Source organism: Lathyrus oleraceus, chromosome 3 (assembly GCF_024323335.1).
Source record: "Lathyrus oleraceus cultivar Zhongwan6 chromosome 3, CAAS_Psat_ZW6_1.0, whole genome shotgun sequence".
NCBI classification, from domain to species: domain Eukaryota; kingdom Viridiplantae; phylum Streptophyta; class Magnoliopsida; order Fabales; family Fabaceae; genus Lathyrus; species Lathyrus oleraceus.
Window position 1 is genome coordinate 391,943,712 of NC_066581.1, and position 72,089 is coordinate 392,015,800.

Here is a 72,089-nt window from a genome sequence, read left to right on the forward strand (position 1 = left end):
CAAGCAAGAAAACATTCCAAGGTGGTGACTTTATGGCCATGTAACTTGATGCTCAAGTCACCAATTGGAGAAATAATGCAAATAGTAGAAAGATCTCATGGAGTATGTCATCTTTCATGTTGATCACAAGTTGAAATGATGAATGGAATAATGTGAAAAATGGCCCTCAAGTTCAGGTTTCACCATGCAAAACTGATTGGGCCAGTTTGGCCTAAAATCTGCCTAGAAAATCAAGTCATGATGCCCACTTTAGGTGAATGCATCTCTCAAACCATAGATCCAAATGAGATGATTCCAAAAGGAGGTGAAAGAGGACATGGCAAGGTATAATTGTTGTGAAGAAAACATGTTCAAATGATGCCTTGAAGTGCAAGAAAACTGGCCAAGAAGTCTTGACAAACTTCGAAGATTTTTGGACTTAGAAATTTTCCTAAGTGTCCTAAAAAATGTCTCACTTTGACTAAACATAACTTTCTCAATTTTAATCCAAATGGAGCAAACTTTATATCTATAGAAACCTTGGAACAAGAGGAACAACTTTTGTGTTGGAGAAATTTTCAAATGGAGCTTTTATCTTGATGGAAAATTGGCTTAAAGTGAGTGCAACAATCATGAAAACTTGCCCTAAATGGAAAGTCAACCATTTCCAAATTAAGTAACTTTTCCAATTCCTGATTAAATGATGAATCCATGATCCAACCTTGATCAAATTTCACATGTAGGCTCCCCTAGGCATGGAGTTTGAGATTCCACTCTCAAAATGTCAGGAGTTGACTTTTCTGGCCCCACCGTTGACTTTTCCCAAACTGTCTGATTTTTTGTATGTAGACCCTTGTGGACATATGGAGGGTCATGGAAAAGAGTTTCACCCAAAGAATCAGAAATAAACTGATTTTATACCAAACCCTAGTTTTAGGGCAAAATTGATGAGGAACTGATTGCACTGATTGCCAATGGATCTTTCTGGGATAATTGTGAATCTTCCTAGGCCAAGATGCCTCTCTAATCATGACATGGATAAGCCCCTCTACTTCCAACTAAACATTTCCTGTTGCAGGTAGCCACAAAACCCTAATTTCCTGATTAAATCCAGATGAATACTCTGATAGCTCTGAATCCTTCACTGATGAACTAAGGACCACAATAAGATACTTGGAGCCCCATAAGACCCTTGAGACTTATATATTTAGAGAGTGAAGTCCAATTCTCAATCTTGCTTTGTGTGGGCTCCTTCTGTTAAGGAGTGATCAATCAAAACCTGATTTCCATGTCACTAATGCAATATGCAACGAGTATGACCTAATATGATGCCAATGAAGTGAAAAGCATAATCCCATGCTTCCAGGAAAAAATGAAGGGTAAATTTTGGGGTATTACAGCTGCCCCTATTCAATCAGCTTGAAACCCGAAAGGAAGATAGCAACGACTTTCGCACTTTCGAGGTATCAAGGGATTGAATACAATAAAAGCCCGAAAATTTACACTGAAGTAGGAAAGTGAAAAATAAAGTAAATAATGCCTGTCAGGATCGGCAAAGAAGTGGTCTTAAAAAAAGAATCCGTCTGATAGGGTGAGAGTCGGTCTGAACACCAAAAAAGAGTATTAGCCTGAATACCAAAATAAATGGTAACACAGAAATAACCATGGCCTGAGTCCGCTCATCAATCTGAATACTAGAAATGACTTCGATCTGAGCATCGGAAGATATGAGATTATCAAACATCGGTCTGAACACCGAAAACTGGCCTGAATGCCACTTCGGTTTGGATACCGGAAAACTGGCCTGAATGCCACAAGTTGCATCAAACTGAACGTCGGAAAACTGGTCTGAATTCCACTTCGGTATGAATATCGGAAATTGGCTTGAATGCCACTTTGGTATGGATACCGGAAAATTGGCCTGAATGCCACAAGTTGCATCGACTTGAACGTCGGAAACTTCTTTGATATGAACATCGGAAAACTGGCCTAAATGCCACTTCGGTCTGAATACCGGAAATTGGCCTGAATGCCACAAGTTGCATCGACCTAAACATCGGAAACTTCTTCGATATGAACATCGGAAAACTGGCCTGAATGCCACTTCGGTTTGAATACCGGAAATTGGCCTGAATGCCACAAGTTGCATCGACGTGAACGTCGGAAACTTCTTCGATCTGAACATCGGAAAACTGGCCTGAATGCCACTTCGGTCTGAATACCGGAAAACTGGCCTGAATGCCACAAGTTGCGTCGACCTGAACGTCGGAAACTTCTTCGATCTGAACATCGGAACACTGTCCTGAATGCCACTCCGATCTGAATAACGTAAATTTTCATGCTTGTCGATATCGGCAGAAATAGGAAAAATGATAACTGAGGCGGCGCGTGGGCCAACGACCCCTACTGGGAATATAAAGGGATAAGTCATGAACAACCTTCAGTCTGAGTACTGGAAACAAACTTCTGGCTTATCACTTGGGATACCGAGAATGTCTTATGCTTTACATGCGTATGTTTGAATTTTTCAGTGGCGTAATGCTCCATGAAAATGGAAATGCTACGCGATTTGGGAGGATGCAATGCGATATGATTCTACATGCAGGGATGCGAAATGCTTGATTAGAGAGAACGCCAAGCCGAGGCAGGGAATTCTGCTGGGGAAATGATCACAATCTTCTGGACCTTGGCAATGTTGTTGGAGATACACAGCACAATGAACTTTATGGGGAAATGACCAGCTACACGGTGTTCTGGGAATAACAAAATACCCGAGACTCTGACTGGGGAGAGAAAGGCACTGAAAACTTGTTACTGAGGAAAACAACAGTGGTTTTGGCAACCATAATCTGCGAGAGAGACGACTCAACAGGGGAAGCAAACACCGATACGGTACCGAGATTCTGCTTCAAGAAAAGAGACCATAGATCTAACGTCGAGATCATCGATCTGGCATCGAACTCTGAGGAGTAGCCTCTTTTGCTGGGAAGATACAGTCTAGCACTATCAACTCCGCTGGGGATATACAGTCTGACACTGTCGACTCTACTGGTGAATGTATAGTCTGAAACAAATGCTTAGGGAAGTACAGTAGTGAGAACCTGCTGGGGATTGAAGGATCCAACGCTTGAACCAACTTTGCAGGGATAAGATACCAAATACCAACTGTTGAAGAAAAACATCAGCGATCATCTGCTGGGAACCTTAAGGAAATGCCCCGAGTGTACCTGTTCTGAATTGACGATCCAAACCACTTAAAATTTACAGCAATTTTAAATGTTTATTAAGCATGTACATGTAAAGCTCTTATGTTTCATGATGCAATGTTTATCAAAAATTCGGACGTCATTTTTGCAAACAAAACAGTAAAATGAAAATGAACACAGAGATATACTGAATAATATGATTTTATTGACTGAATGGCCTCTGAATAGGCATTTACATCAGGAAGCAATCCCTGGAAAGAGGTAATTGCACAAAATATAAAAACAGAAATTAATATAATGGCAATGTGAAATGGATTTCTATCGGGTTCCAATTCTGCTATGACTCACTCGTCTTCAAGATCCTCCAAATGATCAACTTTCTGAAAAAAAAAGGTGACTGGACTGTTTCCTATCCTTCGAAAGTTTCCAGTTATCGACATGAGATGAGATTCAGAACTACTCAGAACGCAGTCGTTCGCTTAATCCCTAACTTTTGCCTGGATCGCCCTTCCGGGCTTTCAATCCACCGGGATACCCATTTTTGCCTAAGTTGCCTTTTCAGGTTTTCAACTTACCGGGTGTACAATCTTTTCATTTTTAATCCCTAACTTTTGCCCGAACCTTTTTCATTTTCTTGGTTCGCTGGGATACCCATTTTTGCCTGGACTATTCTTTTTATTGTCCAGCGGGTCTATTTTATGCGAAGTATTTTTTAACTGCGTCTGAGTTCACAGGGGAAGTGAATATTTCACCATCTATAGTTGCAAGCATTAAGGCTCCACCATCAAAAATCTTGGTGACAATATATGGTCCATCATATTTAGGAGTCCACTTGCCCCTGTGATCCGTTTGAGGAGGAAGGATCCTTTTCAACACCAAATCTCTGACCTGGAAGCATCGAGGATGCACTTTCTGATCAAAGGCTCTCTTCATCCGACTTTGATACAACTGCCCATGACAAATGGCTGCCATTCGCTTCTCTTCGATAAGACTCAACTCATTGAACCTTGTCTGAATCCATTCAGCTTCATCTAACAAGACATCCAGTAGGACTCTTAGAGAAGGAATCTCCACTTCAACGGGTAGAACTGCTTCCATACCATACACAAGGGAGTAAGGGGTTGCCCCGGTCGATGTATGTACCGAAGTACGGTACCCATGCAAGGAGAAGGGTAACATCTCATGCCAATCTCTGTATGTAATGACCATCTTCTGCACAATCTTCTTTATGTTCTTATTTGCTACCTCAACAGCACCGTTCATCTTAGGACGATAAGGGGAAGAATTGTGATGCTGAATGTTGAAGTTCTTGCACAACTCCTTCATCATTTTGTTATTGAGATTAGAGCCATTATCAGTAATGATTCTTTCGGGAATCCCATAACGACAAATGATTTCCTTCTTAATGAATCAGGAAACCACATGTCTGGTGACCTTCGCAAATGATGCTGCTTCGACCCACTTGGTGAAATAGTCGATGGCAACAAGGATGAAGCGATGCCCATTGGAGGCAGCCGGCTCAATCTTTCCAATCATATCAATGCCCCACATAGCAAACGGCCACGGCGAAGACATCACATTCAGAGGATTTGGTGGCACATGCACCTTATCAGCATAAATCTGGCATTTATGACACTTCCGAGCATATTTGAAACAATCAGATTCCATGGTCATCTAGTAATAACCTGCTCTCAACAATTTCTTAGCCATTGCATGTCCACCAGCATGAGTACCGAAGGAGCCTTCATGAACTTCTTGCATTAACATGTCCGCTTCGTGTCTATCCACGCATCTGAGCAAGACCATGTCGAAGTTCCTCTTATACAACACATCGTCTTTGTTCAAGAAGAAACTGCCTTCCAATCTTCTCAAAGTCTTTCTATCATTGTTGGATGCCCCTGCAGGGTACTCTTGATTCTTCAGAAAGCACTTGATGTCGTGGTACCATGGCTTATCATCAACTACCAGTTCAGCAGCAAACACATACGCGGCCCTATCAAGACGCATAACATCGATCCTGGGAACATGGTTCCACCGAATCACCTTGATCATGGAGGATAAAGTAGCAAGAGCATCTGCCATCTGGTTCTCATCACGAGGTATATGGTACAACTTTACTGTTATGAAGAAAGTCAACAGTCTTCTCGTGTAATCTCTGTAGGGGACCAAATTAGGCTGGAGAGTATTCCAATCACCATTCACTTGATTGATCACTAGAGCTGAATCTCCGAAGATGTCTAGAGTCTTGATTATCAAATCAATTGCTTGCTCAATACCCAAGATATATGCTTCATACTCATCTTCATTATTGGTTCACTCAAAAGTCAAACGAGCGGTGAAAGGCATGTGGGCACCTTTCGGAGTAGTAATGACAACACCAATTCCACTTCCTTTGGCATTGACGGCCCCATCAAACATTAAAGTCCACTTTTCACCTGGATCAGGTCCCTCCTCAACAACTGGCTCTTCACAGTCTTTCATCTTGAGGAACATGATGTCTTCATCCGGAAAATCAAACTTCATTGGCTCATAATCATCAATCGGCTGTTGAGCAAGATAGTCTGACAGAATACTCCCTTTGATGGATTTCTGGGACGTATACTGGATGTCGTACTCTGTCAGTACCATTTACCAATGTGAAACCCTTCCGGTGAGAGCTGGCTTCTCAAATATATACTTGATTGGATCCATTTTGGAGATCAGTAAGGTTGTGTGAGTCAGCATGTATGTCTCAATCGCTTAGCAGCCCATGCAAGTGCACAACATGTCTTTTCAAGCATTGAGTATCTCGACTCGCAATCTGTGAATTTTTTACTCAGGTAGTAGATGGCATGCTCTTTCCTACCTGTCTCGTCGTGTTGACCGAGAACACAACCCATGGAATTATCAAGTACTGCCAAATACATAATCAGCGGTCTCCCTGGGACTGGAGGCATAAGGATTGGAGGATTCTGCAAATATTCTTTTATTTTTTTGAAAGCCCTTTGGCAATCATCATTCCACCTGATAGCCTGATCTTTTCTTAACAATTTGAATATTGGCTCACACGTGGCTGTTAGGTGAGAGATGAACCTTGTAATGTAATTCAACCTCCCTAAGAAACCACATACTTGTTTTTCTGTTCTTGGCTCAGGCATTTCTTGTATTGCTTTCACTTTGGCAGGATCCACCTCAATCCCTTTTTCACTAACAATAAAACCCAGCAGTTTTCCAGATCTCACCCTGAAAGTGCATTTGTTCGGATTAAGCCTCAGCTTGAATTTCCTCAAACGCTCAAACAGTTTCTACAAATTCACCAAATGTTCTTTTTCTGTCTGAGATTTGGCAATCATATCATCGACATAAACCTCGATTTCATGATGAATCATATCATGGAAAAGAGTTACCATAGCTCGTTGATATGTTGCCCCAACATTTTTCAGGCCAAACAACATCACCTTGTAGCAGAAGGTGCCCCATGGGGTTATGAAAGTTGTCTTCTCCATGTCTTCTGGTGCCATCTTAATTTGATTATAGCCAGAAAAACCATCCATGAAGGAGAATACCGAGAACTGAGCCGTGTTATCCACCAAAACATCGATGTGAGGTAATGGGAAATCATCTTTGGGACTAGCTCTATTCAGATCCCGGTAGTCAACACACATCCGTACTTTTCCATCCTTCTTAGGTACTGGAACGATATTTGCAACCCATGGCGGATAATTTGTAACAGCTAGAAACCCTGCATCCAACTACTTTTGCACTTCTTCCTTTATCTTGACAGCCATCTCTGGTCTTGTTCTTCTGAGCTTCTGCTTGACCGGAGGACAATCCTCTTTGAGAGGCAAACGGTGTACCACAATGTCTGTATCAAGCCCTGGCATGTCCTGATAAGACCAAGCGAAGATGTCAACATACTCTTGCAGCAATTCAATCAGCCCCTTCTTCACATTATCTTCCAAAGCAACCCATATCTTGATTTCTCTCTTGGCGTCCTTGGTGCCGAGATTAATCACTTCAATAGACTCTTGATGTGGTTGAATGACCCTTTCCTCCTGTTTTAATAACCTGGCAAGTTCTTCAGGGAGTTCACAGTCTTCATCACCCTCTTCTTCAGCTTGAAAGATTGGATTTTCAAAGTCGAAGCAAACCATAGCAGAACTGTTATCAATAGGATCCGGTGACGTGCATCTGCATGAGTGGTGGTATGTGCTTATAAGTGTGAACAAGGAATGAAAACTAAACAAAACATTGCCAAATGTATTTTTTTTTATTTTTGAAAACTGCAAAAATAGAAAGATAGTGAACAAAATATTTGAATGCAAAAAGACGTCCTTTATTTATGATAAAAAATGCAGGTATTCACATAGATGAGCCCTACAATGAGTCATTACGCCCTGGGCGGAACGTAAGACTTGGATATGCACAAATAAACAAAGAAAACTACTCTTCGAGAAGAGTGACTTGGATAATCTCTTCAGAAGATCAATTGCGGAGAACTTCACCCGGGGCCCTTGGACGCACCCAGTTATCAATGTCGCAATCACTATCCTCATCTTCTTTGTTGATTACAGAGACCTGGCCGTACTGAATGATGCCAGCACTGGAGAAAGTAATCGGCCCCTGACGAGTCTGAGGCGTTGAAATTGTAGTAGTCAATGCTGGCTGATACCCAATCCCAAACTTGTCTTCCTTTACAGGTAAATCCAACAGACATCCCCAACCGGGAGCAACACCTGAATTTACCAAGGCCTGTGCCTACTTGTAAGACGAAATAGAGATACATGCTTCAACCTCTTCCACTGGAGCTGCATCCTTGACTAGAACTGCCTCAAAGGCCTGACACAGGGTCTAATGAACCTCACCTTCTACCTCTACATACTTTAATGTAGACAGGTGACTGACCAGAATATCCTCCTCACCACAGACAGTGATAATTCTTCCGTTGACCGGGAACTTGATCTTCTGATGCAAGGTCGAGGAGACTGCCCCGGCATTGTGGATCCAAGGACGACCCAGCAGGCAGCTATACGATGGACTGATATCCATCACATAGAAGACGGTGTTAAAAGTTTGTGATCCAATATGAATTGGCAATTCTACCTCTCCGAACACCGACCTCTTAGAACCATTGAAGGCTCTCACCACAAGATCGGAAGGCTTCAAGATCAAACCTTCTATGTCTAACTTTGACAGGGCTCTCTTGGGTAGCACATTGAGAGAGGAACATGTATCCACCAGAACATGGGATAGCACAGTGCCTTTGCACTCCATCGAAATATACAAAGCCTTGTTATGATCGCGTCCAGCTGGCGTCAAGTCGGAATCAGTAAAACCCAACCCGTTGCTTGTATGAACATTTGTAACGATCCCTTCTAGTTGGTTCACTGAGATCTCCTGAGGCACATATGCAGCATTAAGGACCTTCAGGAGTGCCTCCCTGTGTGCCTCCAAACACAGCAGGAGTAAGAGAATGGATATCTTGGATGGTGTCTGAATCAACTGATCGACTACCTTATAGTCGCTTTTCTTTATAATTCTCAAAAGCTCATCCACATCTTTCGCAAAAGCAGGCTCAGAGCCAGCCTGTGGTGCAGAGGTACCCTCATTCACAACTTGCTTGCCTTTGGCCTTCGTCGCGGCGTCAACACTATCAAGTTGGGTAACCGGTGGTGAGAACAGTCTACCACTTCTGGTGAATCGCCCGATTCCACCGACATTGTCCACTGCGGGATCTTTTACCTGAACTCCGGGTTCATACTTCTGATCTTGCACCTCTTCTATTTTCAGTGGCTGCTCCACTCTATCATCGTGCATGTACACACTCCCCCTGTAATGCCAAGGAATGGCCCTTTTGCTGGTGAAAGGTAAAGGACCAGGGGTCGTGATGGTCATAGTGGATTAATGCGGTCGCACTGGTGGTACCGGTTGCACTACTGGCACACTGATCTGAGCGGTCGGGTAGAAAATTATGATAGTGGCAGCGTCACAGTCATACTAAGAAATCTTATTTATTGAAGTACAAACATCCGAAACATCGGAATCAAGTTTAACAAGTACATCAGAATCAAGCACAATGTTTGGAATATCAGCAACAACATCAAAAAAATTAATTACATCATTAGGAATTACAAAATCAGCAGGAACAACATTTGTAAATTCTTTCACATCAACAACATCTTCAGGAAAGAGAGGATCAACATCCGTATTCTCAACAACCCCTTCAACAGACTTCTGGGCAGATAGGTCTTCAGCTTGAAGGACACCATTGTCAAGCAAGGCCTGGATACCCTACTACAGCTTCACACAACCCCCACTCTGTGCAACACAACCCAAGCAACCGCTCCCACAACCGGGGAAAACATCTGCCTTTAGCAAGTATTCTTTGATTTCTAACAACGGAGTCTTCAGTTTCAACACATCCTTGACGGATCTGACTTCTCCTTCCACCATGTTAACATTTGCTCTACCATGCTGCGGTATGGGATTGTTGACAACATTAGGAGTCGGCGCAAAGTTAATAGCCTTTGAGTCAATAAGGTCCTGAACTACGTGCTTAAAAGCTTTGCAGTTCTCAATAGTGTGGCCAGGTGCCCCATAGTGGAACTCACACCTAGCATTGGCGTCATAACCCACTGGAAGCCTGCCGATAGGAGGAGCCAAAGTGCGTAACTGCACAAGTTGCAATTGCTGAAGGTTGGAAAGCAATTGGGCGTACGACATCGGAAGAGTGTCGAAACGCCTATCCATCATCCTCTGTCTTTGTTGATAAGCAGGTTTGTTACTCTGTTGTTGTTGGTATTGATTTTGTTGACGTTGAGGTTGTTGTTGTTGAACTGGTGCTGCAGCCAGAATGGTCACAGTTGCAACATACGGTTGCAGATGGTAATTCTGAAAATTGTTCCTCCGGTTACCTCTGCTCTAATAAGAAGACACAATATTTGCATCCCCTTCTCTCCTCTTCTGTCCTCCTAAGAACGGCTTCTTTGACCCCGAAGATGATCCAATCCCGTTTTGGATCTTACACGTCTTCAAGTAGTTCTCCACCCTCTCACCGGTAGAGACCACATCAGCAAAATTGGAGGAGTTGCAACCCACCAGACGCTCCAAATAAGACCCGGGCAGCGTGTTCATAAACATGTTGGCCATCTCTTTTTCCAACATCGGAGGCTGAACACGGGAAGCCATCTCTCTCCAGCATTGAGCATACTCTTTGAAGCACTCGTTTCTCTTGAGAGACAGATTCTGAAGTTGAGTCTTGTCAGGTGCCATGTCTGTGTTGTACTGATATTGCTTCACAAAGGCCTCAACCAAGTCTCTCCAGCAGCGAATATGGGCTCTGTCCAGCCTCATATACCACTCCAAGGATGCCCTAGCTAGGTTGTCCTGGAAGAAGTACATGAGCAACTTCTCATCATCAGAATACGCAACCATCTTGCGGAAGTAGGCTTGCACGTGAGTCTTCGGGCAAGAGTTGCCATTGTACTTATCGAAAACTGGGACTCTGAATTTTGGTGGAACTCTCACACCCGGGACCAGCCCTAAGTCAGCAACATCCACACCAAGAGCATTTTGCCCTTCCACAACTTTCAACCTCTCTTCCAGTCTCCGAAACATAGGGTCCATAGCATGGCCCATGCCAAAGTCCTCCTGAAGCAGGGGGAACTGATCCTCCTGATCATCATGAATGGTTTATTGATCAAGGTTGACATGTGGTGTCGGGATAGGCCTCGGTCCATTGGGTCCATTAGCCTCTCCAGCTGGAGGATCATCCACAACCTCTGGTTGAGTAGTAGGGGGATCCCTCTGTACCAACAATCTAAGCTCCTGCTGTCCCTGAGCCACTCCTTGGACCACTTCCATGAACTGATTCATGTGAATCCTCATCTCAGCGAGCTCTGCTTGTAGACCTTCCATCGCTCTTTGTTGATTTCTTCGGGTACCGTATCGGTGAATGCCTGAGTCAGCTATCCTGCTAGTGGAATACCAAACAAACTGAGAACACTGTGGCGGTACCTGTTATGCAAGACATGCAAATGCATATGCAAATGCAATGACATGTTTATCAATTCCAAAAAGGTATTCTACCCCTTGATTCCGGTCTCACATTAGAAAATTTGTAAGCGACATGTCTTTTTCAAAAGACCCCGGCTAGAATCAAGAAGAAGATATAAACCCATGGGAATAGATAAACATGTGTTAAATGATATGAATGCGAAATAATGTGATGCAATGCAGTGACATGGGAATCAGGAATGCTGCATCTGCTTGAACAACTATCAAGTTGCACTGTCTGAAGAGAAAACCACTGAGGAACATATAAGAGATCACAATTCTGCTCCAACAAGAATACCAGAAGACCGGGTTGGTTGAAGGTCAAGGTTTCCTGAATTTAGCCTGCCCCTCACTGGTAGGTTCTAAGAACAGAAGTTTGTCAGCTTTACCCCTTCAGTCGAGAATAATACGTTTACCACTGAAGGTTTAGCATTATTACGAGACAAAAGACCTCCACTGACTCCCCTCAACAGGACATCCTAAAAGCAAGTTCCCAGTCTCGGGGTCCTCGGATTGAGTAGCGAGAATGCGCCCACCAGAGCTAACAAAACCGCGTCTCGGAGGAGAGGCCTCAACTGAGTCCTCGGGAAATGGTCACCAGAGTCGACGATTTCTAGAGGAACATCATGTCGTTACGGAACACCCGTAGGACAGAATATATCCAAAAGAAACCTTGTCTGGGTGTGGGTCTTCATGAACGACTTAACGTAGCAACATGCTACGCAAGCCTCATGACTATCCACTCTAAAACATGTGTGTACACTCAAGTCTGGGTAGTGGGCTTATCTCTCATAGAACATCCCACCCCAACAAACAACCAACCCCACAGAGCCAACAGATACAACAACCATATATACACAATGCAATAAGATAAAGCAGATAAATGCTGAAAGTAAATAACTGTACAAAAGAATAAACACCCAACAAACAAGAAACTCACAAAAGCTAGGAGGGACTCGCACATGGAAACCAGGTTCCCCAGCAGAGTCGCCAGCTGTCGCAACTGGTGCAAAAAAATAACCGGCGAGGAAAAGAAAACAGAAGAGTCGCCACCGTTCGTTATTTATCTCAAAGGAGGGAAAGGAAACGATCAAAGAAAACCTGAAGAGAAGGAAAAGACAAGGTCTCGCAACCAAATCTAGTGTTCGGGAGTCGATTATGCGAAGGGAAGGTATTAGCACCCCTACGCATCCGTAGTACTCTACGGGATCCACTCTTGTTGTTCTAGTCTAAAGGGTGTAGGTATATCTAATGTACTATCTGCTAAAAGAGGGTTAAAAGAATATGAAAATGACTCGCAAGGATGTCGCATCCACTGCCTACGTATCTCATATGAGTATGAGAATCAGAGTCTTCGTAGCTCGGCTACCTATGGGTTAAAGAGAAGTGTGCTCGCTAAGACATCGCGTCTTATGCCTACGTATCTCATCTGGAATGAGAATCAGAGCAAAACATAGTTCGGCTAACTACGGGAACAAAGGGTCTCGATTGCAACTAGGGCAAGAGAAAAGGAATGTCTCGATTGCAACGAGGGCGAGAGAAAAGAATCGCAACAAGGGTGAAAGCAAACAAGGATTAGTTGTTAGTCATCAGTCAAACTCGATAAGACATCGCGTCTCGTGCCTACGTATCTCATCTGAACATGAGAATCAGAGTTGTCGTAGTTCGGCTAACTAGGGGTTAAAGATTGCCATCTGAACATGGACTTACAAAAGAGGACACCAGCTGTGTCAAAGGAAAGTGGGCAATGTATTCAACGTCCTAGCAGTAAGTGTCGCAGCTCGCTGAATCGAGTCTTAGGCAGTTACCTCTTTGCAATAGAACGGACTGACATGCCACAAGATCGAAGACGCACGGAAGGTCTAAAAAGTGGGGAAGCTCTGTCCTAGAGTTGTCATGCAATATGGACCTATGTGTTAGGATTTACAGAAGGGAATATCTACCTAATGTTAGCATGCAAAGAATAAGGGAATTCTACCTATGTTATCATACAAAGGGTTCTACATAATGGGTGCTACCTAAACGGAGCAAGAGTCGACGGATGGAGCAAGGAGAGGAGTCACGGATAAGGGTAGATGGCGATGCATGAGGCAATCGACTTACAGGTAGATGGCGATGCATGAAGCAATCGACTTACAGAAGAAATGGCGATGCATGAAGCAATCGATTTACAAAAGGATGGATGGATACGTGTTGGTTCTGTTAGGTTTTGAAAATGATTACTCGACGTTGGATCGAGCTTTTGATCTTGTTTTGAAATGATTATCGAGTGTTCGTTTTAATTCTTGTATTAACAGATGAATAAAGAACGAAAGAATAAATATTATACACTTCATGAGAGAGGGGTACATTTGTTATGAATGGGGATTGTTCATGGCAATCAAACAATAAGAATATATGCCTCATACATCATACAAGCAGGAAACATTTATTAATCAAATCAGATAAGTAAACAAGTGTATATAATCAAATCAAAGAATCAAAGAATGAAATAATGGAGCATTAAACAATGCATGGGAGTATGAACATGTGAAACAATCAAGCAATAGAAAGCATGGATGAAAGGAACATGTATAACTAATAACAGATGAATCAGACAGATGAAAAGATGTACAAGAGGGTCCACTGAATAATTAAATCAGGAAATGGGGTAAGGACCAAATAAAATCAAGATACAAGGCCTCTAATACATGGCATATGAGATGAACAAGGGAGGATCAAAAGATCTCTTCAATTGCCATAAGCAATCCCTAAGTCAAACATCGATCATAAAGAAGTCAACTGAAAATTCAAGTCAACTTAAAAAATAGCAAATAAATAGCAAATTAATCAAGAAAATTATGCAAAATTAAACTAAATAAGGTGGGGTTAGGACATCATCATCCCCCCAAAATATTTCAAAAATAATGAAAATTAGTATGAGAATTAATTGAAATAAAATAGAGGTCAAACCAAAAGTCAACCAATAAGACTAGGTTAAAAATAAATCCAAAATAAATTGAAAATTGGAAATAAAATTCCAAGAAAAGGTCAGGTTGACCATGGGATAGTGGTCAACCTTCATCCCAAAAATCAAAAGCTAAAAATAATTTTAAGACATAAAAATAAAATCAAGAAAAAAATGTGTGTTAAAATAAACCACTTGAAATAAATAATTAAAATAAAATATTAATATTAAATAAATACGAAAATAGAAATAAAATAAAATTAAGTAAGACATTAAGAAATGTGCAAAAATATTTTTCGGGATTTTTATGAATAAAGAAAATATTTTAAAATAATTAAAAGCAAAACAAAAATTAAATAAGAATTGAAAAAGAAAATGAAAATAAATGGATTGGTGTTGATGGACCCTGAAAGGGAGGTGTTGAAAGCAACTTGCGTAGGCCCAAGGTCCAAAACACTAATAAGTCAGGCGTGACAAGGTGAAATAACATTTTATTAAAATAAATCATGTAAACCTCATGTCAATTGGTCACACTGAACTTAAGTCACTACAGGACAAAACAACACGAATGGCCAGGATTAAAACAAAAGCAAGTGATCCAAGGGTTATTAGGGTGCCACATCATCGTCTTCTTCATGAAGACAAACCCTAGCCATGCATCCACGAAAATGTGAAAAACAACAGTGAATTTCTTCAATCTTCCACTCAATAATGCAACCACCATAGGGAACCAAATGACACGAAATAAAAACCAAAGTTCAAGTACAAAATGTGTAGATCATCATGGTATCCTTGTTTGAGTAAAATGATGACTTAATCATGGAGAAAAGTTGACCACAAGATGTCAACATGGACACGGGAAAAGGCATAAAACAACAGCATAAATAAATATCAATAACAAGAACACAAGCAATATGATTGGCATTATAAACAAACATGAAACAAACATGAGCATATGATTAGCAATGGCAAAATAGTAATGAGAATTTGATGAGCATGGTAATGATGATGGTGATGAACATAAGTATATTAATACATGGCCATGGAAGAGGAGTGATAGAGTTACCTAGTGGATGCTTGGTCTACTGCCCCTTGATTATGGAGAGATATGGAAGAATATGATGCCTCCTTTGTGTTTCAAGAACCCTAACTCAAGAGCTTGTTGAGAGAGAGTGGAAGCTGACTTGTGACTTTTCCCTTGCTTGCTTGCACGAAATTCCAATGCTCCTTCTTAGGTTTAGGCTTTCCATCTTTTAAATATGTAGGTCACCATGTTTAATGGGCTTTGAGATGATTGTTATCCATGAGAAAAAAATGTGAGGTGAGGTGTAGAAAGAGGGCATGAGGTTTGTGTTTTGGGCCAAATTTTAGTGAATGGATATCTAATGCATGGCAAAATATGGAAACAAACATGACTTGGTTCGTGCAGCATGCAGCATGGTTGGTTTGGCAAGCAAGAAAACATTCCAAGGTGGTGACTTTATGGCCATGTAACTTAATGCTCAAGTCACCAATTGGAGAAATAATGTAAACAGTAGAAAGATCTCATGGAGTATGTCATCTTTAATGTTGATCACAAGTTGAAATGATGAATGGAAGAATGTGAAAAATGGCCCTCAAGTTCAGGTTTCACCATGCAAAACTGATTGGGCCAATTTGGCCTAAAATCTGCCTAGAAAATCAAGTCATGATGCCCACTTTAGGTGAATGCATCTCTCAAACCATAGATCCAAATGAGATGATTCCAAAAGTAGGTGAAAGAGGACATGGAAAGGTATAATTATTGTGAAGAAAACATTTTCAAATGATGCCTTGAAGTGCAAGAAAACTGGCCAAGAAGTCTTGACAAACTTTGAAGATTTTTGGACTTAGAAATTTTCCTAAGTGTCCTAAAAAAATGTCTCACTTTGACTAAACATAACTTTCTCAATTTTAATCCAAATGGAGCAAACTTTATATCTATAGAAACCTTGGAACAAGAGGAACAACTTTTGTGTTGGAGAAATTTTCAAATGGAGCTTTTATCTTGATGGAAAATTGGCTTAAAGTGAGTGCAACAATCATGAAAACTTGCCCTAAATGGAAAGTCAACCATTTCCAAATTAAGTAACTTTTCCAATTCCTGATTAAATGATGAATCCATGATCCAACCTTGATCAAATTTCACTTGTAGGCTCCCCTAGGCATGGATTTTGAGATTCCACTCTCAAAATGTCAGGAGTTGACTTTTCTGGCCCCACAGTTGACTTTTCCCAAACTGTCTGATTCCCGATTCCAGTGATAAATTGAAGCACCTCTGGCTCAAATAAAGAGCTGATTTTTTGTATGTAGACCCTTGTGGACATATGGAGGGCCATGGAAAAGAGTTTCACCCAAAGAATCAGAAATAAACTGATTTTATACAAACCCTAGTTTTAGGGCAAAATTGATGAGGAACTGATTGCACTGATTGCCAATGGATCTTTCTGGAATGATTGTGAATCTTCCTAGGCCAAGATGCCTCTCTAATCATGACATGGATGAGCCCCTCTACTTCCAACCAAACATTTCCTGTTGCAGGTAGCCACGAAACCCTAATTTCCTGATTAAATCCAGATGAGTACTCTGATAGCTCTGAATCCTTCACTGATGAACTGAGGACCACAATAAGATACTTGGAGCCCCCTGAGACCCTTGAGACTTATATATTTAGAGAGTGAAGTCCAATTCTCAATCTTGCTTTGTGTGGGCTCCTTCTGTTAAGGAGTGATCAATCAAAACCTGATTTCCATGTCACTAATGCAGTATGCAATGAGTATGACCTAATATGATGCCAATGAAGTGTAAAGCATAATCCCATGCTTCCAGGAAAAAATAAAGGGTAAATTTTGGGGTATTACAAGATATCCTGAAAGCATGCCATGACTCTGACTATGGTGGACACTTTAGTGGTGATAGAACCGCAGCCAAAGTCCTCCAGTCAGGCTTATACTGGCCTACACTTTTCAAAGATGCTCAGCAAGTAATCAAGGAGTGCGATAAGTGTCAAAGGATGGGAAACATCTCAAACAGAAATCAGATGCCGCAAAACCCCATGTTGGAAGTTGAACTCTTCGATGTTTGGGGTATCGACTTTTTGGGACCATTTTCACCTTCATTTGAAAGGAATTACATTTTGGTGGCGGTTGATTATGTATCCAAGTGGGTAGAAGCAGTCGCTCTACCAACGAATGATGCAAAAGTGGTAGTCAAGTTTCTGAAAGAAAATATATTTGTCAGGTTTGGAGTGCCAAGATCTCTAATAAGTGATGAAGGAACTCACTTCTTAAATCAACTAATGGAGAAGTTACTCTTGAAGTATAATGTAAAACAACGGATAGCCACTCCGTACCACCCGCAAACAAGTGGTCAAGTTGAAGTGTCGAATAGGCAGCTGAAACAAATCCTGGAGAAGACGGTTAACGCTTCTCGCAAAGATTGGGCCAGTAAGCTTGATGATGCGCTTTGGGCATACCGAACTGCTTTCAAAACACCGATTGGTATGTCCCCTTATCAATTGGTATATGGTAAGGCATGACACTTACCCTTAGAACTTGAACACAAAGATTTGTGGGCTTCAAAATTCCTTAACTTGGATCTTGCGAAAGCGGGAGAATCCTGAATCCTTCAACTCCATGAGTTAGAAGAATTTAAGAACCGGGCATATGAAAATGCCAAAATCTACAAAGATCAAACAAAGAAATGGCATGACAGAAGGATCCAAAGGAAGGAATTTTGGGAAGGACAAATGGTACTATTGTTTAATTCGAGGATGAAGTTGTTCTCGGGAAAACTGAGATCGAAATGGCCGGGTCCGTTTATGGTACACAAGGTATATCCCCATGGAGCAATCGAAATAAAAAATCCATCTAATGGGGACATTTTTAAAGTGAATGGCCAAATATTGAAGCCTAACAATATGGAGCAAGAAGTTGGACAAATTGATGTTGTTCGTCTTGCCTGATAAGATGAACAACCGTCGAGCCATGCGACGTTAAATGAAGCGCTACGTGGGAGGCAACCCATGCTTTTGTGTCTAACTATTTTCTTTGTTTGATGGTGTGTTATTTACTTGTAGATTTGAACAATGTTTGCTAGAGGAGCTAAAAAATTCCCGCGCAAAAAGTCTCTAGAAAAATCGGAAGCAAAAGCCTGGCATAACTTGAGAAAGCAATGAAAGAAAATGAGAAATCAGGGGCCTGACACGGGTGCCCGTGTCAGCTGACACGACCCGTGTTAGGAAGTGATCAGGAAGGGAGTTTTCTAGGGGCCTGACACGAGTGCCCGTGTCAGGTGACACGACCCGTGTCAGCCCCTGCGTGAACACGTTGTAACATGGAAGGACACGGCCCGTGTCAAGGAGGTCATTTGCGCTGACACGGTCGCCCGTGTCAGCTGACACGACCGTGTCAGCAAGCGCAGTGGGAAATTTTTCAATTTTTTTTACTTTTGGCAATTGGGCCCACCACCGAATTTCCCCCACTAAATCCATTTTATCACCCATTCACTCCTCATTAACCTCTTCTCTTACCTTCATCTCTCTTTCTCTCAAAAATACCTAAAAACCTCCATTTTTTCTCACTTCAAGCTCCATACTTTCACCTCATAACTCCATCAAATCTCCATCCGTCTTCACAAAAGTTCTTCCATTTTCCATCATCTACCTTCCTACGGTAATCTTTTTGCCTAATCTCTCTTTTCAATTTCAAGTTTTTTTTTTGTTGTGTGCAGGTAAGAACATGTCTCGCCGAGTAGGCAGAAGCAAAAATGTGGCGGAATCATCCCGGCCACGTCAAAGGGTGAGAAGAACCCCGAATGAGCACGACATTATGTTTGAAAACTTGGAGCACCAAAAGAGGTATGCGGTTCATCTTAAAATAAAATTAACCCCCACCAAGTACATGTGTAATGGCACTTTGTAGGAATTGGGATTGCAAGCCGAGGTTCACCGAAAGTTCCACACCTTAGGTATATTGGAATTCATGCAGTTAGAAGTGTCAACTTTTGTGCGCATTACTCTCGAATTCTTGAGTACCATTGAATTTAAGCTGAAAAATAGGTGGAATGGAACGGAGAAAGAGTACTACGATACTTTGCATTTTCGTTTATTTAATACTGATATGGAATTGTCTGTGGATGAGTTAGGGAGTATCCTAAAACTCCCAATTGTAGGCCCTGGAATGGTGCCCGATACTTTTGTCCCGACGGAATTCTGGATCGCTATAACAGGTAACACTAAATATGTTTCCAAATGGACAAAAGCATCGGATATCCATAACCCTTGTTTCAGGTACGCGCAGAAGGCTTTGGCGTACACCATGCTTGGTCACGGAGATAGCACCGGTGTCGCCACCCAAAGGGAGTTGTTCTATCTGTACAGTATGGTAACACAAACTCCTATCAACGTAGCAGCATTTGCAGTTGACTACCTAGGTAGAGTTGGTCGTGCTACTTCAGGCGACATTTTGGTTGGTGGAATAATCACACAGATTGTCGACCATTTTGGTTTTGGTGCTGCGCTTGCTGACTCTCCACAGGTGCCGGGTAAAAATAAACTGGACATGGCCGCGTTGATTCAACAAGGCATGGTTGAGGTAAAACAAGATTACTATTCTCTTATTTGTCAAAAAGTCCATGTTCTTGCTTTACCCGCTTATGATTTCATCAGTGTTACTAACAAGGCCAACTGGCTCTATGAGTGTCCCGACCTGGATGAGGGGGACGAAGATTTTCTTGATTCTTTGCCTGCAAATGAACATATGGAAGGTGTGCCGAGCACTGAGGAGCCGTTTTACCAGCAACCGCAAGAACCAACTCAAGCTTCAGGGTCCTACTCCATGCCACAAGACCAATGGGGTTGGATTCAAGATGAGATCGGTCACCTTCTCACAGAGCAATCTAGGCAAGGTGAGGAGCTCACCAGGTTCGGAGTCGAACAACGCCGCCAAGGGACAGTTTTGGATGAGATGAATGCGATGATGCAACGCATGATGTTGCATTATTCGTACCCGCCCCACCTCCTCAGTAAACATTGTAAGTACCCCTCTTATCTTGCCAATAAACATTGCGGACAATGTTTGGTTCAAGTGTGGGGGGGTTTTATTGTTTTGTATTTTATTTTTAGTTGTGTTTGTTTGCTTTGTTACTTTGTTTTGTCTTTGTGTGTCTGTTTTATTTCCTTAAGTTACAGATAAAAGTGGATTCTACTGGAGAAATGATGGACTAGTGACTAGTGAGGGAAAGATGCAACCTCGGGTTTGCTCCCGAGGCAACTTGGAAGTTGATACAGCTGAGAAAGAAAATGTTGGACGCAACTTGGCAACTTTAGACCGAAAGAGGGGAAGGTAAACCCAAGCTGAAAAAGAAGCTGTTTGTCATAAAGAGTGGTTTGGAGCCTGCAAGCTTATCCAACATGGTGAGATTTCAACATAACCAAACACAAAAGAGCGTATTCAGGTATGACTTTATCTCTTTAATTTTGCGTATGTTCTACTGATACAGCACAATATAAAGATGCACACTGAGGCACGTTTTTTGTTTTCACCCTTTTAGCCTTTCTAGCCATCCATAATGTTGTATTTATCCTTTGTTAACCCTGTTGAGCATGTACCCCCTTGTTTGTGTAAACCATCATGTTAACCATAAGCCAAACACTTCCTACCTTCGCTCGGCATGACTGTTGTATTGTAAATTTCGTGCAAAAAGATAAGTTTGGGATGGTGATCTTTAGAAAAAAAATTGAAAAAGGGCAAGTGCAACAAAAAAAAAAGTGTGTAGAAACATCCGCTTCTACCGGAAAAAAAAGAAAAGAAATGAAAAATAGAAATGAAGTATAAGCACTTGCCTAAGTCAAAGACTCATGCATTGATGTGATACTCAAAAGAAAAATTGAGTGACAAAGAGTCAAGTTGGATAACACCCCATAAAATAATTTGTGCACAAGGAAAAGCAACAACATGAATGCCGAGTTCTAAACCTTTGTCATCCATTTTCTTGTCTACCCCCACCGTACCTAAGCCCCGTTACAACCCGGAAGACCTATAAAAGTGTGTGAATTTGGTTTGTGTAGTTAACGTAGAATCTATTCAAAAATTAAGAGTTGATATTGCATACCTTGATATCATGAGTGCTAAACACTTTAACCCCGAGAGATTTGGTGAGTGGTGTGAAGAAGTTTGTAGGTGAAGGAACACTCTGATATGATAATGCAGTGGATAGTTCGAATGGGTGAACCAGAAGCTTAATCGGGAAGGAGGAAGATAAGTTGCGAATAACATCAGTTGTATTGTGGTAAGAAGAGAATCCATGGTTGACCTCTGTGTTGTCTATTACATCACTTGAGGAGAAGAGAGCTTTCAAGGTGTTTAGAGAAGAAGAGATCTTCAAGATCGGAAGACATTGAAGATCAACCTTCATCAATAACTACTTGTAATGTCTCTATTTTGTAATTTACTGTCTTTGAATATTATGAGAAGCTAAATCCCCCAATGCTAGGGGGTGTCCCTGAATTGCTACTGTATGAACACTTTTCTATGTTTTTATGATCATCGACGCTTTCTTTATTCAAATTATTATACAACGCTCTTAATGCTTTATTTTATCGGACAAATAGAATTTTGATCTCTGGTTAAGGTTTAGGTCGGACAAACCACCTTATCGCTTGTTGTATAATAATACTTCAGTTTAATCACTTAGGAATAAGGATCAAACCGTAGTAGAATTCTTGATCAATTGCATATTTCGTAACGTCAATTTGAATAACTAAGGAATTAGGATTGAAATTGATTGTTAATGGTTTTCGGCTAAGGAATTAGAGAAAACAATTCTTGAGAATCGGTTTTGAATAATTACAACTAGATGTTATATAGTATGGAAGTAGTGTAGTACAAAGCAATTCACACATCTTGCCTTAGCATGCTTTCTCATATCGTTTAACAGTTTTTATACGCTTTATATAATTTATTCTCGTTCTTATTAGTTTGAAAACAATCATCAAACCCCCTATGATCTTTTGTTCAATAGAATTATTGTAAAGATTTGTACTTATTACGCAGTCCTCAAGATCGATACTCGGGATAACTCCCATTTTATTACTACATTGGTGCAAATAGTACGCTTGCTATTTTACCGATCAAGCTCTTTGCAATGAGGGTCTTAAACCCTAGATATGAGCTTGATAGATCAAAGGTGAGCATGTGCACTACCTACAAAAGAGTTAAACTATACAATGACATAGTTTTTGGTATTTTGGTTAGTAAAGAATAAAGAAAATGAAATATGATACGATAAAATATGAGAAAATATGAGAAAATGAGAAAATAAAATATGATACAATGACATGTAATAAATTTTTCAGAATTTAAAAATGCAGAAAAGTATTTTTAAACCAATTAAAACAAATGAGAAAAGATAAAATTCATGAAAAATAGAAAATCAGTGAAATAAAATGTGAAAAAATAAAAATCAGACGAAGAAAAATAAAAGAGAATTTTAGAAATTATTTTGGGATTTTTTGGATAAAAATGAAATTACTATGAACTTTTAAAGAAAAAGCAATTAAATATAATAAAATAAAAAGAATAAAAATCATAAAAAAACAAAGAACGTTAGATCACGCCTCATTAATTGACGTGGCAGATCCAACACTCTAAATGTTAGGATGCATGATGGAACACGCTGCAAGCCAAACACAGATCCACTTTAAACCCAACCAATCAAAACATTTCATTTCGCCAACGTGTCTATCAAAATCAAACAACCTAAGAAAGCTTTGGTCGTCCTCTCCAGTGAGCTCTCACCGGAGTTTCATCGTTTGGTAAATTCAAGACACGGGACCACCACCATTGTGATCTTCATCTCATCTCGAATTCAACCTTATGCTCCAAATTCATTTATGTGAACTGAGCAAAGGAAATTTCAGAGAAGTTTCAGAAACAAGAAAGTCACGAAAAATAAAATTAAATGATGAACACGATCAATCAGCATCATATAAGTTAGGGGAGAGCACAGAGAGTGAAGGACTACATTGTGGTAACTTGTTTGAGTTCAAATGATGCTCAGAACTACCTTGTCCAAATGGTGATCATAAGTTGATGAAACTCAATCTGGTTAGAGCACTTCAAGAGGTCTCGGAGCTTGGGAATTGTTGCAAAAGTTTCAGAGGATGCCGAAGATGCTAATGGGATCAAGAAATTGGATTGAAACAAGCTGAAACTCAAAACACGATAGTTGAATTTTCTGGAAAAATTTCAAGTTGCAGCAGGGATTTCTTGGATCTCCAAAGCTTGCAAATGAATACATAAACTCCCTCTATTTATAGGGAATGTGATTGGATCTAAATACATGTGAAATGATGCAGAATTCGTGCAAAACAAATTTGATCTGAATGTGTGAAAAGTGTGACTTGAAACTCATCAAAACTCAACCAAATGATGTGTTTTAAGGGTCAATTAACTTCTAGAGACTTGTTTAAACATGTTTAGGTACAAAAAAAATTCTAATTTGGCTTGTAATTGAGATTAGTGAAGTTCAAAACTCGGGCAATGACAGTTTCTTCAGTTACAAGTCACTATGTTCAACCCAATGGGGACCCTGCTCATGAGGCTTTTTTATCCCGTTCTTTTTGCAATGTGTTAACATCATGGCCAAGATTACAATGTGCCAAGAAAGTTTGAAATTGGATGCTTGATCACAAAGTTATGTCATGTTGAAGTTGACATGAAAAACTGGTTATATGACTTAGAAAAATTCAAGTGTCAATGGTTGAAAATGACCTCTAATGTTTCAATGAATTTGATGGTATTCCAAACATATTTTGACCTTGATCCTTGAAGAAAACTTGTAGAGGGTATCACAATTTACATTGTGCAAAAAGAATCAGCGTCATATGTTAAAAATTGAAGAAGTTATGATCCTTGAAAGTTGGGAAAAAGTCACTTGAAAATAGGTCAAATTTCACTAAGCATAATTGGCTCTTATCATTTAAATAGAAGTTATATATGATGTTAAGAAGAGCCATTTGCAAAAAGAAGCATTCAAAAATTTTGAGAATTGAAGGAGTTGTGACCTTTGGAACTTTGACTTTAAATAGTTGACTTTTAGGTTAAACCACTTGGAACAAGCTTGTGTACTTGGACTTTTCTTGCATTTCAAAGCACATGAGTGATCATATGAACTATAAATAAGGTTTCTTTAATTACCTCTTGGTTAAATTTCTCAAATCTTGAAGTTGCTTGTTGGAGAAGGCATGGAAATAAGCACATGAACCTTTGACTTTCCTTGAGAAGTAAGCCACAAAACATTGAGATGTCTTTGGTTAAAATTCCTTTACCTTGCATAATAAACTTAAGGAAACAATAAATATTTTGAGATTTTGATTAATGGTTAGATAAGCAATGAACATATAAGCACAAAGGTAAAACAAATCAACAAAGAGGTGCTTGGTGATCCCTGCAAGAAGCAAGCCCAAAGATGGATAAAGGGAAACCAAGATGTGATCTTGTTTATGTGCAATAATGTAAATGAGATGTGGGATATTATATTTAAAAATTAGGGTATGATAACATCCACCTACTCATCTTAAGGATTATATATGCAACACTTCAAGAAATTAGTCCATTCCTTCATCTCCAAGTTTACATTATTCTATATCTTCTTTCCACTCTTATAAGTTTTTATCTCCTAGTCACAAATACTTTAGTTTCTCTACCACTCTTGATCATGAGCCAAAAACTTATAAAGAAGCATGCACATATGAGAATTGGATCTAAGCTATGAAATCTGAATTAGAGGTCTTAGCTCTCAATGGAACTTGGAAGTTGATTGATCTTCCATCCAATGTCAAGCCTATTGGCAGCAAGTGGATTTACAAGATCAAACACAAGGTTGATGGCACTATTAAAAGTATAAGGCAAGGCTAGTTGCAAAACGATACAATTAAGTAGAAGGTCTGTATTTTTTTGATACATTTTCCCTATAGCATAATTGTCCACAGTTAGAGTTCTTCTTGTTGTAACAACCATCAAGAATTGGAATTTACATCAGCTTTATGTGAACAATGCATTCTTGCATGGTGACTTAGAGGAGGATGTTTACATGAGTGTTCCTTAAGGAATTACATGCAACAAGCCTAACCAAGTTTGCAAACTTGTCAAAAGCCTCTATGGACTGAAACAGACCAGTAGAAATGGTATGAAATGGTATGAAAAGCTCACATCACTCAGTCCAACTCAGATTATTCCATGGTCACCTTGGCAAGGAATGGTCACATTACAATTCTCCTTGTTTATGTTGATGATGTAATCATGGCAGGTACATCATTATCTGTGTTTGATCACATTAAGCAAATTCTGCATAATTCCTTCAAAATCAAGGACCTAGGAAACTTGAAATACCTCCTTGGCCTTGAGGTGGAACATTCAAAAAAGGGCATTGTCATTTCAAAAAGAAAGTACTTCCTAGACCTGTTGAATGATACAGGATTGCTGGCTTTAAAATTAGTTGATACAACTTTCAATCCCTAAATAAATCTGCATCAAGATGATAGCAAACCCTTTGAAGATGTCACTGCTTACAGAAGATTGATTGGCAAATTATTGTACTTAAATAATATTAGGCCTGACATTACTCTTGCCACACAACAACTGAGCCAATTCCTGCATTGTCCAAGCCAAGTCCAATATCATGCAACATGCAGAGTGATCATGTACTTGAAAGGATATCTTGGTAAAGGTCTCATATTTCCTAGAGCTTCATCATTACAGATATTAGGATACACTAATGCAGATTGGGCAAGATATATTGATTCTAGAAGATCTATATTAGGCTATTGAGAGGAAGAGAATCAAGTATCATGATCTCATTATCATTGCTTAGCTTTTACATTACATGAGATACATCTTCAGTAAAATAGACCAAGCATATCTACCTATAATATCGTTCAGTAAAATAGACAATCGTAGATCTATTGGTGCAGTAAAAAATGTATGGATGAAAAGGCTAAAACCGATAATTATGCGGACGCGCGCGAATGCGATTTTTTTTAATGACCGCACCAAATTAACCTACACGTTATGTAGTTTAATAAACAGACAGTCGCATGCCTAGACCCGAAAACACTATTCTCTAATTCTATGCGTGATTCAGAAATTCATTCAACCAGTTTGTCTCAAAAACTGAAATTTTATTCTAGACAAAACAAAATAAAGCTAGTTTTATATAAAAAAAAAAAGATAAATGCCTAGAAAAAATTAGGGTACGACAACGGGGTGGAAGGCATATGTGCTGTTTTTTTCCCTAATTGTTGGAATGAGGGTTATTTTCTACTCAGGAATTACTTTCTCATGTATGATAAAAATGATCTCTCTAAAGGCCCAGTTGGTGAAGTTTATCAACAATCTGTGATATATAGGGGGGCTACTCAGATGACTGAGGCTGATAAAATAACTTTTAAAGCGTCTTATTAACGTTGAATTTTTTATGACATCCTGCTCTCGGGAAGAGAGAAAAATCATTTTAGGTAAGGCTTTAAACTTTTAGGTCTTTCGATTTTTTTTATCAGAATATCCCTGGTATATTTGTTTACTCATAACTTTATGTAGAATGTATAAACAATGAAGACCAGTTCCAACTTCTAAGACAGGTAGTGCGACCGATTAGGAATAATGTTGTTGCGGAGGACTTGTCAGCTTTATCAAATAATCCAGATCAGAATGCTATCCCTTTATTGATGGGATCTGGTTCTCGTTTTGTTGGGGGTAGCCAACCTCCTCCTTTGGATTGTGCTTACTTGTCTAGCCTTTATGGGGCCATTCTAGAAGAAGAAATAGGCAATCTAGCTAGGGATACTCGGAGCGTCTTGACTGCTCTGACCATTGGTGCATCCAATTAAAGTGAAGTTTTTTAGCCTGACTAACATCGTACTGAAAAATTAACGAATGGAGGAAGCGTTCACGATCTGAAGCTTTTGCGGGATAGGAACTTGCATGAAGCAAAGAAAGCTTATATCTCTATTTTTAGGGTGAAAGATATTTTCCTCCCCTTGAAGTTTACCTATTCTCTTTCCGTCTATGTGGCTTATCTGGTGAGGACTGTGGCGATAAAGGATCAAGATTTGTGTACCGCTCGAAGTAGTTTGGGGTCTGCTCACAAAGAATTAGAGTTATCGCAGTCTCAGAATGCTTCGTTAACCCAACAGCTGGATGACTATACGATATCCACCCTTGAGGCGACATCACAATCATTCGAAAATGCTTTGGATCAAGTGGAACACTTTCACCACCCTTAGACGGTTTCTAGGGAGCAAATACAACTGAATCAATCAGTCATAGATAGGAAGATTGTTTCTCTACGGAAGTATGTCTGTTGGGGCCTTCAGTCAAATTTTTTATGGTATTGTTTGATAGTACATTGTAATGAAAAAGTATGCAAAAAATACTTCTTTATTGACTGAAATGCTTTTGTTACATGTTTAAAATGTATTTTTCTGTTCTTGAGTAAATGAATCTGGATCTTTGTGAACTTATAAGGTATTCCCTCGATGTTATTTGGACTTCACCTTTTTAGGAGTTTGGCATGATCCTGATCTTTGCAAACTTACGAGGTTTTCCCTCGAAGTTTCTTGGATGGCACTTGTGTCGTTCCCGACCAAAGATCAGTCCCCCATATCAGATGAAAGCCCGGTCCGAGGTAGACGTGGGGCCAACCCACCACGAAATCTGGAATGGCTAGCTTTCAGACAGGGATGGACCGTTATTTTCTATGGAAAATTGATTTTTTAAACTAGATATACAAAGCATATTTGACAACTCCCCTAACTTTATGTAGGAGATTGATTACTTTAATCGATCGTATAAAGCGTCTTCGACAATAATATGACCTTTTGGTGGTGATTGATTGCTCTAGTTACTCAAAATCCTATAAGAGCGAAGTACTTATGGTAAAAAATTTACACAAAAATTATGAAATTGTAAAATATGACGAGAGTGTGAAACCAATAATTATGAGTTTCCTTAATTTCTTTTAATTATACATGTGTGCTTTTAGAAGTGTTTCAAAGAAATGGAAAGCTAAAAAAAAAGTAACATAAGCAACCACTTTACAGTCAAACAAGAAAAAGTGGCACGTGGACTCCACTATAGTAAATATGTCATATATAGTTTTTAGAGAAAATATGACTTATACTAGTTGATAATAGTGTCTAGCATATGCACTTACGTCACCATGCATGTACCCTTCATTACATTTCATTTAACAGTCAAAGTACTATACAAAGAAAAAACAACTTTTGCCTCTGATGACATCCTTAAATTACATGCCATATTGACTACTACTTACGAGTTACGATGTTCCTATATATATAAAGACTTGTCTATGATCATTATAAGCTTAAGTAGAGAAAAACCAGATACAACTTTTCACAGACTTGTGACACAAACAATGTCAAAAACAACACACATAGCTGTTATTCCAAGTCCTGGTTTCAGCCACTTAGTCCCAATAGTAGAATTCACCAAAAGATTACTCACAAACCACCCTAATTTTCACATCACTTGCATCATTCCCTCACTTGGGTCATTACCAGATTCTTCTAAATCATACCTTGAAACAATTCCACCAAACATAAACTCAATCTTTCTTCCACCAATCAACAAACAAGACTTACCTCAAGGAGCATACCCTGCAATCCTAATTCAACAAACTGTAACACTCTCTCTACCATCAATTCATCAAGCCTTAAAATCGTTGACTTCAAAAGCATCTTTAGTTGCTATAATTGCCGATCCTTTTGCATTTCAAGCACTGGATTTTGCAAAAGAGTTTAACTCTTTGTCTTTTCTGTACTTCCCTTGTTCAGCTTTTGTACTTTCACTTGTTTTACACATTCCAAAACTTCATGAAGAGGTTTCATGTGAGTACAAGGATTTACAAGAACCTATAAAGTTACAAGGGTGTGTACCAATCAATGGTGTTGATCTTCCAACACCAACCCAAAAAAGATCAAGCGAACTTTACAAAATGTTTCTTCAACGTGCAAAAGGTTTGTACTTTGTTGATGGAGTTCTTTTTAACAGCTTCTTTGAATTGGAATCAAGTGTTATAAAAGCATTGGAACAAAAGGGTCATGGAAAAATCAGTTTTTTTCCTGTGGGACCCATTACACAAATAGGGTCATCTAATAGTAATGATGTTGATGATGAGATTGAATGTTTGAAATGGTTGAAAAACCAACCACAAGATTCTGTATTGTATGTTTCTTTTGGAAGTGGTGGAACACTCTCTCAAAAGCAAATCTATGAGCTAGCTTTTGGTTTGGAATTGAGTGGTCATAGATTCATTTGGGTTGTGAGAGCACCAAGTGATTCAGTTAATGCTGCTTATCTTGAAGCTACAAAGGAAGATCCTTTGAAATTTCTACCACAAGGATTTTTGGAAAGAACCAAAGAAAAAGGTTTGATTTTGCCATCATGGGCACCTCAAGTTGAAATACTTAAGCAAAAATCAGTTGGTGGATTTTTAAGTCATTGTGGTTGGAATTCTATTTTGGAGAGTATACAAGAGGGGGTGCCAATAGTAGCTTGGCCTTTGTTTGCAGAACAAGCAATGAATGCTGTTATGTTAAGTGATGGTCTTAAAGTGGCACTAAGGTTGAAATTTGAAGATGGTGAGATTGTGGAAAAGGAGAAAATTGCAAAGGTGATTAAGTGTGTGATGGAAGGGGAAGAGGGGAAGGGAATGCGAGAAAGAATGAAGAGTTTAAAAGATTCTGCTGCTAATGCACTGAAATATGATGGTTCTTCGATGCATACTTTATCTCAATTGGCTAGGAAATTGGAAAGTTTTGGTGGGATTTAGGAAAGTATAAATATTGTTTTTATTTGATAAAAGTTTGTTTTTCAATTGTTTCAATTTTCAATTTTCTTTTAAATGTAATGAGAAGTATTATTTTTAAATATCACTCGGTTCTCTAATCCAAACAACTTTTAGTTACTATCCATGCTGCAACGGCGGCAATAAGTGTTATAATAACTAAAATGATTGTAATCGCATTCATGACCATGTTAGTGTGTGAGAAATTTTTGTGAGGAGGAAAAAGAGAGAATATGAAAAATAAAGATTTTATTATTGAAGAATGATTGTGTTACAAATTGATTTATATATGTATGTCATGGTTTTAAATTGCGGTTACGGTCACGGATGCGGTTGCGGTTGCGTGTGTTGCGACTGCGGTCATTGGGGTTGCTGCGATGCATATTGCGGCCATTGTGACGTTAATGTTTATTGAAAGATATGTGAAATACACCATTGAAAAACTCTTGATGTTATCTTTTACTCTACAAATTAGATGTAAATTGAGGTTTTGGGTTCTCAAACTTTGAGTTACGATGAAAATATGTGAAGAAACATTGATGAAGTTGTTTGATGTGAATTCTAATGCGGCCTGATGCGGATGCGGAGACTACCGCATTAGCAATATTGCGGCCGTAATTGCGATTGCGGACCGTAATTTAAAACCATGATGCATGTATTTATATACAAAGTTACTTGACTACTAAGTAACAAACCCTAAACCCTAATTAACTTTGGGCTCGGGCCACTCACAACTTTGGTTATATCTTATATCACAACATACCCCCTATAATTCAATTCAAGTTGTCGAACATACGCTAATCATAGTGGATCTGAACTATTCCTAATTTCTTTCTCAAATTCAGGAATATGTTGATCTTCAATCCTTTGGTGAAAATATCGGTCAACTGTGTTTCACTTGAACAATCTCTCACTTCAAGCTCACCTCGATTTACCTTCTCCCTAAGGAAATGAAATCTAGTTTCGACGTGTTTACTCTTTCAATGCAAAATTGGATTCTCGGAAGATTTATGACTGACTTGTTGTCGATCTACAACACCAGAGGTTTCTTCGCTTCGACCTCCATTTCTTCAAGCACATATCTGATCCAAATTACTTGATATGTAGCATATGATCCTGTTATATATTCAGCCTCAGACGATAGCAATGCCACCACATGTTTCTTTCTCGAGTACCATGAGATTAGAGCACCAAATACTTGAAAGAAATAACCAGTTGTGCTTCTTTGATCTTCCTTATCTCCACACCAATCAACATCTGAATAGCAATAGCTTTTTTTCTTTTAGAGTCTCTTCGAAATAGAATTCCATAGTTTATCGATCCTTTTAAGTATCTCAAGATTCTTCTTGCAACCTTCATGTGTGACACCCTTGGTTCACTCATATATCTACTTACTAATCCGACTGATAAACCTATATCAGGTCGACTGTTGTGTTGGTGTAAGCCCTAGAGGCCAATACTTTTGGTACTTGTATCGAATTATTTATTAATAACAAAAGGCTTTTTCTTTATTATGTTTGTCTAATAAAGTCCGTAGAATAGATAGTCTGTTTAATGTATCAAGTGTGACTTAATCATGAGATCACATTAAACATAAGAACACTATTCTTAAAGTATCCATAGTCGAGATTTATTGTGAAGTGGGATAACATTAAAGCATTAAGACTATTATGTATATAGACTGATGATCACATCTCATGGATCATGGATAAGGAGTTATCAAGTCTTAAACATAGGTATGAATATTAAGAGTAATATTTATACTGGATTGACCCTCTATGAGAATACTATATAGAATGTTATGCAAAGTGTCATAAGTTATTCTCATGGTGATAATGGTGTATACCACCCTTCGACCTGAAACCACTATGGACCCTAGATGTAGAGTCGAGTGCCTTATTGCTGATCAAACATTGTCCGTAACTGGATGACTATAAAGACAGTTGATGGGTACTCCGCGAAGCATGCTAAGGGACATGAGTGACCTAGGTGGAATTTGCCCAACCTGCGTAACAGAATAAATGTCTATGGGCCCAATATTGAACTGGACAAGGATGACACGGTCTATGCCTTGTGTTCAATATAGACATAAGGGCAAAAGGATAATTGTACACATATGTATTATCACAAAAGGATTTGTCAGATCACATGACATTTTGTGTTTTGGGTAGCAGTGATGTGTTGTTAGATACCGCTCACTGTTTATTATATTAAATACATGATTTAATATAATTGTCAATGCCGTGAAAATCTACAGGGTCACACACAAAAAGACGGATTGATGAGAGATAGAGTAACTAAGGAACACCGTAAGGTACGGTGCAGTTAAGTGGAATACGAAATATGGTAAGGTACCACGCGCTTAAGTGATTTTGGCATATTATAAGATATGGGTCACATACACTTAAGTGGGCTTTTTAGCTTGCAGCCCACACAAGTGGTCCTATAAATAGAACCCTTGTGGGCTTTTTAAGATATGGGACACATACATTTAAGTGGACTTTTTAGCTTGCAACTGTAGCGGGATATTCGTTACCATTAGAGATATTGACTAACTCCAAGGTAAATCATACAAGCCGAGTCGCCACCGCACTTCTATTTATCCAAAGGAATGGTTAGAAAGCGAACAAAAACCTAAAAGTTTTATCGAATCAAAAACTAGTAAAAATGTCAGAGATCTGGGTAAGGGGGTTGGTTATGCAATGGGAAGGTGTTAGGCACCCAAAGCATCCTAGGTACTCCTAGGGAGCCCTTTTCACATTTGTTGCAAAGGTTGTTGTTTTTTTTTTGTGAAAATTTATTTGTGCAAACATGATTGAAGGGATGAGAAAAGCGTGTATGTTTATCTAATGTACTACTTACTAAAAGAAGGGTCAAAAGAAAATGACTCGCACGAACGTCGCATCCACTGCATACATATCTCATCTGAATTTGAGAATCAGAGTCTTCGTAGCTCGGCTACCTATGGGTTAAAGAGGAGTGTGCTCGCTAATACATCGCGTCTTATGCCTACGTATCTCATCTGGGATGAAAATCAGAGCAAAACGTAGTTCGACCACCTATGGGGTAAGGGTTGTGTTTTGGGGTGAACGACGTTACTACGCAATCTACCGGATGCTCGACCTTTTGAGACTTACTCGCCTGTAGTAGAAGGAAATAACGTGTTCTTAGGAGAAGAAAAATCAATGAGTTTGGGGTATTTAGGGATGCTCATGCAAAAAGGCAGTCCTAGATGAAGGAACCGCGCTACCTTAAATGACATGCCACGAGAGGCTATACGAAACCTAAGAAATCGGTAACATGCGGGAAAAGTAAATGGATCGAGAGATCTACCGTACAGATAAAGATCCGAAGTAACAACAATTAGATAAATAAGAAACCCAAAGACTCTTCCAAGCTAAACACCATCAAAGAAAGCGAGTCAGTACAGGTAATCGGAATAAACCTCCAGGTGGTATCCTACAAATAAAGTGGAACACCAGGCAAGCCATCTCTGCAAGAGTCATATGAGCCCTCACAAAACAAAACTCAACAAACATGTTAGAGAAACAAGATAGGGTAATCAAGAGTTGCCCCCAAATCAAAATGTAACCACATGAATCATGCCATTAAAATTCACAAAAAGCTCACAAAAAGCAACTAAGGATAGGAGGCCTAAACCTCTTGTCAAACACATGCATTAAAAGGGTATCAAATTCACCCATAATACCTCATACATTCAGAGCATTCAAATTAAAAGCATAAAGTAATGGGAATAAGGCAAACCTGACTAGAGAGATCAAATTAAATTGAATTGCCCGATTGGGTTTGCAAAGCAATCTGAGGGTTTATATGAGAGGGAATTGGTTCTTTGCCGATGAGTTCCCTTCAGTCTCTGGAGGTTGCTCTGAACTCTATTAGCTCTTCTCTCACTATCTTTTTCCCTGCCAGGGTAATAGGAATAGAATTGCCTTTTGTTTCACTGAAACTCTGAATTTACAACCTGATTTTTGTGGACCTGTGGGCTCAAATGAGAGAAGCCCAAGTCCAAAAAATTTCTGTTATATTTTATTTATTTATTTATTTATTTATTTCGTTTTTCGTTTTTCGTTTTTTTTTTTCGTTTTTCGTTTTTTTTTCTTTTGTTTTTTGTTTTTTGTTTAAACACGTGGGCTTCGCCTAGCGAGCATGACAATTCAAGAAATTCCTCTGAGCGTAGGTGATTCTGATGGCTTTTCTTGGGACTCGCTAGGCGACCCATTCTGCTCGCCTAGCGAGCATGACAGCTCATGAACAAACTTTTGCTCCTTCAAGATTAACGTTTTGACTGACGAATAGACCCCATTTGAACCTGTTGGAAGTATCTCAAGCCATTCCCTTTTGTTGACTGATCATCTAAATAGAACCCACAAAGTGTCTTGGATGATACTCAAGCTTCAAACAAAAGATGTTAGTGACACATTTTTGTGCTTTTGGTTAGTAAACAAAAGTAAGAGAAACAATGATGTATAATTCAAGCATGCTTGGTGATCTCAAACCAATCACAAGGAGTCCCACCCAAAGGCAAAGGGAACCAAGATGCTAAATATCCTTGAGGCAATGCAAATGCAATGTTATGATGCCATGAGGGATCTTAGGGTCAAAATTGGGGTCTTACAGATGCCCCTATTTAAGGTCATTCTAGCCGGAGAAGTGAAGGTTAAAATCTTCGTCTCGACGGGGTATAATGGGCTTAAATAATAACAAAGAGACGAATTTTGGTCCCTAAGAGACCTCATGATGCAAATGTAGGTATGAAAAATGGTAGCACTCTGTGGAGATATGTGTCCACAAAAGCAAAGAAATCAGAAGCCACTGATAATCCATATGAGAAATTCACTCCATGGGACCAAGACCCTGGGGACTCTCCTGGGGATAGAAAAGGGATAAAAATGCGCGAGCAGGTCACGACTCAAAGCGTGAGGAACAGAATTCCAAAGGGAAAAGATCCAATGGAAAGACTCGAGCTGACTCGAAGATGCATGTATTGGGGAATATGCCAATACAGCAAAAAACTATCCACAGCGGATACTTCGGATAAAATCTGGATGAAAACAATCCACTAAGGGACTTCGCTGGGGATGTCCACAAGGACACTTCTGGGGAAGCAGCGGGACGAGGTATTATCGGTTACTGGGTAATAAGCTTAAGGAGACATGTGATCTAAATGCCAGGTATGAGGGTGAGAGATACAACATGCTCAGGAAGAGATGAATATCCAAGACCGACATAAGGGTGAGAGATATCAAAACTTCAAAACGTCTGAGGAAAACCTAAAAGGTATACTTCAACTCAGGGATTCTGACTCCATAGGGGACAAAAAGTCATAATAGGGAGCAGAGAGGAAAGAACACCAGGGATACCGGTTATTGGGCATATAATAGGTGAGCAACCAAGGCGTGAATTGGGGAATATTCCCAAAACACTCATCATCCAAAAGAGGGCTAAAAGTAAACTCGATTACAGGATGGATATTCGACTCCACAAAGGGGATACGAATCTTACTCAACTGGGGAAGAACAAAAGGCTTCAGACCCGAGAGTGCATGAGATATACTGTCTATTACCGTCAGAACGTAGATAATATACTCGCATGGACGATTATCCACAACCGGTTACTGGTTTAATAAAGGATAAATCGACCGAAAATAAAAGGCATCGGGATACCGAAACTAGGTATATAATGATGACCAATTCAGGGGAGAAACAATCGTTATCAACAACAACAAGGTAGACGAGAGATGACCCGCTGGGGATAAATTGCGTAATCAGGGCAATTATCCAAGCAGATGAGGGGATATCATCATCGAATATTGGATGAAGATAACTGTCACCAATTAAAGATGAGCAAAAATAGTTACTCTGCAAAAAGGGAAGAAATAGGGTTTACAACTACCGGTATGAGGGTAGAGAAACACAGACTCTGCCGGGGATAATAATTACTAATTATTGAGCAATTATTCATTTACCACAGGGAAACAGGAAAAGAGTCTCAAGAGACCGATCTAGGATCAAACTAGATAGGCACACCAAATCAAGACTTGTCCCGGTGAGGATATAACTCAATGGGGAAAACCATCCCAGTATATGTGTTGGGAAGGAACAAAAACAATCAACATCCACGAGGATATAACCCGGTGGGGAATATGGAAGAAAGGATAGACGCTTTCTGCTTATGGAGTTGACTCTATATGGAGAGATCAGACACACACATCTGCTCGGCGAAGTATATCACCAAATAGCAGGAGACACCAAACAACGATATATGGCAAAGAATGCAACATGAATATCTAAATGTTATAATTATGCATGTATATGCATGGTTTATGCATGATGTATGCTGACATACAGACATATCTAACACAACCAGGTCCAGGAATCAACCACCCGGTACTACATCTCTAGAGAGAAAGCCAAGTTCACCGGAGAGTATCCAATCTGTTGGGGATCAGAGATACCAGGAAGCAAAGAACTCTGCAGGGGATGAATCATCAATCATTCCAGCTGGGGACGAGAGTTATCACAGACAAGGTCCATCACACCAACAACTCTACTGGGGAATCTATCCGAGGAGATAAAGGATTTATCGGGATCAACCACCAAATACCGCTCTTGCCCAAAAAGATCCAAGTTGATGAGGAAGAAAGATTGCTACTCTGCTGAAGGGAAGAGAGGTGACTCTCAATAAGCAATCCACTTGGTAGGATAAACCACAAGGGTTCCGGAGGGAGGAGATACAGTCATGCCAGGAATATGGACAAAAATCTTACCCTGTTGGGGATCGTACCACCCTTGGGAGAGCACTGAGGATCTTCTAAGTATCCTTTCGTCATTGTGAATGTTCACTTTGTTTAAAAACAAATTATGAAAAATTTGATTCTTTAAAACAATGATATTTTCTTAATCAAAATATGCAAAACATTTGTTGAATAGAAACAGATAAGAGTGCCAATAATTGGATAAAAGGCTCAAATTTATTTGATAGAATGGTAGTCTGCGAATGGCAAGACTCCATAGATCTTTACAAATTTGAAATTGGTGATATATATTGGAAAAGGGCTACATTGAACATAATGACCATTTCTCCACCAATTCTGAATCCGATGTATTTGAAGCTTTGGCTGATAATGAACAAGGATCTCTGACGGACGACTGTTGTAGAACAAAGTCTTGTCAGGATGCAGTTACTTGCCAAATCCCTAATTTTTGCCTAGATTTCCCCAGGATGAGGTACTTAATCTAGCGGGATACCTATATTCATTTTTCATGTCTCTAACTTTTGCCTGGACCGCCCTTTCGGGTTTTCAATCCACCAAGACGCTCATTTTTGCCTAAGCCGCCCTTTCGGGTTTTCAACTTAGCGAGCTATTCTGTTTTTATTTTTAGGCGAAGTATTTCTTGACTGCATCTGAATTCACAGGACGAGTGAAATCCTCCCCATCCATAGTTGTAAGTATCAAAACACCGCCTAAAAAGGCTCTCTTAACAACATATGGACCTTCATAGTTTGGAGTCCACTTGCCCCTGGAATCGGGCGCGAAAGACAAGACTTTCTTGAGCACAAGGTCACCTTCTCGAAACACACGAGGCTTGACCTTCTTATCAAAATCTTTCTTCATCCTCTGTTGATATAACTGACCGTGGCACATGGCAGTCAATCTCTTTTCTTCTATCAAGTTCAGCTGGTCATAACGACTCTGAACCCATTCAGCATCAATCAACTTGGCCTTCATCAAGACTCTCATTGATGGGATCTCCACCTCTACTGGGAGTACCGCCTCCATGCCATAAACAAGAGAGAAATGGGTCGCCCCTGTTGAAGTGCGGACAAATGTACGATAGCCATGCAAAGCAAATGGTAGCATCTCATGCCAATATTTGTACGTAACAACCATCTTCTGGATAATTTTCTTGATATTCTTCTTAGCAACTTCAACAGCCCCATTCATCTTGGGTCTGTACGGAGAAGAATTATGATGTGCAATCTTGAATTCACTACACAGCTCTTTCATCATCTTGTTATTCAAGTTAGATCCATTATCAGTAATGATCGTATCTGGCACACCATATCGGCATATGAGTTGATTCTTGATAAACTTCACGACCACCTGCCTGGTCACATTTCCATACGGCGCCGCTTCAACCCACTTGGTGAAGTAATCAATTGCTACGAGAATAAATCTGTGTCCATTAGACGCTTTCGGCTCTATCATGCCAATCATGTCAATTCCCCACATGGAGAAAGGCCATGGTGATGAAATCACATTCAGAAGTGTCGGGGGAATATGAATCTTATCTGCATAAATCTGACACTTGTGGCATTTCTTCACAAACTTGCAGCAGTCAGACTCCATTGTCAGCCAATAGTAGCCTGCTCTCAACATCTTTCTAGCCATGGCATGTCCATTGGAATGAGTACCAAATGAACCCTCATGGACCTCAGTCATCAACAGGTCTGCTTCGTGTCTATCCACGCATCTGAGCAGAACCATGTCAAAATTTCTTTTGTAAAGCACTTCGCCATTGAGGTAGAAACTTCCTGACAATCTCCTCAAAGTCTTCCTATCTTTTACAGACGCCCCCGGTGGGTAGATCTGGCTCTGAAGGAAACACTTGATATCATAATACCATGGCTTGTCATCTTTCACTTCTTCTACTGCAAATACATGAGTTGGTCTGTCCAAGCGCATCACGGTGATATTGGGGACTTCATTCCACAATTTAACCGCAATCATTGAAGCAAGCGTAGCAAGAGCATCTGCCATCCGATTCTCATCTCGAGAAATATGATGGAAGTCAACCTCAGTAAAGAACGTTGAAATCCTCCTCGCATAATCTCTATATGGAATGAGACCAGGCTGATTCGTTTCCCATTCACCCTTAATCTGATTAACAACGAGGGCCGAATCACCATATATATCAAGATGTTTAATCCTTAGATCAATACATTCCTCCAATCCCATAATGCATGCCTCATACTCAGCCATATTATTCGTGCATTTTGTCGCATTACGCGAAAAACCGGCGGGAAAATGAAACAACAGAGCCGCCACCGTGCGTTATTTATCCCAAAGGCGGGAAAGGAAATGCTCGAAGTAAACCTGGAAAGGATATGGTCTCGCGACCGGAGATTGATGGGATCGGGAGTCGGTTATGCGAAGGGAAGGTATTAGCACCCCTACGCATCCATCGTACTCGACGGGATCCACGCTCAGAAAAAATAGAAGAAAGGTTGCTAAATCACTGCTCAAAACACCGCACACACACTGGAAACAAACACAGAAAGGACGGAAGAAACGGGACTCGGCAGGATATCACATCCTGGGCCTACGTAGTCTGTCAGACACAGACATCAGAGTCGACGTAGTTCGGGGACAGGGGAAACATGCTCGCTAGGATGTCGCATCCTATGCATACGTATCTTCTCTAACCAGAGAAAGAATCAGAGCACTCGTAGCTCGGCTAACGCACGCCAAACAACACAAACAGGAAACCGACCGCCAATCGCTGGACTTATGTCAGACTCCACACAAACAGGCAAACATGGAAACCGAATGCCAAATCGCTGGACTTACATCAGGCTCCGAACCAAAAAAACACACACACAGGAAACCAACTGCCAATCGCTGGACTTATGTCAGACTCCAACAAGCAAACAAGACACAGGAAACCGACTGCCAATCGCTGGACTTACGTCAGACTCCAAACACACACAAAGGGGTGAAAAAGAAAAAGGGCGCCCGGAGAGATCAGCTCATCTCCTGCCTACGTACCTCATCTGGTATGAGGATCAGGGCGACGTAGTTCCCCTAAACAGGGAAAGAACTTCTATCCTAACCAGAGACAAGGGAAATAACAAGCTACTAGGGAGACTACGACTCGAGCCTAGAAGTTGTCATGCATACGATCCCTATGTTGAGGTCTCTATCCTAACTTGCACAGGAAGCAAGCTAGCCTAAACAGCACAACAAAGCAAACACAAGCACAAGAGCAAGCACACACACTATATGCAAACAATTGGCTCACACAAGGCTGGGCTTTAGTCAAGGGGTCATGTCAACCTCGACAAACAAGCCAACTGGAAAAGGGCGTTGTTAGCTCTTAACCCTAACATTGAGAGTTAGGGTGAAGCAGATGAAATGGAGATGAGGGTTATGCCTCATAGCTCTTATCCCTGGCCTGGGAGAGCTTGAATCAAATAGAAAGTGTGGGAGTTCAGAATGTAGGAACTCTTCTCCACATGACTGACACAACAAGATCTTGGGTTCTTATTCACAATGCATCAACACAGGGTGTGAGCAAAGTGAATGACACAACTGAATAGCAGGGGATGGATTGCACATCCCTTTTATCTACCAATTGCCTCTTAAGAGGACTTTACCTACTTGGCACAAAATTAAACATCCACAAGCATTGCCTCTTAAGGAGGGCTTCAAACAGGTGCCTGCCAAAGTAACATGACAGGTCTTCCAGACTACATGAAGATCAAGGAATTATACCTCAGTGGTATGCCAACCACAAGCGAGCAAAGAAAAGTTCAAATGAACTTAAAGCAACTTAGGTACCTGTGGAAACAGCTAAACCAATCAGTACAAAGTTCAGACAAACAGTCAACAGTCAATATTCAAACAGACAGATAAATCCAATGTGCACAATAGGTAAGCCATAAATACAAGTGAGTTGTTCTCAAAGCCTACAAAACAAGAAAATGTTAGCCAACCGCAACAGATGATCAAGCTCAAATGAAGGAGCAACATCAACCATGGAGATGTATGCTTGAACCTGAAATTCACAACTCAAATGTAAGTAACAAACCACTAGGTCAAAGCCTAGGGTCAAAGGAGAATCAAAAATCCAAAACAGAACCTCAAACTCAACATGAATCATATTTAATCAATCAAGAACAAGTCCTAAAAAGAACCAAATCATAATCATCAAGCAAGTTCATTTTATGTGCAAGAGAAATCAAAGACCAATTCAAAGCATCCAAATGATCATTAAGAATGAAAATTCCCAATCAAAACAGAAATGATTCAAATAATTCTGGAAAAATTCATGAGCATTCAACACATCCACAACATCCATCATACAAAAAATCAGAAGCATTAGAGGTCATTTGGCATGGAAATTAAATTGCACAAGTTGAACAACCAAATGTGTGACATAAATTGTCACACCATGCAAACATAAGCATAAAACAGAATTGGCACATGAGAAAAATACCAAATCAAGCCTCAAAGGTCCATCAATGTGTCTAGAATAAGCATGTAAAATTTCAAGTCCATTGGATTAAAATCAAGCATTTCATGATAGTTTGAACCAAGCAAGGTCATATATGCACACATGATCAATCAACCTAGAGCCAATAAAATTCCAGCCAGGCACAACTTTCAAATTCATGATCATTAAAAACTAGACATTCTAAGGAACATTTTGCAAAACATTGGAGATGAATTGATGCATTTTTCAATTTGTTATGGATTTTACAAGTTGGCATAAAAAATGAAATTCAAAAATGAACAAGCATGGCAAAAGAGGAGGGAAAACATGAAAAAGAATGAAACAATTGAAATAGTGGCCTCGCTGGGATTCGAACCCTGGCCAAATTCAAATGAAACATGCTATGCAATGCTAATGCAATGTTAATGACCTAAAAATGAAATGAATGTACAAATGGGAGGTGCAAATTTGAGGTGCTACAGCTGCCCCTATTCAATCAACTGGGAACCTGAACGGATGATAGTAACGACTATCAGACCTTCAAGGTAAACAGGGATTGAATACCAAAGAACCGTAGAAATTTGCACTCTGCGGGGATCTAAGAAAAGAAAGTTGACCAATGGCAACTTCCACTGGGACTTGATTTTTATCACGGGACCAGACAAGACGTTTACCAACGACTCCACTGGGGATTTTGATTTTTTTTCCAGAAAAAGGGACTACAACCAGACATCGAAAGATGATGAATGGGAACAAAGAAACCACAACTAGACGCCAACGAACGACTAGGAAAAACTCGACGTTTACCGACACCAGCGGAGAGGTGACCAGACATCAACGGATGACTGGAAAGACTCGACCAGACGTCAACGGACGAACGGGAGAAGCTCGACGTTTATCGACACCAACGGAGGGGTGACCAGACATCAACGGATGAATGGGAAGACTCGACCAGACGTCAACAGACGAACGGGAGAAGCTCGACGTTTATCGACACCAACGGAGGGGTGACCAGACATCAACGGATGAATGGAAAGAGATGCAACCAGACGTCAACGGACGAACGGGAAAAACTCGACGTTTACCGACACCAACGGAGAGGTGACCAGACATCAACGGATGAATGGGAAGACTCGACCAGACGTCAACGGACGAACGGGAGAAGCTCGACATTTATCGACACCAACGGAGGGGTGACCAGACATCAACGGATGAATGGGAAGACTCGACCAGACGTCAACGGACGAACGGGAGAAGCTCGGCGTTTATCGACACCAACGGAGAGGTGACCAGACATCAACGGATGAATGGGAAGACTCGACCAGATGTCAACGGACGAACGGGAGAAGCTCGACGTTTATCGACACCAACGGAGAGGTGACTAGACATCAACAGATGAATGGAAAAGGATACAACCAGACATCAACGGACGAATGGGAAAATCTCAACGTTTACTGATACCAACGAAGAGGTGACCAGACATCAACGGATGAATGGGAAAGGATACAGCCAGACGTCAATGGACGAATGGGAAAAACTCAACGTTTACCGATACCAACGGAGAGGTGACCAGACATCAACGGATGAATGGGAAAGGATACAGCCAGACGTCAACGGACGAATGGGAAAAACTCAACGTTTACCGATACCAATGGAGAGGTGACCAGACATCAACGGATGAATGGGAAGAACTCGACCAGACGTCAACGGACGAACGGGAGAAGCTCGACGTTTATCGACACCAACGAAGAGGTGACCAGACATCAACGGATGAATGGGAAGAACTCGACCAGACGTCAACAGACGAACGGGAGAAGCTCGACGTTTATCGACACCAACGGAGAGGTGACCAAACATCAACGAATGAATGGGAAGAACTCGACCAGACGTCAACGGACGAACGGGAGAAGCTCGACGTTTATCGACACCAACGGAGAGGTGACCAGAAATCAAAGGATGAATGGGAAGACTCGACCAGACGTCAACGGACGAATGGGAAAAACTGAAAGAGGATGTTACAAACATCGAAAGATGATGTCTACGGACACCAAAATAAGACCCACACGGGAATAACCACGACACTCACGGGTATCACAAGGATGACATCTACATATGTCAAGACAAGGCTAAACACTTACCGGGGATCTCACTGAGGAGAATCAAACTTTTCTTCCACGGGTGGGTGAGGAAATAAACCTCTCTGGGGAATTACCAATCCTGAGCGCTGTCAGGAGCAACTGTAGCAAATGTGCCGTACAGATGTTGAACTATGATCCGCCTCTGCCGGGGATATGGTCCAATCGAGTTTGACATATGAATGCATATGTTTGAATTTTTCTATGGCGTAATGCTCCATATCGAATGGAAATGCTACGCTATTTGAGGATGCAATGATTACTACATGGAAGATGCAAAATGATGAAAACTCTTGCTGGGGAGCAAATGGTCACTCCTGCTGAGCACACAATTCTGATTAGATTCTCCAACTCTATGGGGAGACGCACCGCTGGGGGCGCTTTGCTGATCTGATACTCTGGGGACGGCAGAGGAAACCAAGTCAACTCTGGGGAGACTCTGTCTGGGGAACACGCCAACTTCTCAACCGTGCTGGCGAATAGCATTGCTGCTGGAGAAAGGATAAATCCCACCGGGGACGACTTTCACTGATCCAATCCACTTGGGGACTCCGCTACGGGAACCAACCAATGCAAACCTCTACTGGGGATAACTACTAACTCCTGGGGAAGAAACTCTACTGGGGATAATTTTCACTGAACCTGATCCACTCGGGGACTTCGCTGGGGGAAACCATCAACACGAACCTCCACTGGGAAGACCACCCACTTCAAAATTGTTGGGGAAGACAATCACAACCCTGCTGGGGAAATGCATTCACGACCATGTTGAGGATTACAATACTTCATATCCAACTGTTGAGGAACAGACTACTCACTGATACCTCCGCTGGGGATACAGCCTTCAGACTCAGTGGGGACCAACAGCCTTCAGACTGGCTGGGGATAGATTAGCCTTCAGACCTGCCACCCGACTGTTGGGGAATAACAGTTCTAGCAGCTTTCAGACCTTCTTGGGGAAACGGCCATTCTCAAGCCTGCTGGGGAAACATCCTCAACCCTTAGGAACAATCTACCCACCGACACTTCCACTGGGGATATGGCAACCTTCAGGCTTGCTGAGGAGACACCGATCTCGAATTTGCTAGGGAGATAACACTCTCCAACCCACTGGGGAGATACGACCTATTTGACATGGAACGCCCATCGATTCGTCGAACACTGGTCTTCATCATCCGACCGTAATGTCAACTTTCCACTTTTGAGGACTCCCAGACTCGTCCGGTCTTTCCTGATTCATCACCTAGTATTCTCGTCTTCTCTACTTCGAGACGATCGACCTCCTCAAATCCGGGCTAACTCTCTAATCTTCAGACTTTGAAGAGTCTTCTTGATTACCCTCTAGGATTGTCGTCGCAGTTCTTTCACCGTTTTTTCACCGTTCTTCTATCCCTTGCCCCAGATTGGACTCTGCAGGGATCTTCTGTCAAAATGTTACCCATCACAAACTGCAAGTGAATGAAGATATCTAACAGCACCTGTATAAGAGATCGTTAGATAAAAGCCTGCCCCAGGCGTGTCAACATTTCAACACCTAGGTCACTCAAACTTCCGAATAAGATTTCCAGATTCCAATCTTATAAGCATGCATCGGAAGGGACCTCTATGTTTCAAAATGCAAATATTCTTATAAAAAATAAACGGATGTTTTCTCAATCAAAGCGGTAATGAAGACAAAAACAAAATTATTTGACTGAACATGCATTTATTGACTAAAAAAAAGGTGGCTCAGAACCGAGCAATACACAGGAAGCAATCCCTGGAAAGAGGTGATTGCGTACAAAAGGAAAAATCTATCCTAATGGAAATGTGAAACTGTGATCTCATCGGGTTCAAACTCGGTTACACCCCATATGTCCTCAAGACTTTCCGCACTTTCTGTCTTCTGAACAAGATGCTTCCGATCGATCTCTGTCGGAGATTATCCAAGTCATATCCCAAAGCACAAACGATCATGCTAGACGCAGTTATTCGTTTCAATCCCTCTTTTGCCTGGACCGCCCTTTCGGGTTTTCAATCCACCGGGATACCCATTTTTGCCCAAGCCGCCCTTGTGGGGTTTTCGACTTGCCGGATGTACAGTTTTTTCTTTTATCCCTAATTTTTTCCCGAACCTTTTCTTTTTTTCTTGGTTCGCCGGGATACCCCTTTTTCCTTGGACTATTTTGTTCTTTTCGTCCAGCGGGTCTCTTTTACGAAGTATCTTTTAACTGCGTCTGCATTCACAGGGGATGGAAAATCCTAACCCTCCATGGTCGTCAACAACAAGGCTCTGCCAGAGAACGCCTTCTTGACCATGAATGGGCATTCATAATTGTGTGTCCACTTGCCCCTACGATCGTATTGATGAGGAAGGATCCTTTTCAATACCAGCTCTCCCACGTGGTACGCACGAAGTTGCACTTTTCAGTTAAGAGCACGTTTCGTTCGCTGAGTACAACTGCCCACGACAAATAGCTGTCAGCCTCTTTTCCTCAATCGGGCTCCCTTCATACCGAGTCCTTATCCACTCGGCCTTTTCTAATTTCTCATCCATCAGGACTCTCCACAATAGGATCTAGACCTCAGCAGGTAATACCACTTCTATCCCATACACGAGCGAGCGCGGCGTTGCCCCAGTAGACGTACGCACCGAAGATCGATACCCAGGATACAAGCTTCGTACTCAGCCACCATTGTTGGTGCATTCAAATGTTATCCGGGCAACAAAAGGAATGTGGGATATTTTCGGCGTGACTAAAACAACACTAACTCATTCACATTAACCCCCCCCCCCCCATCAGACATCAGAATCCGTTCGGATTCAGGGTCAGGCCCCTCCTCCGGGATCGATTCCTCACAATCTTTCAATTTGAGCACCTCGAGATGTCCTCATCAGGGAACTCAAACTTCCTTGGTTGATAATCCTCAATGGGTTGCGGGGCGATGTAATCGGACAATACACTCTCCTTGATTGCCTTCTGAGAGGTGTACTGTATATCACGAATCAGTCAGATATATTTGCCATCTCGCAACCCGTCCGGTCGATGTTGGCTTCTCAAACGCATACTTGATCGGATCCATCTTGGACATCCACAAAGTGGTATGAACCAGCATATACTGTCTCAGTCGGCGAGCAGCCTATGCCAAAGTATAGCAAGTTTTCTCGAGCAGTGAATGTATTGTTTCACAGTCGATAAACTTTTTGCTAAGGTAAATTGCATGCTCTTTTCGACCAGACTCGTCATGCTGCCCCAATACACACCTCATAGACCCCTCGAGGGCTGTCAAGTACAGAATTAACGACAGTCTCTCCACGGGAGGCATCAGAATCAGAGGTTCCTGCAACTTATTCTTTTATCTTTCAATGCCCCTTGGCAATCATTATTCCACCTGACCGTTTGATCTTTTTTTTTCCAACAGCTTGAATGGGGCTGTTAGATGAGATATGAACCGTGAAATGCAGTTCAATCTATCTAAGAAACCACGAACCTTCTTTTCTGTTCTCGGTTCAGGCGTTTCTTGTATCGCTTTTTTCGTTCTCTTTTTTCCCCCCTTTTTTTTAGCAGGATCGACATCGATTCCTCTTATCCGCTCACAATAAGCCTCAGCATTTTACCGGACAACACTCCACAAGTGTACTGATTCGGATTCAACCTCAGTCTGAGTTGTCTCAATCGGTCTAACAATCTGACGAAGTCCACCGGATGCCCCTCTTCTGTTTGGGACTTTGCTGTCATGTCATCAACATAGCATTCGATTTCATGATGAATCATATCATGAAACAAAGTCACTCTGATACGTGGCACCGGCGTTCCGCTTCACCAGAGGACAGTCTTCTCTCAATGGTAGCTTGTGCACAACGACATCGGTATCCGACCCTGGCATATCCTGATACGACCAGGCGAAGGTATCCACATGCTCTTTTAACAGTGCTACCATTCTGCTCTTTATATTAGCCCCTGAAGCGGCCCCCAACTTTCACTTCCTTTCTGACCTCGGCGGTGCCTGGAATAACAATCTTGAATCGCTCCTCGTGCGGTTAAATCACCTTCTCCTCTTATTTCAACAACCTGGCTAATTCCAGCAGATCACAATCTTCTTCGCCTTCTTCTTCGGCATGATAGATCGGATTGTCGAAGTCATACAGAGGTGTAACCGAATTGTTATCAATGAGATCAGGAGGATAGTCACTTTTGAGGTCGGAACAAGACAAATCTAAAGGAAAGAAAAAATTAAAATAAACATTGCCATTTTTATTTTTATTTTTAAACTGCAAAAATAAATGAAAAATAGGGAACACCGCTTTTAATACAAAAATATCCATTTATTACTGATGCAAAATATTGCAAAATGAAACACACGAGATGGCCCTTACAATGGACCATTACGCTTCGGGCAAAACGTATGGCTTTCATGCAAACAGAATTGAAATACAGAAATACTACTCTTCATGATAAGTGACAGTGATGATCCTTGAGGCCTTCCAGTTCCCTGGTACGCACGATTTTATCCACGAATCAAGCTCGCAGTCACTATCAATCTCTTCACCCACTGTGCAAGCGTGACCTGGATCCATCATTCCGGCACTGACGAATGTGAACGGTTGACGACGTCCTCTGTTTTGCCCAGACGAGCCTCGGTCTGGCTGATAGCCAATCCCGAACATATCCGCTTTCACCACAATGTCTATGATCTTTCCCCAGCCTAGGGCTTCTCCGTTCTTCACCACTTCCATGGCCTATTTGTAAGAAGAAATGGACAGCTTCATCTCTTTCTCAGCTAGAATGGCATCCTCTACCTTGACGGTTTCAACTGCCTGACTTGGTGTTTCAAATTTTTCACCGTCCATTTCTACTCCCATCATCCTCTGAATTGTTTCCCTCATCACTACACCCCCATTTGTGGCGACAGCCGCACAACAGTTATCAACACTAGGGAATGCTCCACTCTTCATCAGATATTTTGGGACCACAAACATTGGAGTTTTTAACTGATCCCCATCAGCCACCTCTATTCCTCTCTTGTCTTTTGACATCACCTTCACCCCCACGGGACCATGCATCGGTACGGGGTTAGCATTAACATTCAGTATCGGTGCCAAACTGATGGCCTTAGAATCCATCATGTCCTGGACGACATGCTTAAAATCTCTACAACCCTCAATGTTATGTCCTGGTGCCCCAGAATGGAACTCGCACCTGGCATTCTCATCGTAGTTTGCAGGCCTTCGATGCAGTCCTACAGGAACCAATATCCTCGGCCGAACTAACCCAAGATCCCTCAACCTCTTGAACAGAAGGGTATAAGTCACGAGTGGCTTATCAAACTGACGATCCGTCGTCCCCTTCTTCATTTGCCCCTTAGCTTTCGGTGCCTTCTGTTGAGGTGGCAGTTGTTGCTGTGGTGCAGGTGGATTACCAACAGGAGTGGTTACAGTGGCAGCATAAGGGTGGCAACGATCCTTACTGCGTTCTTTCTTGGCCTGCACACCACCTGATTCAACCTCCTTCTTGAGCTGACCATTGCCAGAGGGCTTCTTTACTACGGATGACGGAACCTTTCCCTGAACTTTCTCCGTTATCATCCATCTTTCAATCCTCTCCAACCTCTCAGCAATCGCTTTCTACCCCAAGGCGAGCCCCTGCACGACTTTGAACAACTCTCTCATCATCTCTTTCAATTCGAGAATGTCGGCGTTGGGTGGATCCATTAGCTTGGACTTGTCGGGTCTGGCAGGACGTCTGAGCGGGAGAGCTATGTGCACTGGTTAGATACTGACACCTACAAAACAGCAAACAGGTTAATATGACTCACACATGCAATGTCTATCCGTATGAGGAATATTCCGTCCTTTGATTCTGGTTTCATTGAGATGGATAATATTTCAACAACAACATTCTGACATCCGGATGTCTCTCAACCGGAATCTCAAACAAAAAATGGACCCTGAGTACGGATAGACATGGGTTAAATGCAGATGGATGCGAAATAGGAATGATGCAAATGCATGCAGGCAGGTCACTGTGCCATCTTCCAAGTCATTTGAGGATCAACTGTACTGGACCGGTCTCTGAACTGATCACAATCATCTGAGGGCCCGAGTGACCATAAATCCAACTTGGGAGGTTCCGAAATAAATGGAACCGGGGAATATATCACCATCATCACAGGAAATCCACTGAACGGATGACAACCAGATCCTCTGAACAAGTACCTTTGGATTCAACCCGGGGATCCGAAATAAACGGAACCCGCTGATAAATACCACAGACAAACCTCCGGCGTCCAGAAATAAAGATCCAAAAATCCATTGTACCAAAATCATCATCACATCATCACTGGCAGACACTGTGCTGGCAAGAATCAAACCCTCCCCTCACAGGTGAATTCTAACAAGGTCATCCTAAGACGGACAATGGTCTCGACAATCGGGCAAAGATACTCAACGGGTTTTCCCTTTCGGGTGTGCCGCTGCAGCTCTCATAAGATCGTCTAAACCAAAGATCCGGGAAAGAACGGTCACCGAAGTCAACAGCTCAGATGAGATAACCCAACCTGAGTGGAATAACTCCAAACGGAAGGACTCTCTCAAATGAACCTCGTCCGGCTGTGGTGACACGTCTCCTCATCATGTCGTACAACATGTGAAGAAACATGAGACCACGCTGATCCTAGGTGTATACTCGGGCCTGGGTTTTAGCCCCACTCAGAACACCCACCCCAAATCAGAGGAACCAACCTGTACAGAATCCAACACAGTGATAATATGATGCATGCAAACATCTATGCAAATATATACACAGTATAATAATCATAAATGCAATAAATAAAGCAGCACAAACAACCAAAACTATCCTAAAGAGTGCTAGGATTGACTCCCTTAGGGAAGATGGACCAGCAAGAGGTCAACTTCTTATGTCCCCAGCAGAGTCCCCAATTGTCGCATTACACGAAAAACCGGCGGGAAAACGAAACAACAGAGCCGCCACCGTGTGTTATTTATCCCAAAGGCGGGAAAGGAAACGCTCGAAGTAAACCTGGAAAGGACATGGTCTCGCGACCGGAGATTGATGGGATCGGGATTCGGTTATGCGAAGGGAAGGTATTAGCACCCTTACGCATCCGTCGTACTCGACGGGATCCACGCTCAGAAAGAATAGAAGAAAGGTTGCTAAATCACTGCTCAAAACACCGCACACACACTGGAAACAAACACAGAAAGGACGGAAGAAACGGGACTCGGCAGGATATCGCATCCTGGGCCTACGTAGTCTGTCAGACACAGACATCAGAGTCTACGTAGTTCAGGGACAGGGGAAACATGCTCGCTAGGATGTCGCATCCTATGCATACGTATCTTCTCTAACCAGAGAAAGAATCAGAGCACTCGTAGCTCGGCTAACGCACGCCAAACAACACAAACAGGAAACCGACCGCCAATCGCTGGACTTACGTCAGACTCCACACAAACAGGCAAACATGGAAACCGAATGCCAAATCGCTGGACTTACATCAGGCTCCGAACCAACAAACACACACACACACAGGAAACCAACTGCCAATCGCTGGACTTATGTCAGACTCCAACAAGCAAACAAGACACAGGAAACCGACTACCAATCGTTGGACTTACGTCAGACTCCAAACACACACAAAGGGGTGAAAAAGAAAAAGGGCGCCCGGAGAGATCAGCTCATCTCCTGCCTACATACCTCATCTGGTATGAGGATCAGGGCGACGTAGTTCCCCTAAACAGGGAAAGAACTTCTATCCTAACCAGAGACAAGGGAAATAACAAGCTACTAGGGAGACTACGACTCGAGCCTAGAAGTTGTCATGCATATGATCCCTATGTTGAGGTCTCTATCCTAACTTGCACAGGAAGCAAGCTAGCCTAAACAGCACAACAAAGCAAACACAAGCACAAGAGCAAGCACACACACTATATGCAAACAATTGGCTCACACAAGGCTGGGCTTTAGTCAAGGGGTCATGTCAACCTCGACAAACAAGCCAACTGGAAAAGGGCGTTGTTAGCTCTTAACCCTAACATTGAGAGATAGGGTGAAGTAGATGAAATGGAGATGAGGGTTATGCCTCATAGCTCTTATCCCTGGCCTGGGAGAGCTTGAATCAAATAGAAAGTGTGGCAGTTCAGAATGTAGGAACTCTTCTCCACATGACTGACACAACAAGATCTTGGGTTCTTATTCACAATGCATCAACACAGGGTGTGAGCAAAGTGAATGACACAACTGAATAGTAGGGGATGGATTGCACATCCCTTTTATCTGCCAATTGCCTCTTAAGAGGACTTTACCTGCTTGGCACAAAATTAAACATCCACAAGCATTGCCTCTTAAGGAGGGCTTCAAACAGGTGCCTGCCAAAGTAACATGACAGGTCTTCCAGACTACATGAAGATCAAGGAATTATACCTCAGTGGTATGCCAACCACAAGCGAGCAAAGCAAAGTTCAAATGAACTTAAAGCAACTTAGGTACTTGTGGAAACAGCTAAACCAATCAGTACAAAGTTCAGACAAACAGTCAACAGTCAATATTCAAACAGACAGATAAATCCAATGTGCACAATGAGTAAGCCATAAACACAAGTGAGTTGTTATCAAAGCCTACAAAACAAGCAAATTTTAGCCAACCACAACAGATGTTCAAGCTCAAATGAAGGAGCAACATCAACCATGGAGATGTATGCTTGAACCTGAAATTCACAACTCAAATGTAAGTAACAAACCACTAGGTCAAAGCCTAGGGTCAAAGGAGAATCAAAAATCTAAAACAGAACCTCAAACTCAACATGAATCATATTTAATCAATCAAGAACAAGTCCTAAAAAGAACCAAATCATAATCATCAAGCAAGTTCATTTTATGTGCAAGAGAAATCAAAGACCAATTCAAAGCATCCAAATGATCATTAAGAATGAAAATTCCCAATCAAAACAGAAATGATTCAAATGATTCTGGAAAAATTCATGAGCGTTCAACACATCCACAACATCCATCATACAAAAAATCAGAAGCATTAGAGGTCATTTGGGATGGAAATTAAATTGCACAAGTTGAACAACCAAATGTGTGACACAAATTGTCACACCATGCAAACATAAGCATAAAACAGAATTGGCACATGAGAAAAATACCAAATCAAGCCTCAAAGGTCCATCAATGTGTCTAGAATCAGCATGTAAAATTTCAAGTCCATTGGATTAAAATCAATCATTTCATGATAGTTTGAACCAAGCAAGGTCATATATGCACACATGATCAATCAACCTAGAGCCAATAAAATTCCAGCCAGGCACAACTTTCAAATTCATGATCATTAAAAACTAGACATTCTAAGGAACATTTTGCAAAACATTGGAGATGAATTGATGCATTTTTCAATTTTTTATGGATTTTACAAGTTGGCATAAAAAATGAAATTCAAAAATGAACAAGCATGGCAAAAGAGGAGGGAAAACATGAAAAAGAATGAAACAATTGAAATAGTGGCCTCGCTGGGATTCGAACCCTGGCCAAATTCAAATGAAACGCGCGTGCCAAGCCAAACGACCGCGTTTCACACAAACCCTAAGCGCGCCCAGATTTGGACGGTTCAAACCGACGCTATCTGCAAGAACCGTCGCTATTTACATGATCTTCATCTTCTTCATGAGGAAGAAGATGAACACGATGAACTTCATGAACACATTTTCAGATTTTCCAGAAAAATTCCAGAAATCAACAACAAGCACATCATCATGAAGCATTTTCAATGTAGATCAAAGATCAACAAACATCTAGTCCTAATTCAACATAACAAGTGTGAATCGAACATGAACATTTTTGCATCTCAAACTTCAAACGCGCATAACTCAATGAATACTACACCATTTCAATTGATTTTTAGCTCAGAATTCTCAGCAAACAAAGATCTACACAAACATACACATGGATTTGAGAATAAGTGAGATCGAATTTCCTACCTCTTGAAGAGCAGGTTATGGTTTTGCATAATCCAGCACTTGTAACGATCTAGATCACTTCCAGGATGCTTGTAGAGATGATTGATGAAGAAATTGAAGCTCAAACACGTGTGGATCTAGCTTAATTTGAAAACTCCATTGATGCATCCAAGCTTGAACATGCACGAAATTGAGCTGAAAAACACAAGATGCACATTCAATCTCACTCAAAACCACTCCATGATCATGAATTCATCAAGAGAAATGAGGTTTATGTGAGGAATTTGGAAAATCTTTGTGAGAGAAAATTTTGATCAATTCTCCAAATCTAGATCTGAACTTGTGTATTGTGAATGAAAACAGTTGTGATTAAGCTTATATATGTCCTCTTAATCATTCTGAAATTAAGCTTAAGCCATGTTTAATTGGGATTAGAAAGAAATAAGGTGCATGCACAAATTTGCATTTTCACCTCATGCATGAGATGCACACGTGAACAGTACACACTGTAAGACCCCAATTTTGTCCCTAAGATCCCTCATGGCATCATATCATATCATTTATTGCCTCAAGGATCATTGTGCACCTTGCCTGCTTCCCTGTGGGTGGGTCATCTTTTGAGTGTGGTTTTTGATCACCAAGCATGTTTTGCATTTGTATATCATTGCTTTTCATGTGTTTACTAACCAAAAGTACAAAAATATGTCATCTAACCTTGTTACTTGCAGATGAAGCAATCAACATTCAAACAGTCAATGCATTTCAATGAGCAATAGATGGTGGCCATTCTGAAGAATTTGGGCACCATGATCATTCATAAGGAGTTCATATGAGCTATGGGTTTATTTTGAATCAAGATCTCAAGTGGTAGAGGCTTGAATTTCATCAAGGCATTCTTCAGTCAATTGAAACCCTAGCCAGTCAACTGCCAGTCAACTGTTGGATTTGGAGGTGGGAAGTGATTAGAAATACTCCATTCATGTTCAAACAAGTCTCATTTTACATCTCAAACACTCACATTGAAGAATTTGAAGTCAAGTCAAAAGCTTCCAGAAATGGAAAGTGACCTAATATTTTCAAAAATGGCAAGTTTTGGACCAGCTTCAGCGTGACTTTCCAACATCAAAAAGGCTTCAAATGAAATTTTGTTTAACACGAAAGTTGTAGATCCTTCTCTCCCATTTCCAAAAAGTCCAAGATCGTGAGAATCGGATGAACGATTCAGGAGATATGATCAAATTACCACCGAGCGTGCATGGCAAAATTTTCCATGTATCGATACATACGAATTTCGCATTGATGCATGCAAGGCAAAAAGTGCTATGTATCGATGCATACGAGTTATGTGTCGATGCATACTATTAAAAAGTGCTATGTATTGATACAAACAAGTTATGTGTCGATCCATACTGTTAAAAAATGCTATGTATTGATACATACGAGTTATGTATCAATCCATGCTGTTAAAAAATGCTATGTACTGATACATACGAGTTATGTATCGATCCATACTGTTAAAAATGTGTTATGCATCGATGCAGGAGCTTTTGTATCAATACATAACTCTGTTTTGAACTCTCATACAACACTGTTCACGTCCATATTACTTCATGCACCATTTTCATGCACGAGGGTGAAAATCCCATTTTGTTAAAACACCTCCATTTTTAATCATTTCCATTTACCAATTGGTTAATCATGTTTAGAGGGTGATTAGTAGAGAGTATTTAAACCAAAACCCTAACAGAAAATGATAACCACAATTCACAAATTCAGATCCAAAAACTTTTTCATCTCAAATTCTCTCAAACTTTTTTCAACTTTTTCCATCGAAATTCTTGATTCCTCTTGCTTGTTCCTTGTTCTAATCATCATTTGCAGGCATGGCGAAGCTCTGTTGAAGCAAGATCGTGGATAATTCATGCTGAATATTGACTGTTGAAGCATTGGACCTCACATGGCAGTTGGAGTTTTCAAGAGGATCGAGCATTGTTGAGCTGAATTCTTGCCTTCATTCATCTTCTGCATCATCATTGAGCATCTGTTTCACACTTCCTAGCCTTGATTCACACGATTCCAACTCTGTTTCTCCAACAAGGTTAGAATTCGAACATTCCAATTCTTGAAATGATGATATGCATCTTATAGATCCCTTGCTGCTGGTTGTTCTGCACTTTAGATCGTTTGATTTCATTGAGTTTTGAAGAAGTTATGCTGTTTTGAACCTATGCATGTGAAATTTGTTTTAGCTCGATCCGTTTGTGTTAGCTTGAATTAATTGAAAATGATGTTGGATTGTTGATGTATGTAGTGAGAGGTTTCGATTGATATATTGCTTGTTGATTTGTGTGAGTTTTCGTTCATGTTGATGATGAACAGCATGAAGATGATGATGAATGTTACAATTTCGTTTCCAGATTTCTTTTTGATCTTTCCTGGCCAAGTCTGCATGTTATTTCGTGTTTGTGCACATGAATTGGTCCACTTGGCGCGTTGTGATTGGGCTGCGTTTCCTTTTAATGAAACGCAGCGTTTTGTGTAGGTGCCTGAATTCAAATGTTCAGCATAATTACATGATTGCCATTCGTTCCATTTGATTCATTTTGTTTTCAAATGTTCATTTCATTTCATGATGCAATCTTCAAAAAATCATAAGTCATTCATTCTTGATCCAAATTGAGTGGGAATTTTTGCATTGATCTCCATTTTTCCTCTAGTTTTTTACTAGCATGATAGCAAAAGTTGTGCACGGCCTGTTTCTATTTTGGTCTAATGGTTTTGATCATGTATGCTATTTGCCTATGCTTTACCATTTTGATTGTGAAAATATTGATGCTTGCTCCAAAATGCTTGAAATTTTATATGCATAATCTAGACTCACTCCTGGTCATTTTGGTATATGGTTTGCTATTTTTGAGTTTCTGGATTAGGAGATATGATGTGATCTTTAGAGGTGTGACCATGTATGTCAAACCATGTCTTGTGCATGTTCCTGATTTTGTTTTCCATGCTTATGCTATGCCAATTGCTCTAGATTTTTTCATGCTAATACTTAGGGATGTCTAGTTTGTTTGTGATTTTTCTTGGAATTTTTGAATGCATTTTTCTATTTGTTTGAGAATTTTCCTTCTGTTTGACCAATTGTTGACATATTGTGAGTCATGATATCATATGTGTTGTGAAATTCTCATGCATTATTGGATGGATTTGAAATTTGGCATGTGCATTATAGACATCTTGAAGTTTGCCATGGCTTTGATCTCATTCATTTATCATGTTTGGTTGCTGTTTTATGCTTGTTTGAACTTGATGTACCATTTGATGCCTTGTATGAGCTTGCTTGAATATGCTTTGACTTGTTGATTTTACTTGACTGGCTTCCCTTCATCCAATTGACATGAAATTTGGTGTGCTGCTCATTGAATGTGTTCTGGTTAAGCATGACTTTTCCTGGAATTTATTGAGCCATTTTGGTATTGATATGCTTGTGTTCATTCTGTTTACACCATTGAGTTCTCAACTTGCCTAGTTTGACATGATTTGCTTATGAAATGCAATTGGTGAATGCTTTTGATATGGGACCAACTGGAATTTGTTCTTATTTGATAAATATTGATTTTGATCAAGTTTCATGTTCTGTTTTAAATATTTTCTCCTCCTTTGACCCTAGGCTTTGGCCTAAGGGTTTACTTCTCACATTTGAGTTTGTTTTCAGGTTAAAGAAGCAATAGCTTTAAGGAGATTAATTCAAGTTGATTGAGTTTGGTTTATTTGATTGTGATGAACTAACTTGGTTTGTTTTGTAGGATGCTAACTCATTTCATTTGAGTTTGTGCTTTGCACATGTGATTGATTGTGTTGACTGTTGGTTCATAACTTGTCTGTTTTGACTTTGTGACTTGAATACTGATTATACTTGATTGATTTCAGGTACCATAGTTGCTTTAGTTCCTTTGAGAACTTGCTATTGCTTTGCTTTGCTTAAGCATTAAGGTAGGATCTCTTGTCTCCATGTAGTCTGGAAGACCTGGCTTGTTACTTAGCCAGGCAACTGTCTGAAGTCCTCCTTAAGAGGCAATGTTTGTGATTGTTTAACTTTGTCCCCAAGCAGGAAATGACCTCATATGAGGCAATTGGTAGACAAAAGAGATATGTAGCCTATCTCCTACTATTCTGTGAGTCTCTCACCTTGCTCACACCACATGTGTTGATGCATAGTGAGTAAAAACCCAAGATCTATCGAGTCCTTAACTTATGGAGAGAGTTCCAGCTTTCTAAACTCCCACACCTTCTGATGTTCAATGCTCTCCCTGACCAGGGATAAGAGTGATGAGGCACACCCCTCATATCCTTTCATCTGCTTCACCTTGGCTCTCAATGTCAAGGTTAAGAGCACCATTTACCCTATTCCAGTTGACTTTTAAGTCTAACCCTTTGATTGAGCCTAATTGTTTGGTTATAGTGTGTGTTAAATGACTTTGTTTGATTGCTTGTTGCCTTTGTACATGTTTGCTTGCATGCCTTTGTGCACTTATCATCATTGATTGTTCATTATTACATGATCATCATTGCATATCTTTGTGGTCCATGTTTGGTTTACCCATTGAGGACAACAGTAAGTCCATTCATTGGCCATTGTTCCTATGATTTGGAAGGGATAGAGTGTAAGACCATTTCACTTGGCCACTTATGTCCATTGCTTAAATGTTTGTTTGTTTGTTGTATGTGAGGATGCAATTGTAAGACCATGTTGTTGGCATTTGTACTCCCATGATCATCCTTTGGAGGTTGGTATAAGTCCAGACAGATTGGCATCTGACATCCAAGTTTTGTTTTACCTTAGGAGATTGGTGTAAATCCATTTATTGGTATCCGATATCCGCTTTTACTTTTGTGAGATTGGAGTAAGACCATTGATGGCATCCGATATCATTGTTTTGTTTTAGGAGATTGGTGTAAACCCATTTATTGGTATCCGGTATCCGCTTTTGTTTGTGAGATTGGCATAAGTCCATTGATGGCATCCGGTATCACCATGCCTTTATTTTACTTGCTTTGTTGCCCGTTCCTAAGGACACACTTGAATCATCTTCTATATGATTTCAAGAGGTGAACCTTTCTAAGAAGTTTTACATTTCATCATCCGTGCCCTCTTTGTCCTAAACCTTTTCACACTTTGCTTTCAAAAAACTTTGACTTGTTGCACAAACATCTTCATGTTTTTTCAAATTAGAAACCTGGACCATAAGTCCTTGATTTTTCAAGCTCCATTTCATAACACTTCTTTGAATCAATCTTAATCATACCTTGACCCTATTTTGTGAATACTCATAATCAATTAACCTCACACATTCAATTGTTTTGTGGCTTTGCCCATGGTTAATATGTTTTCATACATTAGCCTTAGGTTTTAATTACCATAGTGGTTGATGTAAATCTTACCTTATCCTTAGTGAGTTGATTGTAAGTCTTCCATAGTTATTATAGGGTTAACCCCTCACTAGTATGTTGAAGCCGTCCTCGCATGGTGGATTGTTGATTCGGGTTGAGTTTTCTCCCATTGGTAATGAAAAGCCTTAATGATTGTGTTTTAAAATGAACTCACTAATTTTTGGAAATCTTTTAGCCGAACTAAGGCGTTTTGATCCTTACCTTTGATGGAAGGTACGTAGGCAACGGGTTCATCCGTTCAAACACAAAAATAATAAAATCGTACATTCTTTTCTCATCTTCCCAATCATGTTTGCACAATATGTCATAAACAAATAAACATTTTTATACAACAAGTGTGAAAAGGGCTCCCTAGGAGTACCTAGGACGTGATGGGTGCCAAACACCTTCCCATTGCGTAATTTACCCCTTACCCAAATTCTCTGATCTTTTCATTAGTTTTCTATGTGTAAAACTTCTTAGGCTTTTGTTCGCTTTTTAGCCAATCCTTTGGATAAATAAAAGTGCGGTGGCGACTCGATTTCTTTGTATGCTTTGCTTATGGCTTAATCAATAAATCATATAGCGACGAATACACCGCTACAGAAAAGTGGCGACTCCACTGGGGAAATAGAAGTTTTTCCCTGGTGGTATTGCCTACTTTTCACCCTTGTTGTGTGATATTTGTTTATGTGTTATTTGACATATTTTTGTACAATTTGGGATAACTGTATTGATTGTAATGTTTGAATTGCTTGATATACAATTGCTGTTTGCTTTGGTGATCTCTGTGAGATGAGTTCTATACCCGAACTCGAGTGCACTCTAGGATAGGAGAATGGCGTAGTCTTGTTGACTGGTGTGGAGTATTCCTTAGCCAGTTGACTTGCGAGTCCATTCACTTGGTGGAGGTCATGTTGGATTAATAATGTCACACAAGTTATTTGTGGTTAGGCATTATTCGTTCAATCATGTGCCTTAGAAGCCAAGGACCTTAGTTTACCAAGCCCATCTTGGCCTATTTTTAGGACGTAATGCGGAGGTCGTTCAGATGTAAGATCTGATGCGATTGTTACGCGATACTACACTCATAAGAGTCTCTCTTGAGAATATTTTTGGAATGCGAGTATTCGTTTCTCCGATAATATCCGAGAGATGGGACGATGATTATGGGAACCTCTGGTAGAACATGTCTGGCAGGTTTCAACCCTAGTACACTCCCTTTGGGTGGTTCTTAACCGAGACTCCATGCTCGTGACTCTCAGCAAACCCGTGATTCGTGGTTGAGTCGTTCAAACATCGTTAATATCAATGGAACTTGGGTGTCGATAAGGTGCAAACCATAATCCGCCAAAATGGATGATTGATATTAAGGATGATTGAGCCGGTTCATGTACCGTTAATATCAATGGAACTTGGGTGTTGATAAGGTGAAAACCTAAATCCACCAAAATGGATGATTGATATTAGGGATACAATGAGCTTTCCCACGACCTTTGTTTGGTGTGATTTGCTTGATCCTTGAGTGTGATTGCTGCATTCATGCATTCATGCATTCATCTGCATTCATGTCATCAGAAAAGAGAAAATTTTCAAGGAACTTAAAGGGTTTATTTGCAAAATTTTCAGACATGGAAAGACCAAAACGGCATACAAAGAAGTACAGCTTTAGACAACCTGATGTGAAAGAGTTAAGGAATCTGACATCCTATGTATTAGATCCTTTGGGTTTTAAAGCTCGCTATGGGAAGCTTCTGCCTCTGTTGACTACTCAGGTTGATGAGGGTTTGATGAGTACTCTGGCTCAGTTCTATGATCCTCTGTATCACTACTTCTCTTTTCCGGACTTCCAGTTGTTGCCTACCTTGGAGGAGTATTCTCATCTTATTGGGATCCCGATTCTGGATCAGGTGCCGTTCAGTGGCCTAAAGAGTATTCCGACTGCTCGAGAGATTGCAGATTTGTTGCACATAGATGAAGCTTTGATCAAAGCTAATCTGACGACCAAAGGTGGAATTCAGGGTCTTCCTTCCGATTTCCTCATCGCTCAAGCTACCAGTTATGGGAAGGCCATGAGTGAGGATGCCTTTGAGGCTTTATTTGTGCTGCTCATCTATGGGTTGGTATTATTCCCCAACATCGACAAATTTGTGGATGTGAACGCCATTAGGATCTTCTCAGTGCTTAATCCCGTTCCGACTCTGTTGGGTGATGCCTATTTCTCTTTGCATCTAAGAAATACAAAGGGTGGAGGAGTTATTGTGTGTTGTTTGCCTCTGCTGTACAAGTGGTTTATTTCGCACTTGCCGCAGACACTTGCTTTTAAGGAGAACAAGAATTGTCTACGATGGTCTCAGAGACTCATGTCTCTCACTAATGATGATATCTCTTGGTATGATCGCGTGTATGATACCGTGCAGATTATTGACTATTGTGGTGAATTCCCTAATGTGCCTCTTCTTGGTACATGTGGTGGGATCAGCTACAATCCTATTCTAGCACGTCGTCAGCTTGGGTTCCCCCTAAAGGATAAACCCCATAACATTCTGTTAGAAGGTGTATTCTTTCAGGAGGGTAAAGATCCCCAAGGCCTGAAAGCCAGATTTGTCCGCGCTTGGCGCAAGATCTGCAAAAAGAGTAGGAATGAATTGGGTCCGAAGAATTGCATTGCTTTGGAGCCTTATACCTCTTGGGTCAGACAGAGAGCTGCCGTGTACCTCATGCCATATGATCATCCGAGACCTACACCTTTGGATGTGGCTGGGCCTTCAACCCTCCCCACCCAACGTGTAGAGGAGTTGAGAGAAGAAGACCTTTCACGTGCTTGGATCCGTGAAAGAGAGGAATTGCTTCAACAGCTGAAAGAGAAGGACGCTCTGATTGAGTTTCTCGAGCATCAGGTGATCGACGATCCCAATGATACTTGGACTTCTCTGCTTCCTCAGTCTTCCAAATTCTGGAAGAGGAAGTATGATCGACTTGCGAAGGAGAAAGCGGATATGGAAGCAGCCTATGAGAGAGAGATCAAGAAGCTTTGTGTTTCTCGTCTTCCAGCATCCCGAGCTTCTAGGGATCCATAGGATGTTATTTTCCTTGTCTCTTTGTAATATGATCAAAAAATGCTATACTTCTTTGTCTCGATTATATTGAATGAGATATTTTCCATATGAAAACAAAAATTCTTTAAATATTCAAAATTGCAAATAATACCCTAAGGGTTCCTTGAAAATAAAACATAGCATATGCACAAGCATTTCATGCATCATTTTGCATAAGCAGGTATCTTGTTCTGGTCTCCTTGTTTGTGGCCTAACTTTGTGCTCTTCATTTATTTTGAAGACAAGCTGACTCACCGGTACTATACTCGAGCCAATTCTACAAGAGTAATGGATCAGCTAGAACAAGAGAACCGGGAATTGAAGGAAGAGGTCGCCAGACTTGGCGCTTTGATGGAGCAACTTCTTGCTGCCCAGAATTAACCTGCTCCAACCTTTGCTCATATGCCGACATCTAGCCCGGTCCCTGTTGCCGCTCCTCCTGTCGTGCATACCATGCCCAGGGTAGACGACACCATCTATCATTCCAAGCCGTCTGAGGGCCCGGATGTCAATGAGAAGATGGAGGCCATGAATGATCAATTCCTTGAGCTGAGGAAGGAATTGAAGACCCTCCGAGGGAAGGATTTGTTCGGCAAGTCTGCTGCCGAGTTGTGCCTAGTTCCCGGTGTGAAGATACCGATCAAATTCAAAGTGCCTGACTTTGAAAAATATAAAGGGAACACCTGCCCTCTTGCTCACCTGGTCATGTACGCCGGGAAGATGTCTACCCAAACTGATAATGATTAGCTTCTGATCCATTATTTCCAGGACAGTCTGTCCGGTGCTGCACTCAGATGGTACATGAGTTTGGACAGTGCTAATATCCGATCCTTCAATGATCTTGGTGAAGCCTTCGTCAAGCAGTATAAATATAACGTTGATATGGCTCCTGACCGTGATCAGCTCAGGGCCATGTCCCCGAAGGACAAGGAAACATTCAAGGAGTACGCCCAGAGGTGGCGAGAGCTGGCTGCTCAAATTACTCCTCCGCTAGAAGAGAAAGAAATGACTAAGATCTTTTTGAAGACTCTTAGCTCATTCTATTATGAGCGGATGGTTGCAAGTGCTCCCTCTGATTTCACCGAGATGGTGAACATGGGGATGCGACTGGAGGAAGGTGTCCGTGAAGGACGTTTAGCAAGGGATGAGAGCTCTTCTTCTAAACGATATGGGGCGTTTAAGAAGAAGGATGGGGAGGCACATGCTGTGCAATCCCATGCCAAGCCAAGAAGACCCTCTGTTCAGAGGAAGTCAGCACGGCATAACAACAATCAGCACCAGGTGGCTCATATAGCACCTGTATTCAGAGACAGTGCTCCATATCAGCAACCTCAACAACATCAGCAATATCAGCAGCAGCAGCACAATCAGCAACAACCTTCTCAACAGTATCGTCAACAACAATCTCGTCCACAGCAACAGGCATACCAGCCTCGTGGTAGCACCAGTAATCAAGCCAACATGAACTATGATAGGAAAAAGATCAGTTTCGATCCAATTCCTATGCCGTATGCAGAGTTGTATCCCTCTCTAATAGAGCGGAAGCTGATTACTCCAAGAGATCCTCCGGCTATACCGGTCAACCCTCAGTGGTGGTATAAGCCTGACCTGCACTGTGTCTATCATTCTGGCGCTCCGGGCCATGATGTAGAGAACTGTTTTCAGCTGAAGACCAAAGTGCAAGATCTGATGAGGTGCGGTATTCTGAGTTTTGAAGACTCAAGCCCAAACATTACCAAGAACCCATTGCCCGCGCATGGGAAATCTGTTAATATGGTCCAGGGGTGCCCTGGGAAATACAAAGTCAAATATGTAAGCCATATTAGACAGTCGCTGGTCGAATTACATCGGTTGCTGTTTCAGTACAGCCACATGGAGCATGACCACGACAAGTGTCGTGTTTGTTCAGTCAATCGTTTGGGTTGCAATCAGGTACGAAGAGAGCTTCAAGAATTGATGGATGAGGGAACCATTGAGATTCTCCAGAATCGCAACGTTGATGAGGATGAGCCGGAGGTGAATGTTATTTCACCAGTGTTCAAGTTGCCCGAGCCTGTTGTTATTCGTTATGATAGCAGCAAGCCGAAGGTCTCTCCTTCATTGATCATCAAGCCTGCAGGCCCTGTGCCTTATTCTTCAGACAGAGTTGTGCCATTCAGATATAACCCTGTTGCTGTGCAGGATGGGGTAGAAGTGCCTTTGCCTTCAACGTCTGTAACTAACATCGCTGATGTGAGCGGGTTGACCCGTAGTGGTCGCGTGTTTTCTGCACCTCCCAAGGCTCCTGTTGCTTCTGATACCGTTGAGCGTCCGGTTGGGACGGCTGTGAATGTTCAGAATCTGGCACTTGCTGTTGCCAAACCCTCCTCCTCTGTACCAAAGGCTCCTACTTCTTCAGTTGGCCCGAGTGGCATTGTGAATGAAGAATCTGATGAGATGCTGAAGCTCATCAAAAAGAGTGAGTACAACGTTGTAGACCAGCTTCTACAAACGCCATCCAAGATTTCTGTTCTATCTTTGCTGTTGAATTCAGAACCCCATAGGGAGGCTCTGCAGAAGGTTTTGTACCTGGCGTATGCTGACCACGACGCCACGATCGAGCAGTTCGATAGTATTATTGCAAACATTACTGCTTGCAACACGTTGAGTTTTTGTGACGCTGATCTCCCTGAGGAGGGAAGAGACCACAACATGGCTTTACACATCTCCCTGAATTGCAAATCGGATGCCATGTCCAACGTGCTGGTGGACACTGGATCATCTCTTAATGTATTGCCAAAATCCACTCTTTCAAAGTTGTCATATCAAGGTCCTCCTATGAGGCAGAGTGGTGTCGTTGTGAAAGCATTCGATGGGTCGCGTAAAACTGTGATTGGGGAAGTTGATCTCCCAATCAAGATCGGACCAAGTGATTTCCATGTTACCTTCCAGGTGATGGATATCCACCCATCATACAATTGTCTCTTAGGTAGACCATGGATTCGCGAGGCTGGCGCCGTGACATCCACCCTACACCAGAAGCTGAAATTCGTGAAGAACAAAAAACTGGTTGTGGTAGGGGGAGAAAAGGCTCTCCTAGTTAGCCACCTGTCTTCTTTCTCATATATTGACGCTGAGGATGAAGTTGGAACGCCGTTCCAAGCTTTATCTATTGATGAACCAATCGAGAAGAAGTCTCCTTCATTTTCTTCCTACAAAGATGCAAAGTTGGCCATTGAATGTGGTGCAGTTGCTGGTTTAGGGAAGGTGATCGAGCTTGAAGACAATAGATCCCGGGCTGGCATTGGCTATTCGTCTGGGGCGTTTAATGAGCAAGGTTTGTTCACGAGTGGAGGATTCATCCATGACGATCAACCTGAGGAAGAAGCTGCTGCTATCTTGGAAGAGGATGCAAAAGATTTGAACAATTTCGTCATTCCTGGTGGTGTCTGCCACAATTGGGTCGCTGTAGATGTTCCTACAGTCATCCATAGATCAGAGTAATTGTTCACTTTGTTTAAAACCCTTCTCCCATGCCAAAAGGAGAAGTGATGACATTGTTGGCAAAGCATATATACAATGATGTTTTCATTCAATTAATGCATTGTTAAACATTTGTTTTTCCATTTGTTTTCACTTTTTGCTTTTTGCATGAAATCAGTGATCACAAAAAACCCATAAAAACAAGAATAAAAGAAAACATTTTCATCTGCATAATGATTTGCTTGTTTAAATTCTAAAGTTTTTCATTAACCAAAATCATTATGCAGGTTGATTCTAAAACCCATTGAACATAATGATCCAACACCATCTCCCAATTTTGAATTCCCTGTATTCGAGGCAGAGGAAGATGATGTTGAAGGAATTCCTGATGAGATTTCCCTGTATTTGAGCACGAGAAGAAGATCATTCAGCCGCACCTCGAAGATTTGGAAACCGTCAACTTGGGGTCTGAGGATTGTATTCGTCTAGTGAAGATTGGGGCACTTCTCGAAGAGTCTGTCAAGAAGGATTTGATCAGTTTGCTACGAGAATATTCAGATATCTTCGCTTGGTCATATGAAGACATGCCGGGTCTAGATACAGATATTGTGCAACATTTCCTGCCTCTGAAGCCTGAGTGCGTGCCTGTGAAGCAGAAGCTCAGAAGAACTCATCCAGACATGGCAGTGAAGATCAAAGAGGAAGTTCAGAAGTAAATTGATGCGGGGTTTTTGGTGACTTCTACATATCCTCAATGGGTGGCCAATATTGTGCCTGTTCCTAAGAAAGACGGAAAAGTCCGTATCTACGTGGACTATAGAGATTTGAATAAAGCTAGTCCGAAAGATGATTTTCCTCTACCACACATTGACATGTTGGTAGACAATACAGCTAAATTCAAAGTCTTTTCCTTTATGGACGGATTTTCCGGATATAATCAAATCAAAATGGCACCCGAAGATATGGAGAAGACAACATTCATCACACCTTGGGGAACATTCTGTTATCGAGTGATGCCCTTCGGTTTGAAGAACGCCGGAGCCACGTATCAACGAGCAATGACTACCTTGTTTCATGATATGATGCACAAGGAGATAGAGGTCTATGTTGATGATATGATTGCTAAGTCCCGAACGGAAGTTGAACATGTTGAGCATTTGTTGAAGCTTTTTCAGCGTCTGAGGAAGTTTAGACTTCGTCTGAATCCGAACAAATGTACATTTGGAGTCTGTTCCGGCAAATTGTTGGGTTTTGTGGTAAGCGAGAGAGGTATTGAAGTTGATCCTGCAAAGGTCAAAGCAATACAAGAAATGCCTGCACCAAAAACTGAGAAGCAAGTCCGAGGTTTTCTTGGCCGCTTGAATTACATCTCCAGATTTATATCCCACATGATTGCCACATGTGCGCCGATATTCAAGCTCCTTCGGAAAGATCAGTCTCATGATTGGACTGAGGATTGCCAGAAAGCTTTCGACAGTATCAAGGAGTATCTGTCTGAACCTCCGATCTTGTCTCCGCCTGTGGAAGGAAGACCTCTGATCATGTATTTGACTGTTCTTGAAGACTCGATGGGTTGTGTACTCGGTCAACAAGATGAATCAGGGAAGAAAGAATCTGCTATATACTACCTCAGTAAGAAGTTTACTGATTGTGAGTCTCGGTACTCCATGCTTGAGAAGACGTGCTGTGCTTTAGCTTGGGCTGCTAAGCGTTTACGCCAGTACATGATAAATCATACAACTTGGTTGATATCCAGAATGGATCCAATCAAGTATATTTTCGAGAAGCCTGCTTTAACTGGGAGAATTGCCCGTTGGCAGATGTTGTTATCTGAGTATGATATCGAGTATCGAGCTCAGAAAGCTATCAAATGTAGTATCTTGGCTGACCATCTAGCGCACCAGCCAATTGAAGATCATCAACCTGTTCAGTATGACTTCCCTGACGAGGAGATTCTGTATTTGAAAATGAAAGATTGTGATGAGCCTACACTTGATGAAGGTCCGGAACCTGGGTCCAGATGGACGATGGTGTTCGATGGCGCTGTAAATCAATACGGAAATGGAATTGGGGCAGTAATCATTACTCCTCATGGCACGCATATTCCGCTTACAGCAAGGCTAACTTTCAAATGCACGAATAATATGGCTGAGTATGAGGCCTGTATTATGGGACTTGAAGAATGGATTGATTTGAGAATCAAACATCTTGATGTATATGGTGATTCGGCCCTGGTTGTCAATCAGATCAAGGGTGAATGGGAGACGAATCAACCAAGTCTCATTCCTTACAGAGATTATGCAAGAAGGATTTCAACTTTCTTTACAGAAGTTGACTTTCATCATATCCCTCGAGAGGATAATCAGATGGCAGATGCTCTTGCTACGCTTGCTTCAATGATTGTTGTCAAGTATTGGAATGAAGTTCCCAATATTGCCGTGATGCGCTTGGATAGACCAGTTCACGTATTTGCAGTCGAAAAAGTGAATGATGACAAGCCTTGGTACTTTGATATCAAGAATTTCCTCCAGAACCAGGTCTACCCGCCTGGGGCATCTGTGAAAGATAGGAAAACCCTGAGAAGGTTGTCAGGCAGTTTCTACCTCAGTGGTGAAGTGCTGTATAAGAGAAATTTTGACATGGTTTTGCTCAGATGCGTGGATAGACACGAAGCAAACCTGTTGATGACTGAGGTCCATGAGGGTTCATTTGGTACTCATTCCAATGGACATGCCATGGCTAGAAAGATGCTGAGAGCAGGCTACTATTGGCTGACAATGGAGTCTGACTGCTGCAAGTATGAGAAGAAATCCCCCAAGTGTCAGATTTATGCGGATAAGATTCATATTCCTCCGACACTTCTGAATGTGATTTCATCACCATGGCCTTTCTCTATGTGGGGAATTGACATGATCGGCATGATTGAACCGAAAGCGTCCAACGGACACAGGTTTATTCTCGTAGCAATTGACTACTTCACCAAATGGGTTGAAGCCGCTTCGTACGCGAACGTGACCAGACAGGTGGTTGTGAAGTTTATCAAGAACCAGCTGATATGCCGTTATGGTGTGCCAGATAAGATCATTACTGATAATGGATCTAATCTGAATAATAAGATGATGAACGAGTTGTGCGCTGAATTCAAAATTGCACACCATTATTCCTCTCCCTACAGACCCAAGATGAATGGGGCTGTTGAAGCTGCTAATAAGAATATCAAGAAGATCATCCAGAAGATGACAGTTACGTACAAAGATTGGCATGAGATGCTGCCATTTGCTTTGCATGGATATCGTACATTTGTACGCACTTCAACAGGGGCAACCCCTTTCTCTCTTGTTTACGGCATGGAAGCTGTGCTCCCAGTAGAGGTGGAGATCCCATCAATGAGAGTCTTGATGGAAGCCCAGTTGACTGATGCTGAATGGATTCAGAGTCGTTACGACCAGTTGAATCTGATTGAAGAGAAGAGATTAACTGCCATGTGCCATGGTCAGTTATATCAGCAGAGAATGAAGAAAGCATTCGTTAAGAAGGTCAAGCCTCGTGTGTTCCGAGAAGGTGACCTCGTGCTCAAGAAAGTCTTGTCTTTCGTGCCCGATTCCAGGGGCAAGTGGACTCCAAACTACGAGGGTCCATATGTTGTTAAGAGAGCCTTTTCAGGCGGTGCTTTGATGCTTACAACAATGGATGGGGAGGATTTCACTCGTCCTGTGAATTCAGATGCAGTCAAGAAATACTTTGCCTAAAAAAAAAGTATATGCAAATGAAAAACAGAATAGCTCGCTAAGTTGAAAACCCGAAAGGGCGGCTTAGGCAAAAATGAGCGTCTCGGTGGAGAACCCGCAAGGGTAATCCAGGCAAAAATTAGAGACTTGAAAAAAAAAGAGGTAAATTTGCATCCCGCTAGATTGAGTACCTCACCCTGGGGCAATCTAGGCAAAAATTAGGGATTTGGCAAGTAACTGCATCCTGACAAGACTTTCTGTTCCACAACTGTCTTTTCGTCAGAGGATTCTCGATTCGTTGTCGACCGAAGCTTCGCATACATCGAGATTCAAATTGGTAGAGAAAGGATCATTATGTTCAATGTAGCCCTCTTCCAATATATATCACTGATTTCAAATTTGTACAGATCTATGGAGTCTTGCCATTTGCAGGCTACCATTCCATCAAATAAATTTGAGCTTTTATCCAATTATTTGCACTCTTATTTGTTTCAATTCAACGAATGTTTTGCATGTTTTAATTGATAAAATATCATTGTTTTAAAACAAATAAATTTTTCAAATTGTTGTTTTAAACAAGGTGAACATTCACAATGATGAAAGGATACTTAAGAATTTCTCAGTGCTCTCCCAAGGGTGGCATGATTTCCAACAAGTAAGACATTTGTTCATATTCCTGGCCTGGCTGTATCCTCTTTCTCCTGCTTTTATTGTTGGGGTTGTTCCCCAAGCAGAGTTGTTGTCGGGGTTGTTCCCCAAGCAGATGTTGTTGAAGACTCAGTTTCTTCTCCAGCAGTTTTATCTCCCCATCAGTGCGTTTATTCCTTCAGAAGGGCAGTGATTGTGTTCCTCCTCAGCAGTTGTGGATTTTTTTCCTCAACAGAGTCAGGATTGCATCCGTGATAATCCCCTCAGAATCTCCACCAGAGTCGGAAACCTCTGTTTGCCCCAGAAGGGTTGGTTGGTGACCTATCATCCAGAGATTTGGGTTGGTTCCCTGATTGCTTGTGATCCCCAGTAGAGTGGCTTGTCGCAGAATCTACTTGTGTGATCTTTTCTTCCTCCTCAGCGGGTTGTTCCCCAATGGAATGGATATTTGCATTATCCCCAGGTAGAGTTGCTTGTGCAGCCAGATTCTACGTGGATGATCTGTTCTCCCTTTGTGGGTTGTTCCCCAGTGGAATTATTGGTAGTTTTTGCCCGTGCAGTGAGCTCTTGTTCCCCTGCAGATAGTTTGGGATTTATCCCATTCCCCAACAGATTTGTCTTTGTGGCCGTTATTGCCTGTTGTGACTTTCTGTACTCCAGTTGGGTTGATTGCTGATCCATCACTCAGAGATCGGGTGTTTCCTGATATCTATAATCTTTTTCCTCCCCGCAGATCTTTGCTTTTCAGTTTGAAGATCTCCAGCAGATTGGCTTTCTAGTTGGACCTCCTTGGTTTTCCCTGGAAGTATAGTACCGTATGTTTGATTCCTGGTCCTGTTTGTGTTAGAATTGTCTGTTTTGTCAGCATTCGTCAAACATAAATCACGCATATTCATGCATGCTCATAAACATACAGATATTCATGTTGCATTTTTTGCCATATATCTTTTGTTTGTTGTTTCCTGCTATGGTGATATAGATCTCCTTTATAGATCTCCCAAAGCAGATGTCGGGTGTTAATCTCTCAAAATAGAGCCAACCCTTAAGCAGAAAGTGTCTATCCTTTCCTGCCATTTCCCCACTGAGATACATCCTCGTGGATGACGGTTGTTTCCGTTCCCTCCCAACACACCTTGGGACGGGTTTACCCTTTTGAGTTATATCCTCATCAGGACGAGTCTTGATACAGTCCGCCTTTTTGGTTTGATCCTAAATTGGCCTTTTTAACTGTCTCTTGCGCTTCACTGTGGCATAAATGAATAGTTGCTTACAAACCGGCACTCATTCATCTTATCCTCAGTGGAATGTTTGGCCTCTGCCTACAAACCAGCAGTTGTAAGTCCTATCTTTGCGGTCTTCTACCTACTACCCGGTAGTTGTAAATCCTTTTTCTCACTCTGTTCCTCAGTGGAATGTTTGGCCTCTGCCTACAAACCAGCAATTGTAAGTCCTATCTTTGCGGCCTTCTACCTACTACCCGGTAGTTGTAAATCCTTTTTCTCACTCTGTTCCTCAGTGGAATGTTTGGCCTCTGCCTACAAACCAGCAGTTGTAAGTCCTATCTTTGCGGTCTTCTACCTACTACCCGGTAGTTGTAAATCCTTTTTCTCACTCTGTTCCTCAGTGGAATGTTTAGCCTCTGCCTACAAACCAGCAGTTGTAAGTCCTATCTTTGCTGTTTTCTACCTACTACCCGGTAGTTATAAACCCTGTTTTTTCCCCTAACGGAGTCAATTTTATTGTTCATCCCAACCGATGACAATTCCCCTTCTATGGTTTTCTATCCAATCTTTGGTAGATGTAATCCCCTCTTTGTGGTTATCTTCATCTAGTATTCGATGTCGATTTTCCTTCGCTTGGATGAGTCGCTTGAATAAGCACTTATATCCCCAGCAAATCTTTTGTGGATAATTGCCGTATGCTAGCAATTTTATCCCCAGCGGGTCCCTTCACCGTTTGTCAGTGATTGCGTTCCCCGGATAGTTGATTGTCATCAATATATCCCCAGCTTGTCGTTGTGGATAATTGTTGTTTATGCAATTCATCCCCGGATCATTGATTCTCACCAGTGAATCCTCAGCAGATCGCCTTTCATTTACCCTCTTGTTGGTAGTGTCTGTTGCTCCCTTTGATTGGCCATCTTTATATACCTAGTTTGGTATCCCGATGCCTTTCTTCCCAGATTTTATCCTATAAACAACCTACAACCCGGTTCAGGATAATCTTCCTCTAGAGGTTATTATTCACGTTTTGACGGCTATGAATAATATATCTCATTCACTCTTCAGTTGAAACCTGTTGTGTTTCCCTAGTCGAGCAAGATTTGTTATTTCCCTTTGCGGAATCGAA

At 41.2% G+C, this 72,089-nt stretch overlaps 1 protein-coding gene across 1 annotated transcript; it reads left to right on the forward strand.

The window, feature by feature from the left end:
• The first annotated feature begins 28,521 nt into the window (after positions 1-28,521).
• LOC127127908 (hydroquinone glucosyltransferase) lies at positions 28,522-30,152 on the forward strand. Its single transcript, XM_051057184.1, has one exon. The coding sequence runs from the start codon at positions 28,555-28,557 to the stop codon at positions 30,034-30,036; it is 1,482 nt and encodes a 493-aa protein (XP_050913141.1). The 5' UTR covers positions 28,522-28,554; the 3' UTR covers positions 30,037-30,152.
• The last annotated feature ends 41,937 nt before the right edge of the window (positions 30,153-72,089 follow it).

Excerpts from the sequence above, each read along its gene's own strand:
- LOC127127908 (XM_051057184.1), top strand. The coding sequence starts at position 28,555 with ATGATCATTATAAGCTTAAGTAGAGAAAAACCAGATACAACTTTTCAC.